This window comes from Sinohyriopsis cumingii, chromosome 1 (assembly GCF_028554795.1).
Source record: "Sinohyriopsis cumingii isolate HCF-2022 chromosome 1, ASM2855479v2, whole genome shotgun sequence".
NCBI lineage: Eukaryota > Metazoa > Mollusca > Bivalvia > Unionida > Unionidae > Sinohyriopsis > Sinohyriopsis cumingii.
This window is the reverse complement of record NC_142961.1, coordinates 111,565,676-111,637,764: the sequence shown is the minus strand read 5'-3', so window position 1 is coordinate 111,637,764 and position 72,089 is coordinate 111,565,676. Positions and strand designations below refer to the sequence as shown.

Here is a 72,089-nt window from a genome sequence, read left to right as displayed (position 1 = left end):
ATCCCACCGCCCCCAAGGAGCAGTACCGCCCACTTTGGGAACCACTGATTTACAGCATCGCAACAAATGTGTTATTTAGTACTGAGGCAAAAATGGTAACATGTCATGCCCAAGGACACATAATGATAACCAACAATGGTAACATGTCATGCCCATGGACACATCATGATAACCAACAATGGTAACATGTCATGCCCATGGACACATCATGATAACCAACAATGGTAACATGTCATGCCCATGGACACATCATGATAACCAACAATGGTAACATGTCATGCCCATGGACACATCATGATAACCAACAATGGTAACATGTCATGCCCATGGACACATCATGATAACCAACAATGGTAACATGTCATGCCCATGGACACATCATGACAACCAGCAATGGTAACATGTCATGCCCATGGACACATCATGATAACCAGCAATGGTAACATGTCATGCCCAAGGACACATCATGATAACCAGCAATGGTAACATGTCATGCCCATGGACACATCATGATAACCAACAATGGCTGATCAGATGGTTAGATCTGAACTCGCACCTTTTCGGTCGCGATTCTGGCACGCTAACCACTAACCGCACCGCTGATCCACCGTCAGAGATGGATGTTTATTTTATTTTTAAGACAAAGACTAAGGAGGTAAGAATCAGATAAGAAATTTGAAAATAAAAGCTGTTTCTATGAAATTGCACTTCACGCAATACTTTCTAATGATTTTCATTCGTTAGATTTGTCTGTTTACACAATGCGAAGTAACTACCATTTGTGAATGTTATTAGAAACAGTGCCTGTTAGGAAGGGTTTGCGTTCTGTTTTTCATAGTATTGGTCTTTGTTGCCTAATTTTCTATAAAATGATAGTGTTGCCAACAATGTGCCTTAGCTTCATATTATTAAAATATCAGCAACATTTTCTTTTCCCCCGAGTATAACTGTCCCTGTTTCCCACCTCAATAAAAGCTAAAGAAAAGCCTGGGCATCAAAAGTTGTCACTTGACACGTCATCAATTATAGAAGAGTGAATATACAGTGGATGTAGTGTTGGGAATAGGATGAAATGCCATGATCGATCAGCTGTATCTACTGACTGATAGATGATCAATTAATAATCGATTAATTCGTGCACTTTATGTCTTACCGAAACCGGGGCTTTTTACTAAATGGCCTGAAGCCTGGAATAGATGTAACATTGCGCAGAACTTAATTACCACCAAGTCAATCAAAGAAATTACAATTTATTACTTGCTTATTTCATTGATAGTGACAAATGCTAAATCAAATCGAGTTTTCAGTATTTAAGAATATGTTTACTCCCTCCCCCTCCCCATACACACCACTATCACTTTAAAGATAAAAAGGTATAAAGATAAAAAATCAATTTATTTTAATTCATGGTTCACACTTCCCAAAAGGTCAGTAGTATTAGTAGCATCAGAACTGTGTTTTCAAGCCTTTCTGATAGAATGAGTGATGTTTTAGTCTTAAATGTACGCGAGTCATGCCGGCATAGATAATCATTGCAACTAATTTATTACAGTAGAAGACATGCATTTTCAAAAATGATGCGTTTCATTTTTGGTTGAATATATTTGCATGATGTAAGGTAAGGCAAAGATAAACAAGACCACATGCTCGAGGAGTCACGGTGGCTCAGTGGCGTAAGTGTGGGATTGCGACAGAAAGGTGTGAGTTCGAATCCCACCATCGGATAAACCCAGTATGGCGACGGTAATGTGTCATTGGGCAAGGCAAAGTATTCCATTTGCCTCATAATTAAATAGCCTGCTTGTAATATTCTGTTGTAAAACACCAAATCTAATCCAATGTTCCATGAGATGCTGTAAAACACCAAATATAATCGAATGTTCCATGAGATGCTATAACAGAACCAAATATAATCGAATGTTCTATGAGATGCAGTAAAACACCAAATGTAATAGAATGTTTCATAAGATGCTGTAAAACACCAAATCTAATCCAATGTTCCATAAGATGCTGTAAAACACCAAATCTAATCCAATGTTCCATAAGATGCTGTAAAACACCAAATCTAATCCAGTACTCCATGAGATGCTGTAAAAAAACAAATCTAACACAATGAAAAACTGGCCTGACTTCATACACTACAAAACCTTACACGGACCACGGGTACAAACTATGGAAGAAATAACGGTAGCTTTACAGAGACTTTGTCAAGATTCCATACCGTGTTTTTCTTAATGAATTCTTCTTATTTATTTTCACAACAGACATTAGTTTCATAAATTCATCTGTAATACAGATTGTCCTTAGACATTTGTATGTCTCAAACATTGTAGAACAATACCGAACCCACCCACCCACCCACTGGCACTGGTATTCGTCTTCTACCCGATGACAACTCACTGGTGCATACAACCGCTGTTGTGACAGCTTTTGTATAGAAGCAAAATACTGAAACGTTCCCACACTCTCGACACAGCCCGATTTAGCTCCAAGACATTTTTGACTGAGTCCCGTTATCAAATATTCGCCGAGGGCAAACCCATATTGAAAACGGCTATGTGGTTGGAAGGCCAGTTTGCCCGTGTATGAAGAACATCATATTCAAAAGCGAACGGAACAAAATGGCATTTGTACATAACAATCAGACTGAGAAAGTGAGTAGTGATGCATTGAGATGAGTACTTTGAATAGATGCTCTAACAAATAAAAAAACCTTTTTTTGTACCGGGCGCAAATATTCAGAACATTTTAAATACTTCTCGTATGTTTAGAAAGCATTCATATTAAGAAACAAATTCTTACACTCCTTTTCACTGAAATTTTAAGGGGTTGTTCTCTAACGTTTTCTTTTTTGTTAGAATTAATTACTAATATACATATTATGTATCATTGGCATTTGTTTGTATTACATGACCATTTGACCACAGATCTCCATGAAATATCAGGCGCGAAATTTGAGGATTAAATACATAAGCATTGTGGAATGATGTATTGCCAGGTTCATTTCGTAAACGCTGTAAATCCATTTGTATGTCTGCTTTTTAAAGAAGCAAATCATGTTTTAATTTTCATGTTTGAGAAGAGACATTAGCTTTTTGTCAGCTTCAAAACGGCGATCTTCTATATAATAATGCTTATATTTTCTAGCTTTTGGGTTCAGTAATTACTCTGTCCGCTAACCACTTCTGAACTGTGAGCTACCCCATTATTGTACTTGTTATAGGTTAAACCTGGTACCTTAAAAATCCAAGGTGCGTGGACCGAGCCGATGATACAGGGAAATGTGCACAACCATTTAGTGTCATTCGAAATGAATATTGTGCCCTGAAAATAACCAATAAAGTGTCAAGCATTGGGTAGGGAAATCAGAAGAAACTAAGGCTATTTTAAGACTTAAGTCTTTGACCCTTTCCTATTACTGTACCATAGAGAAAAACAAAATTAAAATAAAATTTAGATGCTGTAATAACTTTGGAGGAAGTAAATGTATGTATGTATGTATGTATGTATGTATGTTCTACTTGTGACTGATGATACTTTGATTTCATTCAAACTCTATCAAAGGAATGCAACAATGCAAGCATGCACAATTTACAATCTTATGCGAAACACTGAAAAAGTTATGTATTTCAAAAAGGGATGCAGCAGACAGCAACTATATATATATATATATATATATATATATATATATATATATATATATATATATATATACATGCATACATGCAACGTCGTAATTACCAGATACTCAATTTAAAGCTCCGGACTTTTGCAGTTTGCTCAGTTCTCAAGAACATAATTGTTCTTCTTCGACATGTTGACGTCACTATCTATCCTACGTCACAAACCTATATTTGCAGATGTCTGGCGTGCTGCACGTGCATCTGCAGATCGTTTAATACCACGTTATTTTTTCTGTCATTGGTAATTAATTTAATGACATGTTCAGAAAAAAAAGTTATAGTAAACTACTAGAACCTTTAAAAGACCTCTCGAGCTAGTCAAGTTTGGGATTATAATTTCGTTATCCAAAGATAATAATTCAGTAAATCAAATATATCTGGGTAAGTTTTAAATTAATTATGTATATTTCTTACGCGAAGATTATGGTAAAAAGAACACGTCAAAACTAAGTGAAATTCTTTTTCTATGAAAATTTTTTTTATGTAATTGACAAAGCGCAAAAAACTGTTCTAAATCGATTTGGGACAAGAAAATGAAAAACACACAGGTACCTCTCTTCGTCAATCACTTTGCTGTATTTAATCTCTGCTGCGTACTGTCAGTTTTGACCTTTATTTAGGTAGCGTCAGATTTACCGTTCATCGTCCCTAACCTATTGTGTTTATCAAATTGGGTTCATAGTATAAAACTTAGAAACAGCTGTCGACTTGGCATTTTCATTGTTCGCGTGGACTGCACTCGACGCGTGCCTCGACAGCACCTGACTAGCTGATGGCTACTTAATTGTCGTTCCAAACGGCAGGTGCGTTGTGTACCGTGGCTCAAAATACCACTATACACATATCGTAATCCACTCTAACCCTATCATTAAGTAATTCGTTTCTTCATGTTTTTTGCTTGCTTGAAGTCTAATTTATGAATGCATCCTTTTTTTTAACTAGCTGAAAGTCTGATCTATCTCCATTGTTTAATAACTAAGTCAGCTTATTGTCCATTCCTCGAACATAATTTTTTTTTAGGATCTATGTTGCAAAAACACTTGTTGGTCTAATAATTCCCAATTGTTTGTGGTTTCTTCAGTGTGTCTTTCTTTGATTCTTTGACCATTGTTTACTGTCCTATAATACTTCGATACAATACTTTAATTTGAAAATGTGATTAAATTTATAGTGAATGTTGGGTGTATACGGTACATAGGGTACCGTTTATAATTCAAAACAGCTGGGAGTCGATACTACACGTGACCACAAAAGACCATACCACAAACAAGAGACATTTACAAGTTGGTGTGAGAGACGTCGCTACTACTACATTATATTACCCTGACAACAGAGTTAACAAAGGGGATGAAATTTACATAAAATATGAATATTCAAATTTTCGAGGCCAGTGCACTCTGTCACTAGGTAACATGAGGAAATATATCAAGACTCATTTGAGTAAATATTTATTCCTAATCTCCTTATTGTAAGCGGGATACTTGTACCGGTAATTGTGCTTTGAACGAAATCGTCAAATGCAAATTCATGATATATTAAATAAATATTAATCCATGCATATTGAAATTAATTCTATCAATCATGTGACAAATCTGTTTATAAGTTGTTGTCAAGTACTTTCAGCTTACTATTTTTTTAAAATGGTTAAAATTATTCAGCGACTCGTGAGACACTTTTAAGAATATTTTAGAAAAAAAAGATATCGTAGTGGGTTTTTATTACAATACAATGCAATAATCTATCCAAAACGTTTGCTAAATATTGCAATTGAAACAAAGATTTACACAAACCCCAACCCCAGATTAACCTCTTAAAAATCTCTATTAAAAAGGTGGCACAGACAATGGTCAAGATAAATAAAGAAATTACCGATGTTATTTTTTTAACGTACATCTCTTTATACTGGGGGTTCAAATACTTCCTTTATAAAAGAGTTTCTGCCGCTAGACGCACAACATTGTCCAACATTAACATTGTAACGAAAAGAGCGTCAAGTCTAATTCAGTTAAATGCTGCTTAGTTCCTGTATAAAAAAAAATAATTAAATACACGCCTTCCCCTCCAAAAGAAAGAAAACCAAAGCGATTGAACGCCTTCGCTGATATTGTAAAATAAATTCAAACATAAAAAACTGAAATAACTAAACAATGTATGTTGATTTATTATCTACGATCACACTAGTTATAATTTTATTTCTTTTTTATTTTGAAAGAAATGCCGTTTTAAACCTTTAAACCACGAAAGGTTGCATTATGCTGATAACACAAAAGGTTTCATTATGCTGGTTTGTTATAACACGAAAGGATATCAGAAAATTTCACAGTATAATATAAAGTGACATTATCTTAATGACTAAGATGAAATTCAGAAAGCCACACATAAATGCTTGGCTTCACTCATTAAATACTTTCCCAGTTATACGCAGGTGTCCGTCAATAATGTTAAATTTGATTCCAATATATATCGAGTGTTCTGTGTTTGCCAAAAGGACAATACTTCTTGCGCTAAATGAGACCAGTAACAGGTTATAATACTGTTGATATAGATGCTGGATGTTAATTACTAACAATGCACCCACGAATATTACGTGTAAGCATATGTTGGTCTGTTTCCGTAATAATTTGCTCACGCTTTATCTAACATTACTGTACAGATATAATATTATGCAAAATATTGACAATGATATGATACCCGAGTGGTCTAAAGCGCTCACCGTTACGGATCACTGCCATCTCACATCTGACTGCGTGGGCTCGAGTCTCGGGCTCGGCCAATGTGGGTAAGTGAGAAAGCTTGCCAACAGCATCTCGTGGTTCTTTCCGGGGATTTCAGGGGTTCTTCCTCCACCATTTATACTATCCACCATGTATAGCCTACCTTGTGCTGAAAAATGACGGTTAACCATATAACAACAATAATAACGACAATGATATAGGTCGACAAGAATGACCCGTCTTTTTTGACCTTTCATAGGAATATGCATAATGGTCAATTACACTCATAAAACACATACTCGTGTGAGAGCATATTGCTTGCATTATATTAACTACTTTTCTCGCGCGCATCAAGTGTGTACAATGAATGCGTACCTCCATACCTTTTCCTGAAATGGCCTCGACCCTAATATCTATTCTACTGAAAGTTAAATCGACACATCATTGTCGTCAGCTTCTTGATTTCAAAACATCATTAGAAATTAATACCAAAAGATAGCGCTCATTTTGAGTGATCCCGCACCCAAAACATCAGACCTAAAATTACGAAAAGACTTATCGGAAATTTATGACGTCTGATTGGTTCGGTTACAGACAACGCCTACCCACAGGACAAAATCTACCCCACCCTAAAAATTGAAAACTAGGACATAATCCCTTTCCCACGTTTAAGTTTAGCCATTTTAAAACTTCTTAAACTGTTACGTGTTTAGACTCTCATAAACAGTAACAAGAAAAAAGTGAAGACAACAAAGTTTGTAAAATTTAACAAATAATGTAGTTCCCTATAAGATAAAAAAACAAGGTAAAAATGAGGAAAAGAACTTATGGTTTTAAGAATCAAATCCAAAAATAATCCAAGAATTAAAACTTAGAAATCCTAGTAATAATGTCTTTTTAATGAATTTGAGTTCGACTTCCGACGAAAATCCAAAATGGAATGCGATGACGTATACTGTAGCCAGTATAGTATTGACGTGTCAGAAGTTCTTTGTTGTGCCATGGAAGATAATATTCCGGCGTTTGAATTCCGAAAAAATTTCAATAAATGTCTTTGTCCGAGAAATCTGTATGAGCACTTAAATATTCACAGGGAAAAGAATTAATCTCTTAGAATCCAAATAATCTGAATACAAATTAAAGTATTAAACTCCAACTGGTCACAACAGAAAAAACGCCACCTTGACCTAAATGTTTAAAAGCCCAACTTAAAATATTTCTCAATACTTAACTATTATATCTGACAACTGCGCAATTCCGGTAAAACCAGAATTTTGAAATAGAGGCTATTCACATGTGCAAAGTCAGGTACACACAGTACAGCCTCGATTCCATCCAATATATATACACATTAAAAATGAATTTAAAAAAAACAGTTGTTTACTCCAATACTACTAATTCTGTATCAAGGTCAGGAACTAGGTCAGCTTTTAGATACAAAGTTCTATTATTAGGTGTTTACGAAAATACAGTCAGGTCAAACTAATTTCTGGAAAATGTCAAATTCCAGTAAACAAAATTACATTACTATAACATGAACTGGAATCAAAAAATTAAAACTAACGATCAAACAATGAAATTAAATCAAATATAAATTAAACACATATATATAACAAAACCAACACAAATATGTATATCGGCTAGCGCCCTTGGAAGCGTTGTGTCGGCTTCCCTTTAGTAGATAAATCACGTATAGAGGAATCTTGTCGGGAATCGGGTCCTGGGGGAAGGATTTTTCAGTGGCGATTTTGTCCTACACCCGATTGGCTACCGTCTGATTGGCTAATGCCAAATCCAATGTGTGAATTAAAAATAGACTCTTAGTCTGCGCCTGAGAATATATATAATAATGTGAATGCTGAGTTTTTTGCTACTTTGTTGAAATATTGTCAATAAACTACGTAGGGGGTCGATCGTACTGGATGATTTGCGTAAAACGTATAAGACTGCCCCGAAGGCAAGGCAAGGCACGAGATACGACTGGTCCCTCATTTGGATATTGGTTTCCAAGGAAAATGCAGCTGAAAATGGATTTTACCTTTGATTTGACTTCCGTTCGCTGATGGTTTTTATTACTGTTGGTAGCAAATAACATTATGTCTGCATATATGTACACAAATCGGATACATGTCTGCAATAGCCGTAACGTGTGCGTATACACTAATCTGATACATGTCTGTAATAGCCGTAACGTATGCGTATACACTAATCTGATACATGTCTGTAATAGCCGTAACGTATGCGTATACACTAATCTGATACATGTCTGTAATAGCCGTAACGTATGCGTATACACTAATCTGATACATGTCTGTAATAGCCGTAACGTATGCGTATACACTAATCTGATACATGTCTGTAATAGCCGTAACGTATGCGTATACACTAATCTGATACATGTCTGCAATAGCCGTAACGTATGCGTATACACTAATCTGATACATGTCTGTAATAGCCGTAACGTATGCGTATACACTAATCTGATACATGTCTGTAATAGCCGTAACGTATGCGTATACACTAATCGGATACATGTCTGCAATAGCCGTAACGTATGCGTTTACACTAATCGGATACATGTCTGCAATAGCCGTAACGTATGCGTTTACACTAATCGGATACATGATATGAGCTTATTTATAGCTGTAATTTATGTTTAAAAAGAGACAAGTGAACAAAACATATAGGTATTTCAGTATTAAAATGCACTATATTGTGCACGAGTCTTTTTGATGAGGTAACGATAATGTTTATTGACTTCCTTCCCATAAGAAAAAAGTTTGATACGCAAATTCGCACGAAACAAAGATTTTTTTTTCTCGTTTCGTGCAGAAACTTCGCCTATAAGACCTACCTTATGGTCTAAATCATTTTTGTTTTAAGAAAATGATGCCAGGCGTTACATAATGATAAAACAAGATTTTTGGGGGGTTATTGTTGCTATTTTATTTACTTAATTATTTTTGGTAACGAAGGACAGCTTGTGCAAAATTAAAGTTTGTCATGCGTTAAACGACGAGAATACATCAACTTTAAATATAACAATTGAGTTAGTATGTAAAATGAGTATGATTATAGTCTATAATTCATACCATAAGCAACAAGATGGCCGTCTGCGGTCATCATAAGGAAGAATGTCTTTGTAGAACTATAATAGACTGTAATGGCAAAGCCCCACGCATTACATTACACGCCCCACAACCACCTCTCACAGTTTCAATCTCCTCCACCAAACTTGTAACCTCAAACCCCGTTAGATATATCACATGTCGTTGTACCTTGACCCTTTATTTAACGTTTAGTCAAACAAATATTCAAAAACATAACGGGAACTGTAATTCTTGAACTTTGATCTATCATACGGACCTAATGGGAGAGGCCATACCTCTCTCGCAGATGGGCAATATATATTCCAATACTCTGATGAAATTCTACCGAACGGCTTAGGTGATGTTGTTACGGATGGATGAACCGACTGACGGAAAGAGGGTATCACAATATGACATTAAAACGTGTCAACAAAATACGCTTTCGTTTGGTGTTTTACGGCACAGCAACACATGTAGGCATTTTAAAGCCGAGACAATTTTAGTAAAATCGCCTTGCCCAAGAACACACCACTGTCGCTGACCCAATCTGGTCCGATACCTGCCATACCTGCCGGACTCGCGACCAACAATGTGCGGGTTCGAATCCAACATTCGAACCCGCACATTGTTGGTCGCGAGTCTGGCACGGTAACCACTTAACCACCGCAGCAAAAAATTACGAATGAAGAGAGGTAATGTTTTGCTAGCTAACAGACTGTTGGTACGTGCAGGTGTCTTACAAAGTAAATGATCTTTCTCAAGTTCTTTGGAGAAATTTCCAGCTTTTCGTCTGTCGAATTTTGTGGTAAAGTTAGGGATATTACAGTAAACTTTTGTTAAGCAAGTTTTATCTTTAAGAAAGAAAAGACGGTAGAAAACAACATTCACCTATCAGCTAACCTTTGCGTTAAAATAATACATCATGGGCGACGGAGCCATTACAATGACACATTGTATACTACGTGACAGATGTTTCCGTGGTGTGCCCCACAATGGACACTGGAGAACGTTATATGGCACCTCCAAGTGATGCCATTAGCAATATCCGATTATAGGTTCCGTTATTACCTTTATAACGAAACATATTCGTTACATTCGACGCCAACTGGGAAAATGACTAGTTATGTCAACACGAAAATTCTTGTATTGTTCACAGTTAAACAAACAAAGCATGTGTCAACTCTCGATACCAAAGCTGCAGTGATGTAGTCCCCCCACCCCACCCCCCGAGCCACCGTAACAAAACATAACATGCAAACATACGTTTATTCATCCGATCGTATATGAAGAACAAATGTTTCATAATTCTTTCTCTTATTTTGTGTCAGGACGGATAGTAAGAATGCCAGGATGGTTGCATCGGGAATGTATCATGTGTGTTATGTTGAAGGTTAAATGGATTAGCAATGTCATTGACAAAAAATGTTGCCAAGAGAATCTGAACAGACCCTGGTCTGCCTTCGCATATTGTGCAAGAAGATCTGGATTTATTCAGCTTGTTGTATGTGTATATATATATATATATATATATATATGTGTGTGTGTGTGTGTGTGTGTGTGTGTGTGTGTGTGTGTGTGTGTGTGTGTGTTCCCTTATGCATTTAGCATATATTATTTAAGTTGACCCATTCAAGATGGATGGATGTGACACTATTCTAAGTAAATTTAGCGTGCAATGTGACATTTGAAAAATTACACCGTCTAAAAAGACACGAATATTGCTGCAATGTTTATCAATCTAATATAATTTCACCGTAATCTCTATTCTTTTGCAATTGATTGGTTTAGGAATGGTCACACATGTACGATATGCCACAAAATGCAAATGCATATTCCCACGTGATCCTACGCACGTACACAGACAAGCTCATGATTTGATGTTCACCTCACGTGTCACACTCCTGCGTACATCAAAGAGAAGACCATTCACACTCGGGGTGGTGGGTGGGGGCGGCGGTTTCCACATCTCGTAGGATTGCTCTGGGCTGAATGTGTGAATGTCGTGGGTACTGCAAAAGATAATTACAGATAATTACAGTAAATGATAAGGATTGAAGATTAGATACAAATATAACTATTCGAGTTGATATCGTGACTAAAGTAAATTACGATGGAAAAACAAACAATAAAAAGAACCATTACTGGAAATTTTGATGTCTTTAGTTTCGGAATTTCTCACTTAAATTGGATTTTCTGAAAAGGAAAACTTCACTTTATATGAATAAAATTAAAACGGCGGATGAAAAGAGGAAAAAGAAACATGGAGTGATAATAAGTACACTCTCAAAGTTCAAACAAAATGAACTTTATACTCTTCCCGAACAATTTTGCAACAGAGGTGAGATGGCAGTGACCCGTAACGGAGAGCGCTTTAGACACTCGGCCACTCGGGGCCCCTGCTGCTTGTGTTGCAATGATTGCAATGATCCGCGAACAGATAAAGCATCATAACTCTAACATGTCTGCAAATGTAACGCATATTCTCATTGGTCAAATATCACAATTATTGGCAGCGCTAACGTTTTGCCAGTAAATTTGCGACAATAATCCACCATTGACATACCCGTTGTCTGAAAAACAGGACTGTTATTCTCTAAGTTAAAGAAAGAAAGAAAACAAAAATGAGTACACTTGTTTACTGCCTGACTAGAGATGAAGTTTACAAGGATGCATTTGTAACAAAAGCATTCATTGTTATTTCACATAAAAACAAACGTTGCATTTTTAAACAGCGACATAAGTAGACACGTAGTTTCAATTTCCTTGGCATTTCATAGCTAATAGCGTGTAAAAGTGCCGTTAGAAGGCAAGCAGTGGGCACTCACAACCCATTGCCATGTACAACGGCACTCGTATGGGAATATTAATGAATTAAAGTGAACTTAAATTGGTAAAGGGAAACCATTTCTATCTTCTAAAAACGGTAAAGCCTGACCAAACAGTTAACAAAATGGGTTAAGAAAGTGGAATTGTATTTGTTGTAAAAGACTTGAAGAGTATTTCTACACGAGACTTTCAGACCGCTCAGGTGGCCTAAGTTGTTAGAGCGTCAGCCTCAGATGCGGAAAGTCGCGGGTTCGAATCCCTTTCGAGTCATAACAAAGAATTGTAAAAATGGTAATAGCAGATGCATCTGATGGTCCTCAGCATTATGAGGCTAGAGTTAATATTGGTTGGCCTGGTATCAGGATAATGTCATTGGGTGGGACATGATGTTACACACACACACACACACACACACACACACACACACACACACACACACAATGAGATGTTCGTGTGTACATGATTGTCTTGCTGGACAAATATTAAAAAGTACTTAAGTGTGCTGAGAGCATAAACTGAACTTCATTTTACGTGAACCATTTAGAGAGAAATGTCGATTTCAGAGTTGTGCAGTTGTCTGTCACATGCAAATGGTAAATGCATTTTAAAAAAAAGCAAATGCAGAGACACCGGCCTAATGTCAGAAACAAAAGGAAAGAAATTTAGTATTCTTTCTTATTTAGTACTCCCTTTTCAATTCGCCTGCGCATGACGATGATATATATATGCTTTAGCGAAGACACCTTCTGGCGAAGAAAGCAATGTGAGAAGCAAAATAAAATATTTACTACAGTCTAACTTTGATGTTACGAAGTGGAATTATTAAGAAAAGATATATAGAAGATATGTCTAGATACAAAAAAATTTGACAATTAAACCTTTTTACTACATCGATACAAAGTAGTTTCGAAATTTCATTATAAATTAGGCAGTGACTTTAACAAATTTCTCTCCTTCACATAATTCTTCAGGTTGTGTCTTTTGCTCCGTAATAGCCTGGTATAGGACACGAGCAATGCAAATGTACATATTTATCGAAAGCTCTAAAAACTACAACCATTTTAGGACCATTTAAGTTTGTTTGATAGTTCCCATAATATGTATTTAATTCTCATTGTATGTTTGTACAATGTTTCGTACCGGGAAGGGGGGGGGGTCAGGAATTTCAACCACCCCACATGAACTTAATAAATGATCAATGCTTAGACAACAAGGCAACACGCAGGGGACAGATGTTGATCCCGATATTTCATTTATGGTAGCGCGAATAACGAAACAGAATTTGTCAAGTTTTCCTCTGTAATAGCTTTATTTAGTCAAGGGATAATCTGCCATTTCTCTTTGGGTAGCGACAAGAACAAGGTTTTCAGTATCGTTTTTCCTCAATAGCTATGTATGACCAGGGGTTGATAATTGTTATACCTTATTGTCGCAGATGGTTTCAAGGTAGAGTAACAGCTGTCCGGTTGATAAATTCAAAGCAAAAACAAAACGATTGTTGGAGTGAAATTTGATTATTACATTATAGAATGGGGTGAACCACTGAACTGATATGATCCCCTCAAATATGTTCGGCAGGTACTGGTATTTTATCAACAGCCGCGCGTCTGACGCTACCTGTACTATTTGCATATGGCAACATCTGTCGAATTCCTGGGTTATATGTACTTGAACTGTGCAAGTCAATGGGGCTTTTCCATGAGGAACGGGTTTAAAGATAGTCATATACATACATTCGAGACATATTTTAGTCTTTCATATATAGCCGATGTCGTTCCGGTTAACATAAACTAAGATAAAACTCGTTTACAGCATCAACGTAACCAGAAAGAGCACGGCAAGTAAGTTATGATGTGCTGCTTTAAACCCACTTGAAAATCGAATTTGTTATTTAATTTTGAGAATAATAAACGAAATTAATATTTCTTAGATCTCACAGTAAAGATCATACACTAGACATAAAATCAAGTTGTCAGGAAGACACAAACGCATGCTTTCTACAATGCCTAGCTTTTACAAACTGGATATCAATCTGCTTCCGCAAGATCGTGACTTCGGAAGTAGTTGTAAAAATAGGTCGAGACTGCTCCCATCGTAACTTTGTTTCCTTCCGCCGCCATATTGTTCCATGTAAATGAAAGTAGTTCAGAATACAGTTCTCAATGTCATCGAATTTGATCACGATCTGATGGGAATTGCCGAGCGATGTTTGGGTCGTGTCCTTATTATCATTGATACGTCAGCGAATAATCAATTTCGTGAACGTCCGCATTTCTTAAGATCGGGAAAAAATCTTACCTTACTCTTTATGAGAAATACTTCTTAGAAAACGAAGGGCATGCATAGAATAAGAATCACGTTTATGTGTAATGTAGAGGATCTATATTTACAAATAACTAACGAATCACCTGTTGAAATGAATGCAAAACAACCTATGATTCGTTAATACCGTTGATGAGGTCAGAGACAAAACTATAGATTTGGTGGAATGTTGGGTGATTTGGTGCTATACACGTACACGACAAGTACAATTTGCATTAATGTTTTGAATGGGGAAAAATTGGCACAATTTGTTTAAAAGTAGGTTTTACTTGTTTCATTACCAAGATTTTTTAGGCTCCTCTCTCGGGAACGGCCACTGCTGTGCGGATCAAGCAGTCAGAACACGATTCCATGTAAGGTGGCGCTCTACAGTTTCATATTTTGCATAGGGTTAGAATTTAAAGAAAAAGAATTTCCCCGGCTTTCCTCACTGGTTATACTGGCTATTTAAAAATAACCTTGTATATCTTAGGTATAATTCAAAGAACCTTTAATTCCCTTTATTTTACTGTATGATTGATGGATGTAATATGGGTTATAGAGTATACAGCTTGACCTTACTCCAGATGTGTACCTTTAAAAAAGTGCTAGCTCCACTTGGTCATTTTCACTTCCTGAACTTCAGAGGTAAATTGTATAAAAAAGAGCCGATAACTTTTTATATACATTTTATTTATTTAGTAATTCATTTATTGCACTTTCAGAAGCTGGTATTGTCTAGTCTGGCAAAATTCATTTTCCCTATTTTAATAACTGCTATGGATAGTGTACTTTAGACTAATTCAGGCTGATTTTGTAGCACAAGGGAGCAGTCATTTTAGTTAGCAGTGTGCTTAGATTATGTACAATTTCCAAAAGTACAATATCCAAAGAAATATCATCCACATTACATTAATGTAGCATATGGGGAATGCCAACATTCTCTCCATTGTGCATGTTTTAAATGCAAACAACTTCACCTTACATACGTCACTTTCTCAAAAGTACATAATAACTGTTGAGCTAAGCTTTGCATTCGTTTTTTCTTTAATGAAAGTAAGATACGCCTTCGTTATAATTATAATGACTAAATCTGCTATTTCTTTTAAACTTTTCTCAATATTATGATTACAAATTCTTTGATTTCTTTGATACTTTACAAAAGATTACCAGATTTCTGTCCAGTAATCCTTGGCACTTGGAAAAGATTAACAGACTTTTGTCCGTACAGTATCTTCACCAGTTATTGTTTGTATAGCTTCATGTGAATTGCATATTTATTGTTCGGTCATAAGCAAGGTATATCCAACTGAAAATCTTTCATATTCAGTAAAATCACCATTCTACTCGACAGGAAAAAAATGTAAATATCGTTATTACATCTGCAATATAAGTGCTTTCAAAATGTAGATTTTAATCGTAAAAATTGTCCATTTCTTGTGAAACCAAAATATTTCCACGTTACAGCGTTAAAGAAGAGTTTTTATCTATGCTTTAAACTATCTTTTATGTTTACATTTTTTTTAGCATGGAACTTGTGCAAATAATGAATTGATCAGATTACAATAATTTGCCTCGCCAGCTCCGCTTCTCCATGACGAAATAAATATAAAAAATTAATTACTAAATAAATAAATAAATAAATAAATAAGCAAGCAATTAGTAGAAGTTTATAAGAATAATACACACAGCAGTTGTTCTAGCTTGACATGTAACTATTTCAGAATAAAGAGTTGAAATGAAATTATCACATGTTAAATATAAGAAACATGGAAACAGCTACATCTCATTAGGAACGGTAATGTTTATACCTTGCCTTTGCTTTGTATGCATGGCAAGAGTATCTTCATATCATACTTCCTTATACTGACACATTTTGACACTCTTGGTACCTTGATTTAACATGTTTGACTTCTTTGTCTTTCTCTGTCACTTGTAACAATAATGGATACAAGGATCTTGACCGTTCGAATCTTGACATTATCCTGGTTGCTGCGTGCTTTCCACTGGCTTTCAGCGACTGATTGGACATCACCTCTTAAAAGAATTTCAAGTGGCACTGACCGATATAATTAAGCATTTAATCTATCTAGATCTTCCCAAAAGACGCTCTTAATATCAAACCATTCATTCTTATGCTTCATCTCCTGGCGTTTCTCCCTGAATCGAAATTCGAATTTCCATGATATTATCACAAGAGTGTTTCTTCTAATTCGAACACAATATTTCACAAAGCTGTTGCTGAGCTACTTAGTGATCATCTAAAGCCACCTAGCTTTCCGTAATGAGTTTGAAAAAATATGTTCCATTTATAAGCTTATATAAAAATAAGAGTATTAGTCGGAGTATCACTTATTTTGTCTTGCACTAGGTTACAGAAAGAATCAAAACCAGCAGGTTTAGTAAAATCAACAAATAATTTAGTTTTACAAGTTAACAAATTTATGAGACACTTACAGTATTGTGAATTAAATCCCAAACAATATTAAATGTCCTATCTCTAGTTCAAAAGTATAGAATGTCCCGATGTACCACAAAGATACAATCCAGAATGTCTTGAAATGAGATCTCAGATATCCCAAGGTAGTGTTTTAATCCCAAAAAAGCAATGAGCATTTTTTAATTCCAATGAATAATTAATATAAATAATCTCAGCACAACTGAAAACTATGACTACAGATTACCGAAGACTGAGTTGAAACATGAATGAATAACTGTTCACAAACCCTCTCTCTCTCTCTCTCTCTCTCTCAAATAACCACTTGACCTAAGACGCAATAGACTGTGCTTGAATATCAAAGCTTCCAAAGGAAAATTCCACTAACTCTTGAATTCAAATTCTAATAACCATCTTTTTACTACTTAATCTCATGACAAACGTTTGGTAGGATAAACACCGTTCACAAACCTCCATTACATTTTTGACAAAAATCAGGTGTTATGTATATCTATATTTTCTGTAACGTCTGGTTTAAGATTTTATATAATTTTCGTAATTTTTCTTCAGTCATAGTAACCTTTATAAAATATTTTTGTTATAAACTGTGTGCGCATTTGGCTCTGTTAAAAAGGCAAATTACGTAGACTGTATAAATAGATGTGTAAGTATGTACTGACAATTAATAATAATAATCTTAATAATAAGACTCAAAATGGCGCCTATGGAGTGGTTTCTCAGTGACTGATGCGACATGAAAGTTTCAAGAAGAATCCTGTAGATTGCCATTGGTTGCGCGAGGTCATGTAAATATACGTAGTTTGTCGTAAGTCAATAGTGCATGTTGTCATATGGGGTCTATTGCGAACTACAGTCGCAATTTATTGGTGTGTATGAGGAGTAAAGTAACCATTCAGTTTCATTTCGATTTCTGAAGTCATTCACACTTTTAGTGTTCCTGTTGTAGGCCTGCAGACATATATGTTATACATAAATATTTTTTGACAGGAAAAACATTTGTTTGAACTGTTCAGTGGTAATAGAAAGTGCTCATTATTTGGACAATACTATTATTCTGGAACTTATAAATTATTCGAAAGAATTCTGGACAACGCCATCTTTACAACGTTCTTGGAGGACAAGTACTTTTCCGGTATAAAAAATTATAAGGTATTTTCATTCGTTTAGGACTTTCATAGACCTTTATAAGGACTAATCTGCATACACTTTATTATACTGTAAGTTCCTCTCACATTTTAAATGTATTACTTCAATAATTAAATTGTTTGTTAAGTTTTACAAAACTTATTAGTTTTGCTTCTTTTCTGTTGCCTAACTTTGTGACTATAGAGCCGTAACATGGTACACAAAAAGTCTTTCCACAACACTCACTAAGGACAAAAATGAAACTCACAATATAAATTAAACATACATAACACCTCTCGTCATTAAGAAAAAGAAAGATTTATACAATAAAGCATTCTTTTATACATTAGGCAAATTAGAATATGATACTATAATAATTAAAATTAAATAGGACGATGTCTGTTGAGTGTCACAAAATACAGTATACACAAAATAAAGCAATATAGTACCTCTATACATGTGAGATGGCATGTGCCATCATGTTATCTTTTCTTCTGATGTGTCTAATGTCAATATTACATTCATGAAGCATCAAACCTGAACAAATGATTTTTGTTTTCTCTTTGCACTTTGTTAATGTAGGTAAGGAGCTGTGATCACTATTACAATAATCTGAGAAGGAAATGAACTAATATACACTTGACAATGTTGCTAAATCAATATCAAAGACAAACATTCCTTCTCATTTGTTCAGTAATTAACACGGTGCTTGTTTAGTTTCTTTGATAGGAAAAAGACCGAAGAGGATTTCCCCATCTGACTTTCAGGGGGATATGCAGATGTTTTAATCTGTTGGATGCATAAATAATACATCAGTTGTTGTAAAATATCAGACAAAATTTGACTTTTGATCAGAATGGATAGATCTGGAAAGGCCATGAAGTGTATAAAACTTGATTAAAGCTTCACTTATGGCATTAGTCTCAATATTTCCTAAAAGAGTTGCCTCCGGAAATCGTTTAGATGCACAAATTATGGTCTTAGATAAGTGATCTACAGTCTATCATTATTTTACTAAATGGTTTGTCAAATGCAGGAATAGCTTGCACATGAGCCTTATATACTTCTGGTTGTATTTTCCTACCATATGACAAGTATGACAAGATCTATAGTATTTAGTAATAACTTACTTTTTTTGTCGGCCAATAAAATTAATCAAGATATTGTGATAAGTCTCACTGACTCCTAAATGACATTCCAAGGGAGATTCATGAGCTAAACTAAGAGATTCTTTTCGTTATGACATCGGAACGACAATTTGCAGGCCCACAGTCCACTCGTCGCTAGCTGCTACATCAGGTGGAGACTGGTCTCCATTTTCTCACAAGGACCCCATTTTTCATAATGTAAAAAACTGGAACTTGTGTGCCTTCAAGTTCCCTAATAACGTTTTGAAACAAACATGAGATCTCGGAATCTTGTTGCTGTTTATCAACAACTAATTGCCTTCAGCCATCCAGATTAGTAGAGAGAGAATGGATAGCAAACAGAAGATCATAGTGGTCTATATATATTACTTAATCGATAATAGGAATCAAAGGGGACCTCATAAAAAGACTGATCAATAAAAAGTCTCAGCTAAAGAAATCTTTTGATCAACATCATTCTCAACAGCTTTCTTTGCCATAGCTCTATTAACTGCACAAGCTGGGTATACATCAGGGATTTCACTCTAAACATAATCAGCCTTTTTATCCAAGCATGGCTTGTTAGTTAAACTGGATTAACAACAACCTTATTTCTAACGAGCTCATTACCTAGCAATAAATGAATAGCCTCAATAGATGAAGACGTCACTGATGCATAGGTTACTGGTCCTAAAACTAAGTGTCTTGCCAGACTGAGACAGTGGAGAGGAACACTAACAAAGCCGCTCTATACTCCATGAATAGGAACACTAGGAGACGACTTCTCAGACAAAGACAAAGTACGCGATAATAAAAGACTGGAAAGCTCCCGTGTCCAGTAACATTATAATAGGGATAGGCTTGGCATAATCATTAATAAGTGATATAAAAACTTTCGACATAAATGGTGAATAACACTCCAAAATAGAATCAAACTGGGGTTTGTTTGAACGAAACAATGTATTGCTTTCAAGATGAGACTGTGACATAGACCTCTTTGAAATATGAGCATTTGGCATAGTTCTGTCTTTATTATATTGCTTAGTTTTCAACCTAAGGTAATCGACATCACACGCCCTTTATTTTTACAAGAGATAAGGACACTGAGTAGTCTTATTAGATTTTTTTATTTCTAAATGTTTTCCGGATATAGATTTGGAAGTACTAGTATAAGAGATGGGGTGATTGTCTTTTTACCCCAAAAACTGCAGCGAGGAAGACTTTCTGAGAAATGAAACGAGTTTTGCCAATAAGTACACTTTGCAATAACACAATCCAATTATCTCTATTGAATTGCCTGTTTTTCTTTAAAAGTAGGTACTAACTAAATGTTTCTGGTAACATCAAAACCTGAACTTGTTGTAACGTCGCCCTCTTAGTAAAATGGATGGATAATTGGATTTAGCTGGCGTTATCTAGAGGATGACCTCCCTTGATATAGCCCGATGGGAGTGGAAAGATAGAATTTCAACAGAGAACTAAGCAAGACTATTGGGAAAAAATAATGCAATAGGAGCCTCCTTAGACAAAAAAAAATAACAAATTTAATCAAAACAAATTAGAAGCGGCAATTCCAGTTCAACTTAAGTTATGTAAACATAATTTAATAGCAGTGTTAAATTTGGATTGATTTCGTCATAATAACGAGTGGTGAAAAGAGCGCAATGTCCACTACTAAATGCGGCACCTTCTTCCCCTGACCGTTTATCAACGTCTTCCTATTTCCCCTAGCCTTCCTATTCTCTATGCTTCAACCCTTCCTGGACTTCCTAGTTCTTTATTTTAAACTCGTTACTTCTTTTTTCGGAATTCCGTCTTCTGACTGTCCCGTCTCTCCCCAGAAAGCTGTTCCTTAAAGATAAAATTACCCCATAATCTCTATATGTACCACTTTCTACACGTACATAAAATTTCCTCACTTACGTTACTCAGGGGCATACTAGCTATCCGCAATGCATAAATTCTCAACAAATCCGATATAATATCACCCTCGATTCACAGCGAGCGGCCATAATTAACACGTTAGCAGTATATCTGACGTTACCGTATATCTTTACCTACGCTACCACATGCTCGACTACTATCGCATACAATTCACAAAAGTCTAACTCATAGCAATCTCTAACTTACAAGATTATTTAAATATTACAGACCAAGAACATTATTTCATATAACCCTATTAAATCCTACACATATGAAAACTTGTATAGCATGCAATCGTCAATTCTATCAATAAAATATTAACTGCACAATTAAAGAGATAAATTGCATAAAAAATTTTCATTAACAGATTTCCATGAAATTCAATAAGCGATACATAATACGAATCCTAGTCATATCAAACACATTTGCATAAAACAAATAATGAAAAGTAGAAAATTACGTGAAAAATTAAAATTGCGTACCTTCATGATTTTCTCTTTCAGAAATTGTGCATCCTAGCACTAAAACCTGTCTTCTCTTACAAGACAGCCGCCTTATCCCCTTGTCTTGTTTAACGAGGAAAGCACTATTCATGTTATGCGTCCTGGAAGTCAGACTCCTCCTCTCTCGTGATGTTTAAGACAAAAGAATTTCGACCAAGGTCGTCATTTTAAATTCACATTACTTTCAAAGCGTTCGTCTTAATTTACACTGCCCAATCGTAAGCAGCGGTTCCTAATTTGTTCCAAAAATAATCATTTCTATCGTCAGATGTTAGATAGCTTACTGTGCATATCAATTTCCCTTTGAAAGTGATTATTTGACATGGGTTCATATCAAGCGGTTATGGTTGGTAGCTCAAATGTTTACTTTCTCAGGTCGGCGTTGTAACACCCTGGTCAAATAGCATTGGGTCATAAAGTCTGGCCTTTCAAGTTTTAACACCGACACGGGGGGAGAAAAGAAGAAAGGTCGAAGTAACCCTTCGCAAAGACTATTCTGGCCTAAAGGTGATACCATTTTAATGCTCAATGCATTCAACTTTATGGTTCAATACAATTCAAAATTCAACACTTTACACTTGTCTATAAAGGGAGATAGTACTCAGCCTGTCAGTTCGAATTCGTTTAATATATACTGCATTTCCCTTTCTTCTCTATTAATCTGCATTTGCATGACTCTTTCTTCTCTCTCTCTCTCTCTCTCTTCTGCTTTGAGAGAGAGAGAGAGAGAGAGAGAGAGAAGAAAGAGTCATGCTTCACTTCAAAAAGATCATAACGTCTGGCGTGTTCAAGCATCTTTGTCATACCAATCCGTATTTGAAAAAAAGATCTCTCCATTGAGTGACATCGCGAATCCTTCCTAGTTTCATTAAAGATTTCTCCAGTGTGTGAAATTAAACTGTTTACCATGGAAAATAAAATATTTTAATATCTCTGAAATGTTGTAAGAAAATCCAGATCCCGGACGTGATATTAATTTTTGTTACGTCTCTAAGTTTTAGTATATGTACAGAGAGATGTGAAACAGACAATTTAAGTACAATTAACAAACAATTTACTTCTCAAAGCTGGAAAGTGAAAATTTTAAGAGACACTTACAGTACTGTGAATTAAATCCCAGAATTGAAATACGCCAAAGTACAGAATGTTACAAACGACTTTCAACAGTCTTGAATGTACCACAATGATACATTCTAGCATGGCCTTGAATGATTTCACAATAATTAAAAAGTAACGTGTTAATCCAAAGTCAGTGAGACCATGTAATTCCAATGAACAATTTAAATAAATAATTCTTTTCAAATCACATGGCGAATTTAAAACAGAAATGAATTATTTGTTTACCAAATTCTTATTTATAGACATTTGCACTTGATATAGATATGAGTCAGTCTAATGGAAAATTCATATAAAATGGAAACACGTTTGTGCATAAAACTAAACACGTATGCTTCAAAATATCCAGTGAATTCAAAATCTTAAGAAAATAGAGAGTATCCATTTTGCAAAACTAATTTTTAATGCTGTCATAAAGCCTGTACATTATGATGTCTGCTCCAAGAACGTATGCATTTACTCCTCATAACCAAACAAATAATAATTCTAACAAAGCTATAAACAGAGACGTCAATTCAAGTAACAAATACCCTAGGTTTTTTGCAATATTATTAAGCACCATATTAAGACATTGGTGATGAGTTGGGGATGATGTATGTGAAGTACCTAAAGATTTGTACCAGAATTATATCAAGAAAGTGCGAGGATTTAAAATGACTATACAAATCTCTAAATTAGCATCACGTAATTACATGGACTATACAAATCTCTAAATTAGCATCAAGTGATTGCATGGAGTTATCCATTAGTAACGAAGAATGTGTCAACGTTTTGTAATGACGTTCCCATTGTACTGTTCCTAATGACAGCATTTTTGGCACGATCTAAATAAAATGTTTTATGTTTTACTATTTCAGGTTGTTCAATGGCAAACATCATGAGGTACATCCTAGTAGATTTGTTCTAATCTCTCAGATCGGTAGTAACAGGGTGTATCCTTTTACAGATTCCAGTTTACTTGTAACTTTTTTTTAAAAAAAAATTTTACAGGGGTTGTTTCATACCTCTTAAAGAAGAAGATTCCATTCTGTTAAAAACTATCCCGATGACGAAATTAACATCTTACCAAACAACTATGAGAAATTTGTCTCATTTAGAAACGATTTTTGAAAGAAGGAACATAAATATCAGTTGAGAGGTTGATAAGGTTTGCAGACAGATTTAGGTTCGTGTCATAGTCAGTAAAATAAAATAAAAATCTTAACGATGAAACAATTTACAGAAACACTAAAGCAGTTACATCTTGAAGGATGCAACATAGACCAGAGTTACAATGAGATAAACTATTTTAGGAAAGATATTTAACCGTATTAATATATGGGTAGTTTTGAACAATTCAGTGAAATGAACAATGTAAAATTAAACTAATTGCCAAATGATTGAGAAATATCGAATGATTATTACTAGTATGATTCGGACGATATGGAACATTTTAACATTCAACGACATGGAGATTTATAATACTTTTCCTTAAAGAAATATACTCAGATGATGTATGAAAAAACTTAAATGATGCACATAGTTGTCTTGTTTGATCAAGAACTATGATCTAGGCCCTAGTGTTATGTATATTTTATTTGTGTTGGTTGTTTTTTGGGGGGTTGGGGGGTTGGTAATGATTGTTTCTTATGTATATCTGTATTTTGTACTTGACCTTGTCCAAAATAAAGCTAATTCTCTACCTGAACACTTTAATTTTGTACGCAAAGTAAAACATTTTCAGTATTTATCTATGAGTGTGGATTAAATATTCAGATCATTAGTAATGCAGATAAACATGTTTATTTAGGTCTGGCTCTAGGATATCGGATTTCGACTTAGAAATTCCTAAACGTGTTGATAACTTTGGATGTCGTAGAAAGGCGACTGACCTGTATTCTGCTGTTGTCATTGTATCTAAGCTTTTATATAATGTATTTTACTTGAAAAATTACTCAGTCCTGCCTTAACAGGCAGATTCAATCCAATTGCTGCTTTCAGTGTTTCGTTGTGTAGATTTATTTATTCGAATCAATATACACTGAAAGTACAAAGTGCTCAAGAATATTCTTGGACTGGATGATATTTTAGTAATTCATCAAAATACTGTTAACACATATTAACACTCCATGCCATAATCACGTTCGAGACAACAATCACATCAACACAATATTTATTTGAAATACTACTGGAACCGAATTGGAACTTCATACAGAAGGTTCATGACTATCTGGTATTTAATTCAAAATACTGTAAGTTCTTTTTAAATTTTAACTTTTTATTCTAGGTAAATAAATTATGTGTTGAGTTTTACAAAACTTGTTGGGTCGCGTTTCCAGTTTAAGACCTCTACATTAAACTAAGTACAAATATTTAGAGAAATAAAACAGACTAATGAATAGCATATACTTTTAATGCCGATAACATACAAGAGAAATTCGAGTCCTTAAAAAACGACGAGTTACTTGATCTTGCTAAACATTATGATCTTGCTGAATATACATTTCATACATTATTTATTAATCCAGAACATTTTCGATAAAAGTGTTTAAAGTTTGACAAAGAATACTACGTCTGGTTCGTCCAGGAAATCAAGGGAAGTAAAGATGGAAGAAGAATTACAAAGACTTCAGCTTCGGAAAGATATGCAGAAAAATAAAGATAGGCAAGATATAAAGGAGGAAGAGAGAGATGCAAGAAAGAGAAGAAAAATAAAAAAAGGAAATACAGAAGGAATAAAAACAAATGCAAGACAGAAGGTAGAGAGAACAAATAGCATTTAAATTTAAAGTATTGGAACTGACCAATAAAGGGAACTATCATGTAAATACAGTTAACATTTTATTATTGAGAAACATGTCAGACACATTCCCCATTTTAGAGAAAAGGAGGTAAACAAATATTTTTGTAGTTTGAGAAAATTGCCGAGAATTTGAAATGGACTATATATAAAAAATGTTGGACTTCGTTATTGCAAAGTGTGTTCACTCTTATCTGAACAAAATGGTGATTATGATTTGGTTAAAGACTGTGTCTTGAAGTATTGTGAGATGGCGTTGAAGCCTAATCAAAGCTTACAAAATTGTAGAACAGAAACTACACTGACTCATCTTGAGTTTGCATCTGAAAAAAACTAATGTTCAGTAGACAGTGTACAGGTAATATGGTTGACAAAGATTATGATTGTGTCAGTAGTAACATTAGAACAGTCCTTGATGAGAAACGGTGTTGAAACATTAGAGAAAGCAGCTAGAACAGCTGATAACTATTTGATTCACAAGGTTCCATTTGTAAAAAAAACAATTCCTAGCAACAAGTTTAAGAAACCATTTCAGTCTCAGTTGGGTATATACAAATCTCGAACTGGTATAGGGGCTCCGAGTGGCCGAGTGGTCTAAAGGCTCTCCGTTACGGATCACTACCATCTCACCGCTGCCTGCGGTGGTTCGAGTCTCGGATTCAGCCAATGTGGGTATGTGAGAAAGCTTGCCAGTAGCTTCTCGTGGGTCGGTGGTTCTTTCCGGGGTTTTCCCGGGTTCTTCCGCCACCATTAATACTGGCCGCCATGTATAGCACATCTTGCGCTGAAATATGGCGTTAAACCCCACAACAACAACAACAAACTGGTATAACTATGAATCATCGAATTTCTGATAAGACGGATCAGAAATCCTTATCTCGTCCTACATTATGTCTGATTGCTATAAGGTGAGATAGAAACAATCTAATGCTACTGTTTCTAAAAAGTCAAGAGATACTGTTGTTGGGGCAAGCTTACACCAGTCTGATTTTGTTATGGAAATTTACGAAGACAGATATTACTTGTTGGTGATTCAACATCACATCCTGCTTATTTAGATAAAGCTAATCATTTTAAGATATTGAGAGATATGAGCTTTTCAGAGTCTTTTGTTAGTAAGTGCCCTGCCTTTGTTTGCAAAATCATCTTCTAGTGAAAGTGCTCTAATACAGAGAGTAGATTGCGGATTTGTTAATGTTCCTCTCTGTGTCACTAGACTTCGTGTTGGGACCGGGGATTAAAGGAGCACAAGCCTCTTTACCTAGTTGGGATATTCATTTGTTACTAGATAATGATCTAACAGGAGACAAGGTAACGGTTAAACCTCTTGTAACTAACAGGGGCCCCGAGTGGCCGAGTGGTCTAAAGCGCTCTTCGTTACGGATCACTGCCATCTCACCTCTGTCTGCGGCGGTTCGAGTCAAAGATTCAGCCAATGTGGGCATGTGAGAAAGCTTGCCAGTAGCTTCTCGTGGGTCGGTGGTTCTTTCCGGGGTTTTCCGGGTTCTTCCTCCACCATTAATACTGGCCGCCATGTATAGCCTATCGTGCTGAAAAATGGCGTTAAACCCCACAACACAACAACAATGTAACTAACAACCTTGTATGGATTGAAGAGTTAATCCTATTGAAATGGAAATCCCTGTTTCATATCCATGACAAAGCATGATCTTGAGAATGATGGTGTCGATCAGGATGTTATTCTCCCAGCAGACACTCGTTTGGGTCAGGCCTTTAATGAGGTCACTGTGCTCCTGGTTTGGATCAATCAAGAAGTATTGATTACAGAGATACTCTTTTGGATACACATTCTCGTGATTCTAACCATGGTGATAAAAGAAAATAACTAGTTATCAGATAGGAAGAAGATCCAGATACCTCATGTTTCTTTCAGAGGGCTATTAGAGCAACTGATGCAACACACGAAGGAACTTGTTACAAGGTAATTATGATTATATGGAGACTCCCGGCGGTACTCGCTGGTGATTAGTGGTCGATACGCTATTACATTTTTGTTCCTAGATCGTGTCGACAGGAAACACTTATTCTAGCCCATGAAACATCGTTGTCTGGTTATTTAGGAATCAGTATGAGTTATTCCAAGATCTTGAATAATTTGTATTGGCCGAAAATTGAAAGTAATGTTTCTAAATTGTGTAGATCTTGTCATACTTGTCAAATGGTAGGAAACCCCACTCAGAAGATCTACATAGCTCATGTGTCACCTATTCCTGCGTTTGACGAACCATTTAGTAGAATAATGGTAGATTGTGTTGGTCACTTACCAGAGACCAAATCAGGCAACCAATAATTGTTGACGATTATGCAATTATGTGTCCGTTCTATGTTCTAGAAGGTATTCATTTGAGGAATATTAAAATGGAGACCTTAGTAGGAACTTTGATAAGTCTCTTTTAAGCATTTTGGCCATAAGGGAGATACAGGAAAGGTTACAGACAAAGTGTTCATTTGTTGTTGTTTCCTGTTTAGGACTATGTTCGAGATTCTTTTCAGAGTAGATATTTTTGTCCTTATAAAGTTAGGAGGAAATTGATTGACTTAACATACAGCATTCATAATCCTGGATGGCAACAAAGGAATAATTTTATCATTGTAATATGCTAATATGTTAGGAGAGCATGCTGACAGATACAGGCAAGTAATTTTTTTCAATTAATTTAGTGGTACCAGTCTAACATACACACCATTTAAACGGAGATGAGAAACCGGATAGTGGTGACTTTGAAATGACTAACAGTCGCAATTCTGACATTTTAGACAATGTAGACCAGAAATTTTCGCATCTGCTACCACAAGAGACGAACTGATTTTGTTGTTGTTGTTGTTGTTCTAGGGTTTAACGCCATTTTTTCAGTACAAGATAGGCTATACATGGCGGCCAGTATAACTGGTGGAGGAAGAACCCTGGAAAACCCAGGGATGAACCACCGACCCACGATAGCTACTGGCAGGCTTTCCCACATACCCACGCTAGCCGAGCCTTGGACTCGAACCCACACAGACATAGGTAAGATGGCAGTGATCCGGAACGGTGAGCGCTTTAGAACTAACTGAAATAGCTACTAAAATAATATGAACATTTATTTCCAGTTATTCCAACACGAACAAATAAGCCGTTCCACGACGTTGAAATAGTAAATTCTAATCATGCATGAAAACGTCCTTATAGGATGAATCCTCTCAAACAAGACTATTTGAAGAAAGAAATTCAGTGTTTGCTGCACAATGACTTAATCGCAGAAAGTAAAGCGTGACCAGAATTCACCTTGTATTCTAGTACCGAAATCAGAAAAGACTTGACGTATGTGTACTGCTTTCAGAAAAGTAAACTGTGTCACTAAGACATTTGTTTCCAATTCCCAAGATCGATAACTGCATCGACAGGAATTTCATACCTTCGCTAGCCAAGGTTCCGATATTTTAACCCATCTACACCTTGGCGTATCGACCAGATATTTATGTACTGTGAATTTCATTCGATACAGCGGCAATCTACCGCACCAAATCAAAATTAAGTTGTTCAAATTTGAACACTTTTCCTACATAATTGAGACAAGGGGAGACATCTTGAATGGACTCGTAATAAGCAATTTTCCATGGCTGGTCAGTGTTTGTACAAACACCTTTCACTCAAATAAACATGTAATGGTTTTTAATATCCTTTTAAAGTAAATTGCCTCCACCATTTTCGGCCGATATGCAATGCACCGCCGATACACATTATTGATTAGTTGGCATTACATACTAAGGGAGGCAACTCATGAAATCCAATAGATGTCGCTAGGACAAAGCACTAAAATAACTGTTCAATCCGTCAAGGTGTAGATAGGGTTAACATATCGGAACCTTGGCTAGCGAAGATGTGACTTGCCAAATACGTCACCAAGTTGACCTTTTGAATGGATTAAATTTATGGAGAGAGCAAAGGAAATTTCAACATTCTTGACTCCATATAGACTTTACCAACACAAAGTCATACCGTTTGGGATGAAGTTCTTTCCAACACTTGATTAATTTTGATAACATACGGTACAGGAAATTGACACTTAAATCGATGACTTCATCTTCTATAACTATACCAGGAAGGACCCCATGGAAACCATCAGAAGTTTTTCAAAGGCTCAGTGAAGCAAATCAGACAATTAACTGGAGTAAAAATGACTTGCCGTGCTTGTGTTACATTTTTAGGACACGTTGTGCGACATGGTCAAAATACACATAAAAGTTGAGGTTACGGCTATTTCCAGTGTACCTCTTATTAAGAAGCAACCAGTAAGAAGCAACTGATTGCGAATTTTGTGGATGGCTGGCTAATTTGGCTCTAATTTTTCCATGATTACTGAACCCCTGACCAATTTGTTAAGTAAGAAGACCAAATTTCACTGGTCAGACAAATGTCAGGATGCTTTTAATAAGTTAAAGACCATGCTCAAAAGTAAACCAGTTCTTTTATCTGCAGATTTGACTAAATCATTCAAAATGAGTGTAGACACAAGTGACGTAGGGGTTGTTGGATTATTATTACAGGAAAATTGAATACGCACTACATAAATTATTCCACGATAGAGGAGTTTTTTTTTACTTTGATGACTGCCTTACAACACTTTAAGGTGTATGTTAGTGCGGCTCCTTCTCCAATTGTCGTCTTCAGCGATCACAACGTTCTCACTTTCATTAATCAAATAAAGAGAAGAATCAAAGATTTTTACGATCGACTCTGATTTTACAATCACATAATATCGCTGTTAGACACATCAAAAGAAAACTGAATCACAGACGCACTTTCACGTGCAAAGAAGCACAGTATTGCATTATTTTGTATAAAATAATTGTATCGTGCAATATTAACTGCATATGTCTGCCATTTGATCAAAGAAAGTTTTATTGCATATTTTAGTATTAAAAAAATTAAATTAAGTCACGTCTATATTTATTCGTAATTTACCTTTGAAAAGAAGCATGCAAAGACTGTTTCGCTTCAAACATTTATTGATAACACAAATACCGGCAGAAATGAACATATTTCAGGTAACATTTTCATTCATTGCGATACGATGGTCCGTATGATGTGAAATAGCTATATCTTTGATGATGTAAAAAATAGTCCGATCCCTGATGATGTGAAAATAACCCAGTCACTGATGATGTGAAAATAAAACATTTATAGCAGTTAATATTTTCACCACCCTCAACGACAGCATTCCGTCATCTGCATCAGGGCAAATGTATCTCGTGTGCATCAGCATGCGACCTGCACACGAAGCAGACACCACTTCCTCAGCGGATGTTATGCTGATTCTTTTACAGCTTTCCAAACTGCACACAAGCACAGAAGTTGGTGATGTCGTTTGACAGGATGATTTGTCTGCAAGTCAGTGACCTTCGGATAAGAGATGACCAACATGTCCCTGGAACCCAATCTCAGGATGTGGCATCTGGAAAACTGAAATATTGCACATACAAACAATTACAATCATAGATCCATACTGCTTAACATATGACAGTAACATAACTGAGAGGACCACCTAAATAAACTAATCAATCGTCTAATACTACAACTTTCCTGAAGTCTCAATTTTACATACTAAATTTAATTAGGAAGCCAGAAGTTGTGGGATGTTCAATTGCCCCCATGGTTGTTACACAGACGTTTCACTACAAGCATCTGTCCAAATGACTCTGTTAAATGTTACAGAGCAAGTTTTTTCCAACGATGTTAACGAACGAATAAAACAATCGTGTTTGTGTATTCATGGATCAACGCTTTGCTTTCTATAAACATGCAAGTTCGTCAAATTACACTAACCATTCTTCCATATATACTATATTTCTCATCAATTCAAATCAAGCGTTTGTACTAAGTCAGACGTGAGGGAAATATTCGACCTAAATATTGTTTTTATCTAGTATATTATAAAACAGTGTAATTTAATGACATTCTTAAAATGCTAGAAAGAAAAGAAATCTTAAACTTACCCTTCGGATCATGGAGATGACTTTTTTTAAATTAAAGATGAGAATGGTCAGGCTGGAAGTTCTACGACGTCATGCAGTGTTTCTCCAGGGACATAAGAAAATCTCGTGATCATATGATCATCGGGGCTCAATTCTTCAAGTGGAAATTTGACGGCAATACAGCTCATGTCGCACGTGCGATCTATGTCACCACTGACGTCCCCCGAGGTTAGTAGGGTAGCCAATTTCTCAGAGCTATCAACCTAAATTGGAGAAAATCAAATTATGCTCATATATAATATCCTTAAAACACGTACTAAGGATAAAACATGAAGCATTACAAAATGCACATCACGAGCACCGAGTATAAGTGTCATAAACAGGAGCAGGTGTAAAATGCAAATGTATTACTTTTCTAACTGACAAGTTCGACATATTCAGTCCTAGGACTGGCAGGAAAATCACTTCAAATACAAACGTTTGAATTAAAATTCTAGCACATAAAACGGATATCAATAATTCGTTGGATACTACACCCATAGATGAAGAGTTGCACCCGGTGGGAGAAGAGGTGTAGCGAGGGGGAAGAGACGTGGATAAAAATGCCATACAAGAGTCGTCGACATGTGAGTGACAAAGAATACAAAAGAAAAAGTATTATCTTAAGTGAAAATAAGGCACTGTATTTACTCATAATGAATATGATCATACTTATTTTTAAAACTCCATAATTAAATATTTATGCAAAAGCTTTATTTGCCGTTGAAAGTCACTCCCACAACAAGGGGCGAATGTTTTGTGATTAAAAAGCATTTTAATAGTATCGAAATCATCTGAATGGGAGGCATCAAAACAGTTACGTAACCCCATTGATGAAAACAAAAATGTCCTTGTCGGAATGGGAATGACCGTATGGTAGGTGTGAAACAACATTTTTGCATACCCTGAAAACATTGATTCCATTTTCCCAGCAATGCGCCTCAATCAACTTGTGTTGAATGCTAACAGCAACGTCATTTGACGGCACGTAAGGAAGCACACACACCATGACCTCTTCCGGACAACTGAAAATTGCAGAAGGGATTCATTTAAATTTTCTTTGACATGTGAACAGTAATGGTGACATACAAAATGGGGAAAGTGCTAATAACTACAGGCCTATTATGCTATCAAAGTTTCCTATTAATTAAAGAAAACTACACTCAAACCTGTCAGACCATTTTGTTAGCATGCCTAAGAATTATCTGCTGAAGCTGCCTGGAATTAAGATAGATGCCAGATGTACTTACACTTCTAGAATCTGCGCGCACTCAAACACCCCCAGTGTGAGCCTATTTTCGGCTACCGCTTGTAAAAGTACTTTCTTCAGTGACTGTCCAACATCTACAACGTTCCTGCAAAAAAAAAAAAAAATACAAAAAAAAAATAATGATAGACAGACAGCTTTTCGTCAAAACTGGAACGTGTATTCAAAAAGGGTTGTCTGTATGTCTGCCTGTCTCTTTGATAACGGTAGTAGGCGTCCGACGGATTTTTTCGGGGAGGAGGGCATAATCCATTGGTGGGTAGCCAAAATCAAAGGAAAATATAATGCCCCATATCCCCTCCCCCGTAAACGCACATGATAAGAACCCAAACGCATAAAACTGAGATTTTTGGGTCGCAATAGCAGTAAGGCGCTGAATAACAGTGTATGCAGACTATTGCATCGTATAAAACTATTTATCATTTCATTACTTTTTTAGTTAGTGTTGATATTCGAAAGATATCAGACTTACTTGCAGCAAAATCTACCCGAAAACAAAATGGTTTTTAATAATAGAATCTCCATTCCCACCCCTCTTGGCCTGTCAGCTAACGCCCATTTATCTCGTCGCCTCTGTGCGCTTACATCGGAGATGCTAAACACACACACAAATCACAAATATTTAAAGATTAAACTTACCGCGGCATTCTTCGAAAGTATCATCCAATAAAATACAAATTAATCAAATAATTAGCTGAGTAATACACCAATGGTATGGCTTGGTCAGGAGATCTGCAGAGGAATTAGGAAATGTATACAATGTGAGTCAATAGCCGATCGTAACTATGATTCATGGCTGAGTCACACAACGGTAATTTCCCCTGCTTGTGTATATTAATAGATGACTAACTACCCAGGTGCCTAGTGTGCAATCTATTTCGGCCACTGTCCTGTATAACCAAAGTACAAGCACGTTAAGCATGCATAACATAGATTCTTGGAAGCCTAAAGTAGCAATAATTATTGCCAATGAGCGTAATAAGCTGTGCAACAATACATATAAATACATAACTGTCAAAAGTTCGACACAGTTCATATACGCCAGTGTAAGTACTTGAGTTCAGTGGTTGATTAGTGCCGATACATTTCATTTGAAAATAATTACTAGTCTAATCTTGACAGGTAATCTCGATCATGACGATGGAGGGCGCAAAAGGCGTTATCCTCATCCGTCTGTCTGTCCATCTCACCTTGGTTACAGTTTGCAATTTGGTCACTCCAGTTGCGTAGCAACTGCCCATGCACCCCCCTCCCCCGCAACAGCGAGGAAAGGGGACCCTAAATTCTCATCAAACAACAGTTTTATTGCGCGAGGGCCCCAAAATTAAATTCTGCGCATTCGGAGAGAGGGTTGTCTTGCTAAGCAACTGGGTGTGGCATCTGTATTCCATGAACTCGCTTTTTAAACATTCTTGAAATATATTTATTAGGTTTACACACGCGCATATGTATGCGGGTCGACTGACTTTGTCAATTTCAGAAAATTTCTAAGAAGCATTAGATTTAATTTCGCAAGACACCAAACTAAAAACAAAGGGAGAGAAAGGAAGCTGTAATATATGTAGAGAGGGAAATAAACTGCACATTCGCAACTTCGATATCAGTCCTATGTATCATCAGTGGAATGAATGTCAATAGTTCCTACTCTGACCCCACTAGCTATTTACGAAACAAAGCTTGACCGAGAAGTTACGAATGAACAAACTATGTTTTTCATTCGCAATATATAAGTCAATACTACAGTCCATTCAATCACATAAGGGAGCCGCAGTGGCACCATGTGATTAGCGTGCCGGACTCACGACCGAACGGGTACGGATTCAAATCTTACCATCGCATCAGCCTTAGTCAGCTATCGCAGTGTGTCTTTGGGCAAGGCACTCTACTCCAATTGCATAGACACTGAACAACTCGTGTGTTGTTCTTCAGTATAACACATAACCAGACCAATCTCAGAAAAAGCCAAAGTAGTACAAACAGATTACGATTTCTTTATTTGCAAAAAAAGTTATTTCAGGCAAAATAAATTGTATGATTTTTCTGTAAATTATAGCGCCAAAATACGTCCGATGCATATTTTAGTCTAGCAGAAATAACCGAGGTAGTTCTAAACAGGTGATTTGGCTATGTAAAGGAATGTAGCACATGGAACATTCTTGAATTAACATATACGTCAAACAACCTTTCCCTTCGAGTTTATTGGTTTAAAAATATCCCAACTGAACTTTGGTCCAGTGGTCTGATATCAGTTGATACTGTTATGGATATTCAGGCCAGGTACCGATGTTTGATCCAAACACAGGCGCTGGTTTCCATGGTGCGCTGCGGAACTGGCGTGCGCACCTGACAGCTATTGTAATGATAGACGACTTGTTTACCTACCTGTTGTGTATCGCCATGTGTTACAATGCGCCATATGTAAACACTAATAAGACATGATTTTAGACTATTTGCTCCGTTATTGTGAACTGGCATTGGTAAATTACTTTTTAACATAGATAATGATTAACCAGGAACTTACCGAATATTTTTCAATTTTTCATGAAGTGCACAAAATAAAAACAATTACAATCCAAAAGCAAGGTTGCATGTTTTCGCACTTTTACCAGTTACTGATAACCTTTGTCTTATGTACCCCATAACCCTGTCTATAAATCAAAACCAAAGCTGCATGAACAAAAATGTATATCTGCATATATCATCTAACTTTCAAGAAGCATAATTTCGTACAGTCAAATAATGTGCAAGGTCCAAGTACTTATCATTCAGCATACATGTAGTGTCACAATCTTGGTACTATGTGGATTTAAAAGCACGTAGTATGATATTCAAACAAACAGCATGTGTTGTATTGTGACAAAGTGGAAATGCATATTTCGTCTATATGATATGGAATCCGTAGAACAACTCTATGATGAATATTGGGCTTTTTAATGAACGAAAATTGTACACTGCCACAACGAATCCGTGCCACCTATTTTTATTCGAAACAATATCAGATTTCGTTCTTCACATGCACACGTAGGTATGCGTTTGTGTGATATCATCGTGCATCTTTTTCGAATGAGAGAAAGTAATAATGTGCGTTAATCTATGATTATAGAGAACTTCGTTTTTCAACAGCATGTATTTTTGGAGGTACTGCATCTTTTAACCTCTGATAATGGCTCTCATTAGAGTCTCCACCTGGTAAATGACTACCCTATTTAGTACATGACTCTCAAAGAGTCTCTATCTAGTGAATGACTAAGAGAAAATGTCATGTTACCGAACTAATGCCCTCCACCTAGTTAAAAATGCAAGGAGAGATCAGTTTATTTTTCACTACATTTATCAGGTTACCCACTACTAGCTCGGACACATAGAATTCTGGATGAAACTTGTTTGCCCTGTGATGAAAACTGCGATGATGTTCCCTGCTGCGAGGGTCTTTGTCTTTTTAAAAAGAACGAATATAACAAAGTTTTAACCTTGAATTGTAATGATATACCATTTCTTGTTTTGTGTGCCTTGTGTGTGCGTGTGTATGTGTTTACACGTTCATCGTGCTTCTTTTTGTTTCACGGCACATATTTACTTTTGGTTGGAGGTATCTTTCTTTGGAACATGGCAAGGTTTTGTCTTAACCATGTATGTTTGCGCCCTAGCTTCGATCGGCACTATATAGCTATGGTTGTGCTGCTGTGCCGTAAACCCTCACATGAACACATACATATAAAAATGTTATGTTTTAAATTTTATTTGTGGTCATGCACCAACTCTAGATTGTGTTAAACAGCTCTAACTGAGCAGAGCATTATAAGTTCATATGCAGCAAGTCGATGTTGTTTGCACTAACCTGGACACAACCAAAAAGGTCAGCATAGGTTATGTTCCATGTTCCGGAAATAGCTGCATTTTACTAAAATGGTTATGTTTACTTTGTTATCCTATGCAAAAACCAAGTGACTGAACTCGATATGCATTTCATTTTCTCTTTAGACTTTAACGATGCTTTCTTTAAAATACAAGTAACCGTCTTCAGTTTTCAGCAAATCTCGGTGAAAAGTTAGAGAACAAAATATTAATATTTTTTAAGGGATAACAACAAAAATACAATAACAGCGAATTTACTCGAGCCTGCACAATTATTTGCTAATTAGGAGAGATATCGTCGTGCAAATGGTGGCTGTCTCCTATGAGAAAATGTAAATACAGCAGTACATATACTGACCGTGCCCTGACCCTTTGCTGTGTTTATAGTGGATGGTAACCGACATATCGCTGCAGTATGCACAGATCAGATGCATATATACTGCATAGTTTCGGAAAATGCAAGCATACCTTACAAATTAACGTTGTTTACAACAAAGAAAAACAACAAACAACACTGCATGCAACTTTAACCTTACAAAGCCATGACGTATCAATTGTGGAGCTGAAGAAAAAAAATTGGTGCAATTTACATAATACAATCCACGTTTCAAGTCTTAACAGAATAAAGTATACAATAAATCTATAAAAATGAAATATACTACGAGTGCATATATTCGGGAGGGGAGTGGTAGCTGTTGCACTGTATGTGGAAAATATAGGGCGTGTTCCCGAAAACTGGTCCATGGGACAGGAAACCAAAGTAATGCACAACATGCATTTTACATACGTGTCAATAACTCACACTGCCCTGGCGAGCGGACGTGGTACTTCACAAAGCGTAAATGCGTTTTGACTTTTGAAACGTTTAAGTGCATCTGATACGTATCTGATGCAACAGGGTGAAAAACATAAAATCAAAGCAAATCTAAAGCTAAAAAAAAAAAAAAAAACGTGCATTTGAAGGTTGCAAAGGAAATACTTACTTGTTTTCTTTTGCCATATTTTCTCCAACTTCAGGAAGCGTCATTTTCACTTAGAACGATTACAGTGAATAAAGCCTTTGTTCAAAGTACGGAGCACACAAATCCCTTCCAGTCCACTGCTACTCTGCTGAACTAATGTCACGAGATCGTGTTTACGGTACTGCCGTGGGCGGAGCTTATTCAGCGCGCTATTGGTTCTTAGTGCTTGACCTAGTTATGTTTGCTCCTAAATAATACCAGCTCAATAACTATGCTGGGAACCTTAAACTTGTTTCAGTGTGCTGTTAAACATATATAACTGTTGTGTTGAGTGTACTGGATTTTACCATATCATGCATACAACTGTAACCATTATTCTCCGCAGTATGCCCTACAGAAATTAAAGGACGCGAGACCTTTATATCTGCAATTTTCGGATAGAGTGCGGTGTGATCTCATCGTAAATGCACGAAGATTAATATATGCAGAAAGTCACATAATAATGTTTCCTAGTCACAAAACTTCCCACTACATGTGTTTGACTCAACACAGTATGAAACTGGGCTGAACATAACTCGTGCTACAAATAATTAGCTACTACTGTATACCCATGGAAACATCATTATATACAAATTTCAATAACTTCAAATTTCGGAATGCTCCTGATCTTTTTTTTTTAATCAGTCCAAGTAATCAGATACAAGCTATGGAAAATTTGAACTTAACAGGTTGCATGAACCTTTCCATGAAAATGTCATCGGGCCTTGGTTTTAATATAACTTCCAGGTATTTGTTTTTTGAATGACTGTGTCAGTTGGTTCCAGGAATTGACCGAAATTAGGTCAAGCTAAGCTGAATTTTGCCACAATTATCTATCATATGTTGTTCAAACAATGCGGATACATACATACATACATACATACATACATGCATGCATTGCATACATACATAACTTCCTACCTACCTACCTAAATACATACATACATACATACATATACAATACATACATACATACATACATACATACATACATACATACATACATATACAATACATACATACATACATACATACATACATACATGCATACATACATATCAGGGATTGTCCTGTTATATCTGGGATTGTCCTGTTAAAACGGTCTGTTCTTAAAGAAACTGACAAACAGGATGAAAAATCAAGCAAACAGAAAATCGAAAAAGGTTAAACAGACATCATGAAAAAAGGAGTTTCGTTATTGAAGATACTACGGATTCCAGGCTAATAAAGTTAATGGTGTTTAACAATGAATATGGGTTTGGTTCATTCAATCGAAATTTCAATTTTAAAAGAAAGAAAGAAAAAAAAATCATTTTTTATTATAATGTACATGGAAACTAGAATATAAGTGGTGAACGAGAATTCCCCTCCCCGTCCAGGATCATCTTCCTTTTCCACCATTACATTTTTACCCCGTTTGGAAATTTTTGATGCGCAGCTGCAATAAATAAGTGATTCAGTTCGAATCAGACAGTGTCGGCACCCTGGGGAAATGTTCTTTAGTAGCGCCCCTACTGATGCGAAAACAGTTTTTACGTCAGTTGAAACCCTCCATCCCTTCCGGGTTTCCGTTGGCCGAGTGGTCTAAAGCATTCATGTGGGTCGGTTGATCTTACCGGGGTTTTCCTGGGTTCTTCCTCATCCGGTTATACTCTCCACCATATACAGCCTACCAAACCAAAAAAAACAAAGGACCTTCCACTTCCCAAACATACTTCACCCGTTACACTAAAGTGAGGTGAAAATAAAACATGAAAGGTCCCTCCCCCCCACACACACACACAAGTATCGGATTGAGAAACTGGATATAGAAACTCCTTTTCTTAGTACTGTATTGCTTTCTAAGGATAATGCAATACAATACAACTAATTTCATAAATTGTAAACAAGTGGTCAAATTCTTTAAGCCACTCGGGGTGATACCATGTGACATGCCGATTGTTCACATCTGAAACTCGAGTTTGTGTCCTCACTCCCAAGTTGTTTCTGTCAACAAGGATGTAAATACGCGCGCGCAAAATGAAACCGATAAAGAAAACTAGAAAAAATACTGGAACTAAAGCGACATTGGCCAAAAAAATTCCATCTCTGCTGAATATGGGCCTTGGAAACAAATCCTGAAACAAGGTAGCGTCATTTAACATATTTTATGGCAGTTCAGCATCCACAGTGGTGCGAAACCTGCCAGTTCTCTATTATTATTTTAATGCGATAGCTAGTATCATGCACTCAATGAACTCAGACATAGAAACCCCGTACAGCGCAGTTTCAGATCAATACCAGAATAGTACTTGTGTGTGAATATCATTCGTCCCTAGTGGTCGAATTTTCTGTAGGCTCGTTTACTTGATTATTTATGTTTGATTTCTTTTTTTTTTCTTTCAGCTTTAATGCAATTTTCTCTTTTTCTATCACCCTCTCAACACCCTTTTCAAAGGAAGAAGTTTGTTGATAGATAGACAGATAGATAGATAGACAGATAGATTGCAGAGACAATGATCTCTTAATTCTGACTGACCATGTTGTAACAAAAAAGTAACCTATTCTGGCTATTATAGAGCACAGCATTCGGCTTATTTCCAAATATAATGCCTCTCTGTCCTTATGTATGTATGTATGTATGTATGTATGTATGTATGTGCGTGCGTACGTACGTATTTGTGTATGTATGTATGTATGTATGTATGTATGTACACATGCATGCATGTGTATGCTACATGGATGTATGTGAACAAACAATCTTGCTTGAGTTACTCAGCTTGTAGTTGAACCTGTTGCAATAGAAATAATTTTTCTCTTAAACATCGAGTGCACAAAGCTCAACGTACTTAGCTTGCACTCAAGCCACTATTATGAAAATAACAAAATTGCGTGACATGTGCTGCATACCGGTGAGTAATTCTATATTCAAACAAGGAACGTGTTTCTATGGTTCAATCAAATAATTTTCCAAAGTGTACAAGACAAAAATGGCGTAACAAACGCCAAAGAAACCCGAGCAACTGCTGGGCTTGAATGTGGAGTGATTATGGGAGGGGGCTTCTAGTCAGTGCCGGATTAAACCCTGTGGAGGCCCTTAGACAGTCGAAATATTGGGACCCTCCTCGCAAATTATGTCCTAATACGTTTTATCAACATTAATTTGATCCGTTCTCGCGAGGCCCCTAGGCCGGTGCCTACTCTGCCTATTTGGTAATCCGGCACTGCCTCTAGTGTGGGCAAAATTACCATCAAACAATAAGCAACCTTTTTTATTTGGACGGGACCCTAGAATTAAGTTTTGCGTTGTGATTCTGTACCAGCGTTGGAAGATTAAGCAGTGGATAAGTGTGTAATTCCAATACAATCTCAACAGTCTCTTTATCCACGCTAACAGTTTATGAATCACGTCATTGTGGCAGGATTACAGCTGAAAATTAACCGGCTTTTCTTCCTTTCTTTAAGAAGATGAACGCGACTGAGAAAGTAGTTGAACATCGATACATTACTTTTAATCCAGATGAGGGAATTGGACAATAACTTAACAGGTTTAATGAAAAGGTTTTCCATCATGCAGTTTCGATTTTGAAGTTTAACACCAAACATTTGATTCAACATTTATAAGGAAAAACTAATAGTCTAAACTTCCCGTCGACCTCGTGCAAACAGCGTGATCTTCATATATGAAGAGTTAAAAAAAGAAAGGAAAAAATAAGAAGGAACATAATACTTTCCACCCGGAATTCCTTCCTTCGATTCGCATTCCAATTTGTTAGGGTCAGAATGCAGTATGAATATTGCTGAACGACCCTGAATTAATTTTGACCTGGACTAGTGTACTTCCTGAAAAAACAAAAACAGGCACAATCAAAAACTGCTTCACTATACTCTGTGGGCAGTAGATTGATAGAACAAAAATATTATTCCAGGAATAAAAATAGTTAGTTATGAATCTTCTTAAAAGCACTGAAACTTTCAAAGTCTGTGAATAAGGAAGCAGAGCATTCTTGGGGTATACCACGACGCCTCTTCTAATGCGTCTATTCATCTATCAGCATACATACCCACATTTTCTTCTTCTTGTTGTTTTAGGGTTTAACGCCATTTTTCAGCATACGATAGGCTATACATGGCGGCCAGTATTAGTGGTGGAGGAAGAACCCGGGAAAACCCCGGAAAGAACCACCGACCCACGAGAAGCTACTTGCAAGCTTTCTCACATATCCACATTGGCTGAATCCGAGACTCGAACCTAGGCAGACAGAGGTGAGATGGCAGTGATCCGTAACGGAGAGCGCTTTAGACCACTCGGCCGCTCGGGGCCCCGCCCACATTTTCTCTTGGCCTCGTCAATTTATAATTTAACAATTGTCGCTAATTAGCTGACACGGTGTTTGTATGTCCTTCTGTACCTTTTACATAAACAAAATATTATTTCATCTCCTAGTCGTAGTGGTTGATTATGACCAGAATCAACTTACGTGCACCCTCAGGGAAATGCGTGGTTGGCTGCATGTGATTGATGGGTCCGTCGTGCCAAAATAAAGCCGTATTTATAACCTGTATCCTAATTATTATTTTTTTTTCTATTAATTTCCTTCTTTTTCTCCTCATCAGCACGTTACACTTGGTTTTTTAAATTTGGTTGTCATAATGTAAAACTCGAGCTTAATGGTCTGATTGTAAACATTTATATCCCCAATATTAAACTTTTCAACTATGATCTTACTTAATTCGTCTAAATGTTTACATTTGTTTGCGTTTTTTAATCTAGACGAACTGAACACCAATTGCTCCCATTCTAATCCTTAACTTTTCATTTTATACTCATTGTAATATTTATTCATACAAATTAAGAAATAAATATACTTCAAGCAATTTATCGAAGGTCAAGGCCTAGTGGATACGTCACATACAATAGTAAGATAGTCGGATTTTTAAAGAACATTATTCAGCACCCAAAGTACCAATTTTTTTTTTTAAAGCAAAATGGTGTTCCTAATTTTCTCGTTATATTTACTCACTGCATTTTAGGAAAGATAATTTCTTAGCTGTGAGTTTTGTTTTAAACGAAAAATGTTATGAGCTTTAGTAATGCAAGTGTGTGCATCATACTAGTATTTCAAAGACATTTTTCCTCTAGAAGTCTTACTACACTGGAATCAAAAATCCGTCCCTCTGCGGTCAATCTACCATGTGTACGTATATTGCGTGTCGTCTGCCTGGCGGAAAGTAATATGTTTTGCTTTGTTATCAGGGCCAGATGGGGGAGTGGTGGGGGTTGTCCAAGGTCCCCCCACCTCTGCTAAAAAACGCACACACACACACACGAACGTAGTCAATGGTCACTTCAAATTTGACAATCTTTTTTATTCTTGCGCACGTTTGTTGGGTATTATGCAGTTCGAGTAAACATATATACAGACTTTTGCTTTGGTGGCCTTTCAAAGATAGTCAGAGTCCTTTTGAAATTTTGTAAACCACCACAAACATTTGACCTGATCCAGCCCTGTTTATAACCCAAAAAGCATCTTATCGTGGCTAACTGCTTTGCTGAATTCAAAATACATAAATCAATCGGAAGCTAGGCAGTACAAATAATCAGACTGTGAAGGAATTTATGATAATTAATTGAAATTATTAAGGTCCAATCAACCAAATAAGACATAGTTAAAGTTATCGCTGACGGCATGATCAAAATATTACATAAAATGGACAAATTTTTATACGCGTGTCTGTCATCAATTAAAAGCTTACACTCAAGGCCATTTCTTATTGCTTGCTAATCCGAGTCAATAATTCATTTATTGCAAGTTAAGATCTTCGGTTTCCTTAGTGCAAAAATTGGCAACCTTCAATGTCAAGGTCAGAAACATGTTTGTTGTAGATCCGTAAACGAAGCACTCTCAAAATTCTGATCAGATGATTAAACAAACACTTCAGGGTCATACAGATACTTGAGTGTGGTTGATCCCTTAATTTCGCAAATTAATGACAGATCTCATCAGGATGGGTTAGGAGCAGGTTGTACTGCGTAGAGAATGTGATGTACAAATTAAAAATCGCTGAATCTCTACAATGTACTCGGATCTCTTCTTTTTCGTGGGAGTCGATTATGTCAGTAAACAAGGGAGTTCTGTTGATGGCAGGCAGTAACAGTAACAAAAACAATATCCATTAGCGTGGATGTGACACTTTCATTCTTGATACTATGCAGTACTGAAGGGAATTTGTGAACGTTTTATACATTACACGTTATAGAGTTGAGAACTTAACAGCAATATTGTGGTTTGTTATGAATAGCAAAGGTGAATAGTAGGCGAAATATGTTCCGTTTACCGTGCATCGTGCTTGATATAATATAAGGAATTCTTGTTAAACTCGGTTTGTTATTCATTGTAGTCGTCATGTCTTAATCATGAGAGACCCCATAACTGTATGGGGCGGGAGGAGGGGGTAAATCCAAAATCAAGGGGACGAGCCAACAAAATAATGCCATGATCCAGGGTAGAGGCAAAAACTCACACAGTCGGATTTGGTTAATATATTTCGGGTTTAGATCTTATTTCACGCTTGCATAATGGATTTTTAAAATAAAAAAATTGTTGGTGGGAGGCTGTTGGTCCCCCCCCCCCATGCCGACACCCATGGTATTATTCATCGAATTCTAACTGTATAATCAATGCTAAACAACATTATTTCTTTCCAGTGAATTCTGCATTGTTATGAGTCTTGTTAAAATTCCCTGATACAGAATTTAAAAAATGAAAACTGCAGGTTTGATTACACTTTTGGGAGGGGATTCGGGTGGCAGAGTAGTCAAGCCTTTACAGATCACTGACATCTCTTCTCTGACCGCGTGGGTTTGGGCTTGGTCAACGTGGGTATGTGCGAAAGCTTGCCATGAGCTTCCCTTGATTTGGTGGTTCTTCCCAGGGTTTTCATGGGTTCTTCCACCAACATATATATTGACCTCCATGCAGAGCCTATTAGGTGCTGCAAAATGGCGTCAAGTCCACGACAACAACACCAACAACAACACTTTCGGGATTGATAATTGATGTAGCAATGGGAAGTATCCTAAAAGCAAACGAGACAACATGGCGTTGATTTTAAGTTAAACCAAATAAGGTATGAATAACCTTAATCCATCACGTTATATTGGATAATTTAAGTATCGCATATTGGCGATAATTCAAACAGACTTATATAAACTCAAAATCTGACTTTAAAAATTGACAAATCGTGAAAAATATCCAAACTACTGTTTGTATGAGCTAGATCACTGTTGATCTGCATATGGCAGAGTGGATAAACGTTGACTAGTTTATAAAAGGAAGAAAAACAATCCTCACGGCAGATTATGACTTGCACACAATGCTCCTTCCATGACTGAGCTATGTAAAATGCTAAACAGCCGTCAGAAACCAACCAGCCTGGCAGCCTGCGTAGCTCACTTGGCAGTGCGTCTGAATCGTAATCCATGGGTCGCGGGTTCAATGTCCGCCAAGGTCATCCCGGTTTGCTGCCTCGTTGTTGTTTTGGGAAAGGAACTTCGCTTCCATTTCCTCAGTATGATAACGACAATAATGCGTTAAATGTTCTGTAAAAACCAATACAAACAAAACAACACCCACAAACCTTTCATGACTGAACGATTATAATCGGTCTTTGCGAGGACTCGTACTGGAAATATGAATATTTTATTAAGTGTAATAAATAAGAATAAATATGTTGGTAAAGCGAAGTTTGTTCTTGTTTTGGCTTGGTTTGGTGTTTTGAGGGACACAAAAAAACGCAACAAAGTTATCTATTGCCTAGGCAAGTGAAATAGTGTCATTATCCAGGGAAGCACAAAAAGTAACCGACCCGGGTTGATCAATTGGTAGGACTGAACCCACATCTTTCTCGGAGAAGAGGCCGGCACGCTATGCAGAGAGCCACCATGCCGTTTGTCTACCTTAGTCGCCTCGTACGACAAGTGGAAGGGCACATAGGGCCTATTCTACATCCCGCAGGGGATCGGTAACACTGGACAACAAATTTTTACAAAAGTCATGTTACTGAAATAAAATTAGTCAATTCTTATCAATTTTTATGTGCTGAACACGAATATGACAGTCAAATTGCAAAATTGGCTCTAGTTTTTTTGTAATCTGCAAGAAATTAATGTTTACATAACGAAATGCATTCCAATAGTAAAAGGTCAACTGTAATAGCCTACCTATAAAAAATCAAGTCATTGACTACATCTTAGATTTCTTCGCCTGTCTCTTGTACAGCTGTTCGGGAGCATCTCTGAGGAGTGTCCAGCAGTAGTCAGCCAGCATTGTAGTGGACCATTTTCCCTGGTATCTTTGTTCCATTGTTGCGATATCTTGATGAAAACGTTCGCCGTGTTCATCACTAACAATACCACAGTTGCTAGGAAAGAAATCCAAATGGGAATGAAGGAAGTGAATCTTTAGAGACATATTGCAGCCAAGTTTCTTATACTTCATCAACATGTCTTCTACTAGTTCCTTATAGTTTTCTGCCCTAACATTTCCGAGGAAGTTTGTAGAAACTAGGCGAAAAGCATCCCATGCTTGTTTCGCGTCACCTTCCAGCAAGTTGTTGAACCGGTCATCTTTGAAAAGCTCTCGAATCTGAGGACCCACAAAACCTCCCTCTTTAATCTTTGCTTCGCTGAGTCGAGGGAATTTTTCATGCATGTATCGGAATGCTGGCAAAGTCCGGTCAATGGCTTTCACGAAGTTCTTCATCAAACCTAGTTTGATGTGAAGGGGTGGTAGCAAGATTTTCTGAGCCTCAACCAGAGCTGGGTGTTGGATATTCTTCTCTCCAATGGCTACATTCTGCCTGTGAGTCCATTCTTTCCTCATGTAGTGCATTTCCCTTGCTCGGCTATCCCACTCGCATAAGAAACACATGTATTTTGTATATCCTTGCTGCAGTCCCATTAAAAGGGCAACTACCTTCAAATCACCACAGAGGTGCCAGCTGTACTTGTTATACTCAATGGAATTCAGTAGCTGCCTTAAGTTATCATATGTCTCTTTCATGTGGACAGCATACGCTACTGGAATAGATGGAAGAATGTTTCCATTGTGCAAAAGCACAGCCTTGAGACTCAGTTTCGAAGAGTCCACAAATAGTCTCCATTCTTGTGGGTCATGAGTGATTTTTAAAGCATTCATGAGGCCCTCAATATCGGAACAGAATATCAGATTACTTTCCTTTCTGAAGAAAGGCTCCAATTGCTGGTGGCGCTTTCGATATGCAGTAATTGTGACATCTTCTTCTAGAAGATTCCATTGTTGGAGTCTTGATCCTAGCAATTCTGCCTTGTTCTTTGATAAGTCCAAATCACGAATCAGGTCATTTAGTTCTTCCTGTGTTATTCTGTGTGGGGTTGATGATGCACCACAGTGAAAATCTGGATCACTGCATGCTGATGGACCAGGAGAAGAACAGGTCGACTCACCTTTGTCTTCGTCAGATGAATCAAGAGAATATTCTGCTGGAGGTTCTGGAATAGGAAGTCCCTCACCATGTGGAACTGGTCTCAATGCAGACGGAATGTTTGGGTAGACTATTCTCGACTTCTTTCGCTTCGTTATTCCGCCGGAAAGAGGAGGAACCAAGCAGAAGTAACAGTCATTTAGGTGGTTGCTTGGCTCTCTCCACACCATTGGGACTGCAAACGGCATTGATGACCTTTTGCAATTCAACCACTGTGAAAGCTGTGTTGTACATGTAGCACAGCATATATGCGGAGCCCAAGGCTTGTCTTGGTCACCAACCTTGCATCCGAAGTAAAGATGATATGCCTTCTTCACTTGAGAATTGATACTTTTCTTCTGGTTGGCAAATGTCACTTCCCCACAAATATAGCAAAAATTGTCCGCGGTATTAACACACTTTCGAGGCATTACTGTTCTTTATTGTACATAAATGGATAAAATAATAAGTTTTATGTAACAGTAGCTTGAACTGTCTCGCACAACGTCTAAAATATTTTAAATGCTGAACCTATCTGATTGGGCTTTATATAGTACACTGCTTACGTCAGCTTCAGCAGCCGCCTGGCATTAGTATAATAGGCCTACACATGTATAGTACACTGCTGACGTCAACTTACTTCAGCAGCCGCATGGCATTAGTATTGCATTGCATCAGAAAATGATGCAATCAACTGTGGATGATGTGAGCATGATGGTATTATGCAATGTTACATCATTATTCCGGATGTTGCTGCAGTCCTACTGGAGAAATTTACACAGTGAAACATAGAAAATGAGGTATATGAATATCTTCAAAACGAGAGCCAATAAAAATTTTTCACGGTTATATTCGTGTTCGGCACACCAAAATACTACAGATTAGGGCCTTTTCAAGTCAGTAATGATTTCACTGTTGACCAGTGTAAACAGTGGACTTGATAAGGTGCGTAGTTGATCCTTGTGTTGAACCTGATCGTCAGTTAACCTGATGGCGTAGGTTTTATAAATGCTAAATTTGAACAGATTGCTGTAGTGAACATGTCATACATTGGAAATTTATTTCTCCTTCAGAGAATTTTTCCGTTTTTAAAAATTGTTTTTTTTTAAAAATATCTTTAGTGCCCTTGAATATTGGAGACTTTCGATCCTACCCTTTCGGCAAAAATAGACTTTTTGCGAAAATATGAGCACGAGTGTGTGAGTGAATGACTATTAATTTACGTGCGAGAGAGTGAGAGAGAGAGAGAGAGGTGGTGGTGGGGGGGATATACATAAGCATAAAATGAAGATAACTGAGAGTAGGTCATGGTCACTTTGGTAAGGCACGATTTCATCATTTCTATTCACAGACGATACTAACATTTTCCAGTACTGTGCATTTAATGGAAAAATACATCATCCCCTATATTTACAGGTAGTCTGTAGAAAGCAGTTCATCATTGCCCGAGAGCCGAAAGCACTTGATGCAGACAAAAGTTAGGGAGGGACTTCGAAGAAAGACCGTAACTAGTACCGGATGTGTCTGCGCAAGTATTGTTTATCCGATACGGATATAATCCAGTGAACAGCTGTTTTTTGTTGTGATAGCTTGATAATTGTAGATTAATTGTTGACCTTTACGCAAGAGTAAACTTTACATAAATCAGTAAAGCATCCTGTTATTTTTGGCCTTTAATTTATATTTTCTAACATTGAAAAATAAAACACTTTCAACTGAGATTTTGAAATTATAAAGGTACCATTTCGTCATTGTATTCTGATGCATTGTTGTCTTTTACACACGAATACATTTTAAAAGAAAAACACTGTCCCTGCATTTTCCGCCGTTATCCATGAAAAACGGCTCACAGAGGCAAGGGGGGGGGGGCTCCGAGTGCACCTCTAAAAATATTTTGCTTTATATGCGTAAAACTTAGTAGCTGACCACTACATGTTTGCCCCCACCCCTCCCGAAAATATTTGTGTGGGCGCCCCTGCCGTCATCCAGTCTTGAAAAGCCATATCCTATATGAGCACACGTATTTGACACGGATATTAGTTGTGGAGAAATTTTATTGAACAAAAGGCGATAACTTGTTTCAGATATGCCCGCACCTGTCAAACTCTGCTAATAATTCAGTTACTAACCAAACTTTTTATTTTCTCTGCCACTAACTAACATGTTGCTAAAATATGTATTCACATTTCTTTGTCTACTTCTAAAGCAAATAGCACAACTGGAAAATATGATGCATTTTAGGACTTAAATGGATTGAGTAAAACGTCATATCGGGGGATGCATTTTTTAATAGAAAAAAATGCTTTCGGCTCGATTATGCAAATTACCAATATATCTTGGTACGAAAGTAAACGCAATCCCCCCTCCCCTCCCCTTAAATGGTCGGAGTCCATAAAGATACCAGTACTGCCCATAAACATTACTGATGATAATTCTGCACTAAACGTGTATACATTTATTTAATGTACCGGGTTTTTAAAGCGACTAAATCGTTTTAGGCTCTTATCCATATACGGTCATTTCTTGGGGGTCCCAATTATGGGCGAGAATATGAGGCGCCATAGCGGACAAAGGCTGGTCCAATCAGAAAGTTGCCGTTGAAATTTTAATGTCATATATCCAGAATTCCAGTTGTATCAAACATGCTCGTCCTTAAAATTACATTTTCTAGGTCGAGATTTTAGAATGTTTCTGTTGAATTAATCGGTTGTGGTTGAAAGTTATATTTTCTATGTCGAGGTTTTATATTTTTTTTTTTTTAATTACACGGCGGTGGTTGAAATTTTAATGTCATACGTCGAGAATTCCTAATCTTCGTATTCGCATACGAGTTTATGTTGAAAGTTCCATTTTATATGTTGAGTATTAAGATTTCATATGTTGAATTACACAGCACTGGTTGAAAATTCGATGTCCGATGTCCAGTTTTTTTAAATTGTATCTTTTGAATTACACGGCGGTTGTTGAAATTTTAATGTAATATGTCGAGAGTTTAAATTTAAAATGTTGAATCACATTGGTTTTGCTGAAAGTTCCATTTCGTATGTTGAGTTTCTAGATTGTATCTGTTGAATTACACAGCGGTGGTTGGACATTTTATTGTACTTGTCAGAATTGCTATTATTGTATGGTGAAATGATGTGTTGGTGTTAAAAGTAACATTACACGATGTCCACTTTAACAATTCAAAATAATATCGAGTATTAAGATACATCTTTCTTGTTTTCAGTTATGAGGCGCCATTACATTTCATGCATTTAGAGTTTGAAAGTTACTATTCACAGGATGAGAATTACTTTGAATGTCTTCGCTAGAGGTCGCTCTCGTGAACGGATCGCGTTATTTTTAAACAAGGATGCTGCTGCTCGTTGCTGTGAAAATCAACAGATGAAATCTAAATGCTCGTCATATGAAATGGAACTTTCATCAGTAGTATATGGGGATCTTATAGGGTCAATGGGACTTATCATTAAAAACACCCTTGGGAACATATAGGGTCTATGTAAATTTAACATGGAGAAAAATCGTGGGAACATATAGGGTCTATGGGAATTAACATGGCCAAAAACCCTGGGACAATATAGGGTCTATGTAAATTTAACATGGTCAAAAAACCCTTGGGACTGTATAGGGTCTATGTAAAATTGAAACAGGGAGGGTCTCTATTTTTTTTTTAAAAAAATAAAAAATAAAATAAAAAAAGGGGTAGGCAATTCAAAGACTAGCTCTTTTCGAGAAATATGGCTGGCCCTGAAAAGGGCCTTTGGTTTATGTTAATATGCCCTTAACATAAAGGGCATTTGCGACATCTTCTTGTCCTCAAACTTCGTCTTACAGCAGGGCCATACATCAGAGTCCTCTTGAGGCAACCTTGTCTCTCTATATAGACTCTTCTTATCCACAGGCTGCTGCTGGTCCTGTGGACAACGGTCCACTTGGATCGGACATACATGAGCATGTCCGTCCTGAACATCATTGTTGACACAAGGGTTGAAGATTCAACGTCGGTCCACATGTTGAGGCTCCGACAATAGGTGAATCAATGCAGTGAACTGCGCTTATTTATAGGGACAGAAAGGATTGAAACGGATTGAGTTCATTCACCAATCCGAACACGCGTTACAGAATTCAGTCAGCCCGCATCCAATCCGAAGAGAGCAGTCTGTGACGTCACGTAGTCTATATAGATTCGCTAGCGCTTGTGTGCAGTCAATCTATGCGACAGTGATTCAACATGACGGAAACTCAGAAAACGATCCAATGGGGTGCACCAGCAGGGGAGACCGCCCAAGGGAACCCGGACTTACTTTCAGAAGAGGTGAATTGGGATTTTGTCGATTTTCTCTCCTCGCAAGAATTTGTTCCGGAACCTTCGTTACCTTCTTCATTACCGCAAGTGGAGAATTTTAGACAGAGACAGAAAGAAGAATTGGAGAAATTTATACAACGACAAAAGGAAGCGGAACAGGCTTTTCTCTTACAGCAACAGCAACAAGAAGAAGAGGTAAGAAAAAAACAACAGCAACAACAGCAAGAAGAAGTAGCAGCAAAGAAACAAGAGGGTGAAAATCAAACGGTCACGGTACTGTTGGACATTTTAGCGGAGTTAAGAAGTCTGAAACAAATGTATCAGACTTCTTTATCACGACCGAAGAGAATACGACCTTCCCGAGCTAAACACGTCAACCCTGTGACTAAGCCTACCGTACCACCCTTAGTGATTTCAACCCAATCATCATCATTATCATCAACATTACGCAGTCCAGAAGTAGGCCTTGGCCGTGGCAAAGGCATAAGGCAGTTAAAGTTGATTGCTTAAACTCACCCCTACATCGTAAAGAAAAAAGGCCCTTTTCAGGGCCACCCACATATCTCGAAAAGAAATACAATTTCAATTTGCCAATAACTCAAAAAAAATAACCCACCCATTTTACCCTATAGTACGTGTCTTTGTATGAGTGCGTGAGTGTAGCTTCTTATTTTAAAATCAAAACTCAAAGACTCTTACCTTATATCATTCATTTATTCTTTTATCCATTTTTTACAATCCAATTCACAACACATCACTTTAATTTAAAGTTCATTGACTTCTTCTTTCTCCTTGTTTAGTCTCTCTGTTTTTTGAATTTCTTCACTGTCACACTCTTTTCCTCTTCTTCCTCCTCACTTTCTTCCCTTCTTCTTTTTTTCTCCTGTTTCTTTTTCTTCACCTGTCTTCTTTCTTCCTCAGAAGAATCCCTCTCTTCCTCTGAAGAATCCCTCTCTTCTTCTGAAGAATCCTTCTTTTCTTCTGACTCCTCTTGTTTCTTTTTTGGGCAATCTGGAGACCAATGTCCTTTTTCTTTACAATAATAACAGGTATCTTGACTTTTGTCTTTTTTAGCTCCTGTTTTTTGACGGTCTGGACACTCTGAAGACCAATGCCCTTTCTTCTGACAGATATAGCAAGTATCTTGACTTTTATCTCGAAAGGAAGGAGAGTAGTCCGTAGGCTGGTCTGAAGAGAATTTTCTAATGACCCCTCGCAAAGCTCTGACGAAACGTTCCATCTGGTTAGTCTCTTCCATCGTTGTGCTCGGCTTGAGAGTGAAATGAATAGTGAAAGGATAAGACACACACCCTTTTATATACGCTGGTCTGCTATGACTATAAAGTAGCTCATGGTGTTTGAACTTGAGTCATTTGACTTTTTGCTTTCAAGATGAAACGATCCCATTCATTCGAGAAGAAAGAAGAAGAAGAAAGTAAGAGGCAGAAACGTGATCTATCGCCTCGAACCAGGGCTGAAATCTTGGCACAAATTCATGCCAGTGATTTTGAAGAGGACATGAGTGAACCAGAATTTGAAACCTCTAAACCAAGTTCACCACCCTTAGTCAACCCTGAAAAATACTATTCCATTCGAGAGACGGAAAAGCGCTCCTCTAGAAAATTTAGAACCACGGCTTACAAATACACAGTGAAGTTTAAAGATTTCAAGTCCGAAGTACCGTTAGAGAAAGCAGAAGGGTTCATCACCGGAGTGTGGGATTCTCTGCTCACTTCACTCAAGCAACAATGTCAACCCAAAGAAGACGATCGCTTGAGACTTTCCATACAACACGACGGTTTGAAATCCCCTGTTTGGATCGAGTTTAGCACCCCTGCAGAATTGACCGCTTCCAAAGTCATGGACAAGATTCAACACGTTCAACAATCTAATGACCAGTTTGACATCACCGATGGAAAAGCCACATTGGACATGACCCACGTCTCTCCTCCTCAAGGGACTGGACGCAAAAAGATGTTATTGGTGAACGACCTTCGCAGCATTAAGCGTAGCCTTGTCCAAATTCACAATCCTCATGACCAGATGTGTTTAGCCCGTGCCATCGTGGTGGGACGAACCTATGCCAACAAGAACGACACGGTAGAATGGAAAAGAGACTGGGAGAACATTCGACAATCGGACCGAGCCAAACAACGAAGTGAAGCAGAACTCCTGTTACGACAAGCTGGCATGTCCAAAGACACACCCTGTGGCATTCCTGAGATGCAAAAATTGCAAGATGCCCTAGCTCCACGATACACTTTGAAAGTGCACCCTCAAGAAGTGCGCGGGTCTCTGTTGTTTCGAGGGCAAGATTTTAAGGACGGAAAATACATTCACGTTTATCATCACGATGACCATTTCGATACCATTACCAGTATCACCGGATTCCTGGGATACGGTTATTACTGTGAGAAATGTGACCATGGTTATAATAATCGAGAGCAACACAAGCATTGTGGATCGAAATGCTCAGGATGTTTGGCCTCTTCACCCTGTCTGAGCGAAGAACCAGTGCCTTGTTCAACTTGTCTGCGCACGTTTGTCAGCCCTACCTGTTACCAACAACATCTGAAAACGCAAGGTTCACAGAAGAAATGTGCTTGTCAACTCCTGAGATTGTGCCCTACGTGTGGACAAGGCATACGTACCAATAGTACCAAGGCACACGTATGTTCAGGAAAAAAGAAATGTCACATTTGTCATCACATCGTGGACTTGAAACACCAATGCTACGTGCAAAAATACCAACCCCCACCAGAGAAAGAGGACGGTCACAAGAAGAAAGGCAATTTCATCTTTTTTGATTTCGAATGCATGCAAGAGACCGGCATTCACATTCCTAATTTCTGCGTGGCTCATCGAGCGTGCGAGAAGTGCATTCAAGAACCTATCTTCAGTCATTGCCCTCACTGCAGCAAGATTCCTGGAGGGCGTGAAAAAATCTTTCGGGGGCCAAACACGTTAGCCGATTTTGCCCAATGGGTCTTAGACCCCATCGACAAGACGTGGAGCCAAGAGGACATCGGACTTTACGGAGATTGTCATCGTCATGCCACGGTGATGGCTCACAATTTCTCCGGATACGATGGACAGTTTCTTCTCAGATACTATACGGAACATGGCACCGAACGTCCTAAAGTCACTTTGAACGGAGCCAAAATCATTTTCATGCAAGTGGGACAAGTACAGTTTAAAGATTCGATGAGCTATTTGGCCATGCCTTTGAGTCGAATGCCTAAAACGTTTGGAATGACAGAAATGGCTAAAGGGTACTTTCCACACTTTTTCAATACGGAAGCCAATCAACACGCCGTTCTACCCCATTTGCCCGAGGCTCACTATTACGACCCCGACAACATGCGTACCGAACAACGAGAAGCTTTCTACGCTTGGTACCAGGCTCACGCTTCGGACCCTTTCGACTTTCAGGAAGAAATGCTAAAGTATTGTCGTTCCGACGTGGACATTTTACGGCGTTGCTGTGGAAAATTTCGAGAACTGTTCATGGAACACGGAGGGGTCGATCCTTTGAAAGAAGCTTGCACCATTGCCAAAGCGTGTTCCTTAGTGTATCGACAACGATTCATGCCTGAAAAGACCGTGGCTGTCATCAGTCCTCAAACGACCAACTATGTCAAACGTCAATACTCGGTCAAAGCCCTACGTTGGTTACATTACTTGTGCGACAAGGAAGACAAGTGGATTCAGCATGCCCGCAACGGAGGGGGCGAAAAGACCATCGGAACGTATTCGGTCGATGGCTGGGACTTAGAAAACCCCAAGATCGTGTACGAGTTTAACGGTTGCTTATTTCACGGATGTCCCGTCTGTTACCCTGACCGTGGCACTAAAAATCAGTTTTTACAACGAACCATGGAAGACTTGTACCAGGACACTTGTCAGCGACGCCTAAAGTTAGAACAGCAAGGATACCAAGTGGTGGAAATGTGGGAACACGAGTACGATCACCTTATGAAAACCGATCCCGAGTTTAAACGCCTCGTGGAAAGTTACCAGTTCATGGACCCGCTGAACCCGAGGGATAGTTTGTACGGAGGAAGGACCAATGCCACCTGTTTGCTGTACCAAACCGACGAAGAGAAAGGAGAAGAAATCAAATACTTGGACGTGTGTTCGCTGTATCCCTACGTGTGCAAATATTGTCGCTTTCCTGTAGGGCACCCGCAATTGTTCACGGAACACATCGACCTGAAAAACATTCGACAATACGAAGGCTTGATCAAGTGTAAAGTTTTGCCTCCCACGAACCTATACCATCCCGTCTTACCTCACCATTGTCAAGGCAAACTGATGTTTCCCTTGTGCCGTACTTGTGCCGAAACGTGCAACCAAGACCAACCTTGTCAGCACAGCCAGGAAGAACGGGCCTTGACGGGAACCTGGGTCAGCGTAGAATTGTTCAAAGCTCTGGACATGGGATACCAACTGTTAGAAGTGTACGAAATTTGCCACTTTCCCAAGACACAACAATACCACAAGGGTGACCCTACTCAGAAAGGCATTTTCGCAGACTACGTGGATGCCTTTTTGAAACTGAAGCAAGAAGCCAGCGGCTATCCTTCCTGGTGTCACACTCCCGAAGACCAAATACAATTCAAAGAGAAATACTACGAACAAGAAGGCATCACTTTAGACCACATCGAGAAAAACGAAGGCAGGCGATCGTTTGCCAAAGTGATGTTAAATTGCTTGTGGGGTAAAATGGCACAGCGCCCGTGTTTACCCAAGACGGAATATTTGACAGAACCTTCCCGCTACTTTCAGATGATTCACGACAAAACCAAATTCATGAAACACGTGGACGTCGTTCGCGAGGATTTGATCTTAGTCAATTACGAAGAAGATCTGGACTTTGTACAAGACGACCCCTTTGGAAATGTCATCATTGCGGCTTACGTGACAGCCCATGCTCGCTTAAAATTGTACGAAGCTTTAGAACTGTTAGAAGAACGCGTCCTGTACTTTGACACGGACAGTTGCATTTACATCCATCACCCGATTCAACATCACCCTGACATCGAAGGAGACCGTTTAGGAGCCTGGACAGACGAGCATCCCAACGACAAGATTCTAAGTTTCGTCAGTGGCGGTCCCAAAAATTACGGCTACGAATACCGGGACAAACAAGGAGAAGTGCACACGACGTGCAAAGTGAAAGGACTGACTCTGAATTATCGTACCAGTCGTGTGGTCAACTTTGGGGTATTGAAAGAAGCCTTGCAATCGGAAGAGGATGGAAACTTTAAAGTGACCACCTATCAACCGAACAAGATTGTACGTTTACCCACTCACCACATCGTCAGTCGACCTTTGGAAAAAGTTTATCAAATTGTGTACCAGAAGCGAGTGCGACTTCCCAATCACTTTACGTTACCGTACGGTCACGTCGGTATTGGTCTGTATATAAAAAGGAACCCTAGACAAGATCGATAGTTCATTGTGACTACCAAGACCGAGCAAACAAGATGAATACTTTGAAAGAGACATCGTTCCAGTTTGGGGATTGTAAAAAAGTTGTATCTTCCTCTAGTGTGACTAATACTGGATGGATAAGACCCAGGCATTGCGACGGAAAATGTCCGGAAGGAAACTGCGATTGTCCATGTGGTTACCATTGTAATTGCGTAACGGAGTTTGCAGACGAGTGCGATTGTGAGCCTTGCGATGGATACGATGCTGTACCTTGTGACCTGAGCGATGCCGTAAAGCATCATGGGAACTTTGTTCTCACTGCCCCTATCATGGAAAGTGATGCTGTGCGTGTCAAACCTGAGGGATGCGAAAGCGATGCCGCTCGTCCTCTTAGACATTTTACCGGGTTTCGTTTTAAAGGGGAATGTCGACCTTCACGTTTACCTCCCTACGGATGTCATCCAGCCTTGAGCAAACTCCTGCCCATTTCACTCAACCCTCATCGAAACGAACCTGTGAAAAACGAATATTCGTTTCCTGTGCGTTTGTCGGAATACTGCGACTTTGAAAATCGTCTTCAATCGTTCAAAGGAAAATGGCCTAAGTATCTGGGAGGACCGACCCCCGAAGAATTAGCCAGAGCCGGATTTTTCTACTTGGGCGAAGGAGATAAAGTCAAGTGCTTCAGTTGCAGTGTGTCACTTCACCACTGGGAACCGCAAGATTCGGCCTACGTAGAACATGCTCGATGGTCACCGAATTGTCATTACTTACCTTTAGTGGGACCGAGACATTGAAGTAACTTCTTACCATAATAATCTGTTCATGGATACTTTGCTAGAGAACATTCGTGCTTTGCCTGTGGAGTTGAGAGAACGCATTTACCGAGAACTGGTCAAAATACAAGTGAAACGTAAAGAACAATTGCATCCGTTACGTCACCGGTGTTTGAACCACTGGTACCTGAAGGCTATACAAGGATTGATTCAATTGAAAGTGTTCCATCGGACAGACATTGATCAACGATCCTCTAGTTTTAAAAAGGATTGGTTTGGTATGGACGATTCTACCTACATCATTGTAAACGTACTGCATCGAATTCCAGAGGAAGAGTTAACGAATTACCAACATCTTGAACACAATGTCAACTTAGTGAAAGAGGAAACTTCTGAACGAATTGTAATGTGTAGATTAGTGACTCAACGATTTAAATTTGACACTGAAGTGAAACCATGTTTGTGCAAAGAGTACATTTCTTGTGTCAGACCAAAGAGGATTTAGTATGACCTATTCATGGATACTTTGCTAGAGAACATTCGTGCTTTGCCTGTGGAGTTGAGAGAACGCATTTACCGAGAGCTGGTGAAAATACAAGTCAAACGTAAAGAACAATTGCATCCGTTACGTCACCAGATCTTTAACCACTGGTACCTGAATGGTATAAGAGAACTGATTCGTCAGAAATTGTTTCAGTGGTCAGACCTTGTTCAACACTTTGAGTTAGTGAATGATCGAAATGTTCATTATTTTGGTTACTTCGAGATTCACCTACAGCAATACATTGAGGAAGACAAGTTAAAGGATTATCAACATATTTTACGTGGAATCTACTTAGAGGAAGAGGAAACTTCTAAACGAACTCTGAAGTTTCGGTTACAGTATGCAAGATTTAGATTCCCTACTGGAGAACGAAGATCTCTGGCTAGAAAGTACGTGTATTGTTTCCGAAACAAAGAGACTATAAAAACAGGCTGCCATGCCACGACTTATGTCACATGTCATCCAACAGATTCCGTGGAAGGAACTCAATGACCATATTCAAACCGTGGATCATTACCATCGATTATTACAAGAACTGTATCCATTCAATTTGGGACGACAAGTGGTGTGTGTCTTAGTGACTTGTTTTTTGGGATTTCGTTTACCAGCCGATTCTTTGTGGACTCTTTACGATCAGTACTTACCACCTCCATGGCCTTAAATGGTCACGAAAAACTCCTTTTGCTCAAAGCCTTGCGTTTTCATCTGGATACTTCTCGACCTCTACGGGAAAAAAAGATTCGTCAACTTTTAGCTACCCAAGACGTGTATGACGATGTGTGTGTAGCTTGTGACTTACATCCCCATTGGACAGATGTCCGTGCCTGGAAAGAATGGGATTTTGAGGCTTGGACCCAAGAAGTGGCCCAGTATGCACGAGAGTTGTTCAAGGAAAAAAGTTACTTTTCAACCCGTGTTAGTGACGGTGCCAGAAGAAACCGTCACCCAGGACAGGACTGTCGTGGACAGACCTGAAAGACCCTTTCGGTAGGACACTTGTGTGACCTTACCCCCTGTTGAACTGGTTAGAACATTACCCAAAACATGTGATTGTTGTACAGACACTTGTGTTTATTCCACGTTCATCGTTATCATGTGCCTTTTATCCTTGTACTTAAGCCTTTGGCTTTTATGTATTTTTGTCTTTCGTATTCATGTTTGATAAAAAAACATTCAATAAACGTGTTCTGAAAAAGTATATAAACTCTTGTCTTGTTTGTTTTCGTGTCACAAGTGACATTTCTCACACCATGGCTACCTCTGCTGTCTCTGCTCCCTCTTCCTCTACTGTCAAAGTCATCGACGAACACTTAGATCGTGCCAGTTGGGAGGCTTTGTATCTTCGCCATCCCTTTAACATGCTCATTGCTGGACCTAGCGGTTCAGGCAAAACCGAATTCGTCAAACGTTTGATCGAACATAAACATCATTTGATCGATCGACCCCCTCAACGGATCGTGTGGTGTTACAAAGAGTGGCAATCGGCGTACAGCCTCTTGCGAGAAAGTCAAGGCGATTCCATCGTGTTTGTGGAAGGCATTCCTAAAGAAGACGACGGCATCGTCTCTGACTCCCGTCAAACCCATTTGGTCATTTTCGACGACATGTTAGGAGAAGACGAAGAAGAAATTAAATTGTGGTTCACGCGCAAAGGGCATCACCGTAATGCCAGTGTCATTTACATCACCCAAAATTTGTTTCAACAAAGTAAAGCCCATCGCACCATCAGTCTCAATGCGCATTACGTGGTCTTGTTTAAAAGCCCTCGAGATAAATCGCAAGTGCAAGTCTTAGCCAAACAGTTAGGAACGCCTTGGCTGACTCAGGCGTACGACGATGCCACTCAAACGCCACACGCCTATTTACTCGTCGATTTGAAACCTACGACCCCCGAGGATTTGCGATTTCGTACCCACTTGTTTCACCACTGGTGCCAAGACGGAGGGCCTGTCCTGTACACGTCTCCGTCCTCGACTTCATTTCACTCCCCATCAAAAAATCTATAAAAACCTCAGACCCTTTTTCGTCTGTCTCACACAGTGTGAACATGACGTCCCTTCAGTCGCATCTTCCCGTCAAATTGATTCGTGCCTTGTATGGCATCAGTCGAGAAAAAGATCCACAAACACGAGCCCGTGTCTTAGAAGCTAGTCTCAAAGAAGTCTTACGATGGTTCACGGTGACGGCACGTCAATTACTCCAAGGAATCATTCAGATTCCTCATCAAACCCAACGCTTTTTTGATCGAAACAAAGTCGCTTTGGTCCAACTGGCCGATCCCCGCATCGACACTCAAACCAAAAAACAAATCATTTTGAAACCTGGAGGGAGCGGTACTCTAGGAGGGGTCATCATTCGCTCACTCTTAAGATGGGATCCTAATGCCCCCAAAGTTATCCCCAAGACAAAAGTCCAACGAAGCCCCAAGAAGAAAAAGAAAAAGACCAGGTTCCCAAGAAGAATAACTTCTCCAGTGGCAGGACCCTCCTCTTACCAGACACCACCACCCCGGAAAAAGAAAAGAAGCCCCCAGAAAAAGAAACAGAGAAAAAGTCCCCAGAAAAAGAAAAGTCCACAGAAGAAAACTAGTCGCAAGAGAGGCACTTCGGCCAGGACGCAACCTTACACTCGCAAACCACGACCTGCCACGGCAGTGACTGCGTCTCCGGCATCCTCACGTTCATCCACTTCTCCGTTGATGACACCCAGAACTGAAGAGTACTTGGAGACGTTGATCACACCAAGAACATCTCCGTTGATGACCCCCAAAAGAACTTCCCCAGTGGCAGGACCCTCCAATTTAGTGGCAGTGGCTGCTGCTCACAAAGTACCTTCTCCCAAAATCAAAGTCCAAGAAAGATCGGGCATGTTACAAAGTTTACTGGATTTGTCCAAGCAAGAACTGGCTCGATTTAGTCCGTTGCGTACCCCTGCACGACGTGTCATGCCTGTCCTCAAACTGATAAAACGTAAAGACAATCAGTGGCGACGCGTTCCAGTATAAAAAGAGCCTGTGACCAAGTCGGGGTATCAGTGAACTTGTAAAAAAGATGTCACCTCCAAGAAGCCACAAAAGAAAGAGACAAAGGCAGACGCGTCATCCGACAAAGCGCTTAGCCAAGCATCGACATTACCCTAAGAAAAGACACAGTCGTTCCAAGAAGAAGAGGCGTCAACAAAGGGGAGGATTCCTTGGCGATTTTGGGAAAAACATTGTCACCTTTATGACAAAGCGATAGTCCCATAAAAAAGATAAAAGGGTGTGCGTTAAGTCATCGACGTTAGTGTCTGTTCGGTGAATGTCCCGGAACCCACAAGCAAAAATGTCACCCTCCAGAAAACCCCAAGGAAAGAAAAGGAAAGGACTGCCACCACGTTTAGCTAAACATGGGGACCTGTTATCTGTCCTGTCCAAAGCTTCTTCACCCCTACGAAAAAAACTCATTCAAACGGCCTCCAAAGAGGTCATCGATACCGTGTGCGAATGTTGTTTGAACGTTTTGAAAGGCACGATCCCTTTGTCCAAACACCAGAAACAATGCTTAGGCAAACATCGTCACGTTCTTCGCCAAATGGTTCAAAAGAAAATTCCCATTCGTCAAAAAAAGAAAATGTTAGTGCAACGTGGAGGCATTTTGCCTCTCTTGTTAGGCCCCATACTGAAAGGAGTCTTGGGAACCATGTTGGGAGGACTGGTGGGAGCAAGATAAAAAGGCCTTCGGAAGTCCCAAGATCTCAGAATCGACCCCTGACAACCCCATGGAAGGACGAAAACTAGCTTTAGTGCCTTACAAACGATGGATGGAATACCATCGGTGGCAAGAACAACGCACCCCGCATTTACCTCCCAATCCCCATTTGAGCGAAATGTCCCAGTTACAACACGAATTGCAGTCCTTGATGGATCGCCAAGATTTGTCCGAAACAGAAAAATCGCAAAAGTACGGTCAACTCTTGCAACGACTGCAACTCTTTCACCAGAAAGCTTTAGACGAAACAGCTCTACCCACTCTGAAAGATTTTAAGACCTTGATGAAAAGTCCAGCACCATCACCAGTACCAGTACCAGTTCCACCACTACCCGTGACCAAGACAGAAAAAGGAAAAGAAGAAGAAGAAGAAGGGTTTCAAACTCCACAAGAAAAAGTACGCAAGTTAACAACACCACCTACCTCCAGAATTGGATGGATTAAAAAGATGATGGCCACCCCTTCTTCCTCACAAGAGAAAAAGAAAGTAAAGACAGAAGTGAAACAAGAACCGATATCCCCCGCTCAGACATCCTCCTCTTCAACACCTATTGCCGGTCGCACACGCAAAGCCTTGCAATCCAAGAAAATACCCCAAGAGAAAAAGAGTAGCCTCTTCCAAGAGTGGGTGCCTTATTAACACACCAATCAACACAAAAAATGGAAAAAGTCTTAGCTAGCATTTACTACGATCCCTCGCATCCTGCAGGTTACGCAGGAGTTCAAAAATTGTATCGTGCTGCCAAAACGCGACTGAAAAGTCTCCGTTTACCTCAAGTGCAACGATGGTTACAAGAACAAGCTACCTACACTTTGCACAAACCCATTCGACGCAAGTTTGCCAGAAGTCGCACCCGAGTGGAAGGCATCGATCATCAATGGCAAGCCGATTTAGCCGATGTCTCTCATTTGGCCAGCTACAATCGTGGCTACAAATATCTGTTTTGTGTCATCGACGTCTTTTCCAAATTTGCCTGGGTCGTGCCCTTGACTTCCAAATCCAGCAGCGAGTTAGTGCGAGCCCTGCAACGAGTGTTGAAACAAAGTGGCCGTCACCCTCTTCGATGGCAAACGGACAAAGGCACCGAATTTCTGAACCAAGCTTTCCAAAAAGAATTAAAGAAACGTGACATTCATTTTTTTACCACCGAGAATCCCGAAACCAAAGCCAGCATCGTGGAGCGTTTTCAACGCACTTTGAAAGAACGCATGTGGAAATATTTTACGCATCACCACACTCTGAAGTACATCGACATCTTACCGCACCTGGTGCAAGCGTACAACCAATCTTACCATCGAAGCATCGGACGTGCCCCGCAAGACGTGACTCCCGACAATGAAGTGTTGGTGTTTGAGCGTCTGTTCGGTACGTCCCCGACGAGGGCTGTCCCCAAGAAAAGTGGAGAGTTGACCGTAGGAGATTGGGTGCGCATTGGCAAAACCAAACGCACTTTCGACAAAGGTTACTTACCTAACTGGACAACCGAATTGTTTCGCGTCACTGGACGAGTGCATGGCCGTCATCCTGCCGTCTATAAATTGGAAGACATGAACGGAGAAGTACTCAAAGGAACGTTTTATTTGCCCGAGTTACAACGTGTCACCAAAAAAGAAGACGACGTGTACGACATCGAAAGCATTCTCGAACGCAGAACCCGTAAAGTGGGCAAACGACGTGTCAAAGAAGTCAAAGTACGTTGGAAAGGATATCCACCCAGTTTCGATTCTTGGATCGACGCTTCGCAAGTCATCGACTATAAAAAGAAGTGACCATCATGCCCTTTCACACAGCAGACACAGCTACGTCGACCACTCCTCCTTCACCCAGTTCTTCTGTGCAAGATTTACAAAAACAACCCTTGTGGGTGTGGTGTGGAGAACGTGTGCCTAAAACGCAAATCGTCTTTTTCTGCCAAATCTTCGTGGTGTATTGTGTCATCGGGGCAGCCATCGCCAATTTGAGTTTGCAACAAGGAGACAAACAATTGTGGACCATTTTATTGAGCAGTTGCATCGGTTACCTGCTTCCCAATCCCTCCCTGAAATTCTCCTCGAACGGGAACCACGGGAACCTTGTGTCCAGTGCCAGTGCCAGTCACCACTCCAACCACAACCAGAACCCCATTTTAGACGGAGACATGCCTCTGACGTCCAGTAACCCCTCGGACAGCCACAGAACTCTGGAATTATGAGTCACCAAAACCAATTTTACTTAACCTTACCCAGTGACAGTTCCATGGAGGTGTTTCCCCACAACACGTTGTGCTGTTACACGGCCAAATTACCTCAAGCCATCCCCTTAGATCACGAAGCCCATTGGGAAGTGGCTTTGGTAGAAATGATTCACCCGACCCAAGTCCTCAATGTCCTTCCCAATCAAAATAAATTTGATGTGGAAGTTCATGACGAACAATTGCAACAGTACTTTGATACCTATGGCAAATATGACAAGAAAACCCCTGGCACAAAAAATCAAAAGTACACCACCTATCACTTGTTCATTCCCCCAGGGTATTATTTTAGTGGTCAACATTTGGTGAGCACCATTACCTCCAGGTTTAATGTCGTGTTTCTGAAAGCTTTGGAAAGTGTCAAAAAAAGTGTCACCATGGAATACCACAAAACAGCTCGTCGCTTCTTGATGAAATTTGACGGGAGTAAAATCCTGTCCATTTTATTTTGTCCTGAATTGTTTGACATGTTGGGCGGAGACATGGACATGAGAATGGCCATGATGAAGAAAAACGAATCACCCATCGTTTACGACAACGAGTCTTTTAGCAAGTTATTTCGTGCCCCGGTAGAACTGAACCAAGGACTGAATTTGATGTTTGTGTACTCCGATGTGGTGGAGTATAACGTGGTGGGACACACCTCTGTACCGTTACTGCGTGTCATTCCTTTCAAAGTGGATTCTGCCACGAACGCTGACGAGGAAGGTGGAAACACTTATCACGTCCACCGCGAATTTGTCCATCCTCACTATTTGCCTGTCAGCAAGTCGTATTTGGACACGGTCAACATTGCTATAAAAGGAGATCTGGGACAAAATATTCCATTCACCAAAGGAAAAGTCACGGTGAAACTCCATTTTCGAAAACGGTTCTCTCACGATTCGTAAGTAAGTCATGTATCCAGTGTACCGAGGGGTTGCTCGACAGCGAGGACACGGTTTAGGAGACATGCTGAAATCGGCCTTTCGTTCGGTGGCTCCGGTGTTGAAACCGATGGTGACACGCGGATTGCACGCCTTGAAAGATGCGGCACTGACGCAAGGCAAAGAATTTCTCCAAAATGTCATCATCGACAAACAAAACCCTAAAGAAGCCTTCATGAGGGCAGGCAAAAATGTCTTGCTGCAAACGGGTAAAGACATTTTGGGCCGACGAGACACACCTATAAATGCCCTGCACGCTACCGAGTCAGGCATTCAGCAAGGACAAGGCAGAAAGAGACGACGAAGAAAACACCCTTTCACCAGACTTCAAGCGAGAAAGGCCAAGAAAAGAAGAACCGTTCGAGACTTAGACGTTTTCGATTATTGAGAAAGAACAGAACAAAAAATGATGCACCGAGAGTCATGCGCCTGTTCCAAGACAGAACTGGATCTGTTTGCCATGCCCCCCACCATGATGACGATGCAAGAATCCCAGTGGGTGGAATTTCACCCCGTCTCCTCATTGACAGCCTCAGCTCCCATCGAGTTTGAAATCAAAGGACAGCCCGAAGATTACATCGATCTGAATAGCAGTTACTTGTACTTGAAAGTCAAAGTTGTCGATGAGGACAATTCGACCCTAGATGGCGATGAGGTAATAGCTCCCGTCAACAATTTCATGCATTCCTTGTTTAGCGGAGTGGACTTGTACTTGAACAACAAAATGGTCAGCAGCAGCATGGATACTTACCCTTATCGAGCGTACCTGGAAAATCTCTTGACGTACGGAATAGATGCCAAGAACACTCATCTCAATGCCTGTGTGCTATGGGAAGCTGACGAAGCAGGCCAGTTTGAAAGATTCGAAACTGATGCAAGCAAAACACCAAACAATGACGGATTTGTAGAACGAAGAGACAAAATCAAAAACGGACAAAGTTTAGAACTGATGGATCGTTTACATCTGGACATGTGGTTGCAAGAGAAATATTTGCTAAACGTGGTGAATGTTCGCCTGAGACTGAATCGTAGCAGTGCCGCTTTCCATTTGATAGGTACTACTGTTTGCAAAACTGTCATCGAGGAAGCCAGGCTCTACGTACGCCGTGTGGAAGTGTTACCTAAAGTGGGAAACGACATCAGTCAGACGTTGAGCAGAACGACCGCCAAGTATCCCATACGACGCGTGGAAGTGAAAACGTTCACCATTCCCAAGGGACAGCGATCCATGATCGAAGATCATCTGTTCCAAGGACAGCTACCCAAACGTTTAATCGTTGGTATCGTCGAGAATACAGCCTTCAACGGAGCTGTCGAAAAAAATCCTTTCTACTTTCAACACTTTGGCGTGTCCAAGATCGAAGTCAGTCGCGATGGCAAGACCTTGTGTACCCGACCTTTCGAACCTGACTTTGAGAAGAAGAATTACTTGAGATCGTACTTGTCCCTGTACGAAGCCACCGGCCAGTTAGGAACCAACACCAGTCACGGCATTACGTACGAGGATTACGCAGGAGGTTATGCTTTGTGGGCTTTCGATTTCACTCCAGACCAAGGCAGCGACGAGGGACATTTCCACCCTATAAAATCCGGCCAAATTCGTGTGGAAATTCAGTTTGCAAACCGAGACCCTGATGTAACGGTGAACGTCATCCTGTATGCCGAATTTGATAATACGATAGAAATCAATAGTTTGAGAGAAGTCATTCTAGATTACTAGAAGCCATGGAAGACTGTTATCCCTCTTTACCTAGTGGAGAAACTTTGGACATGAAATGTAAGGAGACCGTGGAAAAAGAAGAAGAAGTGATCATGATGAAGTCCCGATGGCCAGAACAAGAAGCGCATTTAGTCTCCTGTTTTGCCAAACACTTGGTGGATAAAATGACGGAATTGATCAAGAAAAATTGTTATGGATGTCAAAACGATCATCCCAGTCAAATTCAACACGATAAATGCCTGATGTTGAGTCAAGAAGAAAAATTGGACGAATATCTGGACGAAGCTTGGAGTCTCATCTCGAACAAAGACGTGTTGCACCAGTGGTATAAAGACTTGCGTGAACATTCTTGTCCACCATTAGCCACTCAAGAGATCCATCGTATCGAAGCTCTCCTGAATCAGAGTGAGGAAACAGAACGAATAACCGTTTATTCGTCAGACATTTTCAAGCAAAAAGTCAGGATCGAATTGACGACTTATTATTACCTGTGAAGAAAAAAAACACACAAATCAATGGATACCTGGGAACTTTATTACCTTTTGAACCAAAGTTCGTATACGGCTTCTTGGAATCCTGTCGTCTGTGCTAAAGATGAACTCCCTCATCGCAAACCTAAAGACCATCAAGCTTACGTGATCAACACGGACGACAGTCATCTCCCAGGAACCCACTGGGTAGCCGTTTACTTTCCTCAAGAAGGATGTGTGGAATATTTCGATTCGTACGGATTGCCCCCTTTGGAAGACGATATCATCGACTTTATGAGAAGAAATGCTCAGACTACCCGATTCAATAACGTGAAATTACAAGGCACAGATTCCTTGGTGTGTGGACAGTACTGTGTGTATTTTCTGCATCATCGCAGCCTGGGCTATTCCTTAGAACATTTAGTGACTCATTTTGATCCTCGTTCTTCTGCTAGAAACGATGTGAAAGTAGATCGATGGTTTTGTGACCATTATGCTTATCTTTTGTCTCAAGCTAGGAAACGTAGTGTCCATCAATGGCCTAATGATTTCCAACAGTGGAAATCACAATTTCATTCACAACGTTGTCAGCCCTGTTTAAAGTAGATGGTGAATTGAGAAAAAAATGTTTGTGATTTGAAAAAATTGTTTGATGTTATAGTGTTGGATTATTGTTAAAAATGTTAGAGTTGTTGTTTAGTGTTAAGTGATTTTTTGAATAAAAAATGTTGTGTTTTGAAAAAATGCTTTTGTCTTTTGTTTAGCTATAAGAATGTTGAATTGATGCTCTTTCATTTCTTACTATCCCTCTCATGACAATCACTGAACGTTGCGAATCGAAAACCGTGTGGGGGATGTTTTCCTTCACGTCCGCGCTTTCACTTTAAGAACCGGGGTTGTTTCCAGTCTAACCATCCATTGTCGACTCATCCTCCTACGCAGATGTGCTCCAAACTAGCTAAGCTCAACGAAGCCTACGTGAATTTGCATAGGGTCAGACACAGTCTGATACCGAAGCCAGAAGAAATAGAGAATGTGAGAATGTTAAAAATCACTGAAGACCTGATAGAAGAGCTCTTCAGAGAAGAAGTGAACAGGGAGAAAGAAGAATGGACAGAGAAGTACAGACTTCAAAAACAGCAACAACAACAACAACAGCATCAGCAACCTGAACCTGACAGAGGCTTTGTCGATTGCCGTATCGACACCAAAGAGTTCTTCTTCTCTTTCCGAAGAAGCAGACCTATCGCCAGAAAGTCTATCCTCAGAGGACATCGCATTCTTAGAAACTAAAAAAGAATGCCATAGCAAACAAAAAAAAAACAGCCCTTTTCAGGGCTACCCCAATACTCTAGAAAAGAAGTAACGATCGATTTGCCAATGTGTGTAGGTAGAGTAGTGTGAAAATAAACACTAACTCTTTTTAAAAATGTGAGGGTATGTGTTGGTGTGTTTGTGTTTGTAAGAGCTCAAGTAAGTTGGTGTGGATAGTAGATTAAAATGATATCTTTTCTTAGTGTTTGAGGTGTATATTTGGAGTTAGATTGAATTGCTTCGCGTATGTGGATAGTCAATTGAAGTGATTTATAAAAAAAATTTAAAATAGTGATGGGTAGCATAAAAAAGTGAGTGAGTGTTTCTTTTAGGTCCGCGCGTTGTTGTTGATTTTGGTCACGATCTAGGTAAGATGAATTTTATGTTATTAGGGGGATGTTTTCCTTCACGTCCGCGCTTTCAGTATAAATTGAAACTCGTTCGGCAGTCCAGCTACCCTTGTTGATTGATCAACACAGCCAGAAGAATGAATAGCAGAATAGTGAAACTGTTAGAACTCCAGATGCACCTGGAATATGCCAGGCGCATAGTAAATGAACTATCAGCGGAGGCTATCGTAGAAGAAGCAAGAACAAAGAACGAAGAGGAGAGAAGACAGAGGGAAGAGGAAGAAAAAAAACTAGAAGAGAGGATGTCATACAATATTCCCGAGACAGAGGATTGGGGTGCTGAAGCGAATCATCCCGCCTCTGCACTCTCAAGACAAAAAGTAAAAAGAGACTGGAGTCAAAGATGCGTGTGCGGCGCCAGGCCTGGAAGGTGCAACCATTAGATAGGTGCATCTGGAGTTAAAAAAAACAGCCCTTTTAAGGGCTACCCAATACTCTAGAAAAGAAATAACTATCCATTTGCCAATGTGTGTAGGTAGGGTAGTGTGAATATAAACACTAACTCTTTATTTATAGCGAGAGTGTATGAGTTTGTGTGTTTGTGTGTTTTTGTTTGTAAATGATGAAGTAAGTTTGTGTGAATAGTAGATTATGGGTTTATTTATTGATTCTTAGCGTATGTAGAGAGTATAGTTTTGGGTTTGATTATAAGAAATGAGAAAGTAGGGGGATGTTTTCCTTCACGTCCGCGCTTTCACTATAATAACCCACCACGTTCGTCGTTCGAACCATTCTACGGAATAATAAAAACGAAGATGGTGGCTGCAAGTGACTTGTTCAACAATTTGGTACATATATACAACTGGATAATAGATGGCATCTATGTAGTGGAGAGACTGGAAAAAGAATGGAAGATAGCAGAGTACCTGGACTACGCTAAATGTCTAAACATAGCCAAAGAAGTGATAGCAGGAATGATTGAAGAGGAGGAAAAAAGATTGAGAGGTATGATAAATCCCACCTATGTCAGAGTGGGAAGCCTAAAGGAAGCACTTGACAATGCAAGCAAAGTCAGGTGCTTTCTTGAAAAAATGTCACATGGGACAGAGTGCTCTTATGTGGAGAGAGGCCAGGAAAGACTGAGGAAAGGAGAGGAGTTGATGAGAAAAGTGATGGAGGTAGAAGTCAAGAAGATTAAAGAGAGATGGTATAAAGAAAGAAAAGAAGAAGAAAATAGAAAAAAAGGGATGAATTTGAAAAACTGAACACAAACTGGATGAAAATCCAAGAGAAGTTCAGGGCCATGGGCCACCCGGACTGGCTGCCGGAAACAGAAAAGAAAAAGAAGAAAGGAATGATGGACAAAATAAGAGGATGGTGGAAGAAGTTAAGAAGTTAAAAAGAAGAAGAAAAAAACCCCAAAGGCCCTTTTCAGGGCCAGCCATATTTCTCGAAAAGAGCTAGTCTTTGAATTGCCTACCCCTTTTTTTATTTTATTTTTTATTTTTTAAAAAAAAAAATAGAGACCCTCCCTGTTTCAATTTTACATAGACCCTATACAGTCCCAAGGGTTTTTTGACCATGTTAAATTTACATAGACCCTATATTGTCCCAGGGTTTTTGGCCATGTTAATTCCCATAGACCCTATATGTTCCCACGATTTTTCTCCATGTTAAATTTACATAGACCCTATATGTTCCCAAGGGTGTTTTTAATGATAAGTCCCATTGACCCTATAAGATCCCCATATACTACTTTCATCACAAACAGTTACATTCAACGTGTGAATTAGGGATCCTCGACATATGATATTGAAATTTCAACCGCCGTTGTGTAATTCAAAATATACACTGTAAAACGTCGACATAGGAAATAGAACTTTAAACCACAAGTGTATAATTCAACATATAAAATATAAAATCTCGCTCTTGGAAATGGAACTTTAAGGACATGCAATTTGATCCAACACGTGGTACTGGATTTCTCGACATACATTGAAATTTCAACTGCAACTTTCTCATTGGACCAGCTTTTGTCCGCTACGGCGCCTCGTTGTTCTTTATTATTGTTTTAATGCGAAAGCTAGTACCATGCACTGAATGAACTCAAACATAGAAACCCCGTACAGCGCAGTTTCAGATCAATACCAGAATAGTATTTGTGTGTGAATATCATTCGTCCCTAGTGGTCGAATTTTCTGTAGGCTCCTTTACTTGATTATTTATGTTTGATTTCTTTCCTTTTCAGCTTTGATGCAATTTTCTCTCTTTCTATCACCCTCTCAACACCCTTTTCAAAGGAAGCAGTTTGTTAGATAGATAGATGGACGGACGGACAGATAGATAGATAGATAGATAGGCAATTTCTAATGGTAGAATCCTTTATTAGAAGGGAGTAAAACAATGTTGAGGATACACGAACTTTACAGAGACAGTGATCTCTTAATTCTGACTGACCATGTTGTAACAAAAAAGTAACCTATTCTGGCTATTATAGCGCACATCATTCGGCTTATTTCCACATATAATGCCTGTCTGTCCGTATGTATGTATGCATGTATGTATGTATGTATGTACACATGCATGCGTGTGTATGCTGCATGGATGTATGTGAACAAACAATCTTGCTGGAGTTACTCAGCTTGCAGTTGAACCTGTTGCAATAGAAATATTTTTTCTCTTAAACATCGAGTGCACAAAGCTCAACGTGCTTAGCTTGCACTCAAGCCACTATTATGAAAATAACAAAATAGCGTGACATTTGTTGCATATCGGTGAGGAAAGGTTTATTCAAACAAGAAACGTGTTTCCCTGGTGCAATCAAATAATTTTCCAAAGTGTACAAGACAAAAATGGCGTAACAAACGCCAAAAGCAACCTTAGTAACTGCTGGGCTCGAATGTGGGGTGATTATGGGAGTGGGGCTTCTAATTAGTGCCGGATTAAACCCTTGGAGGCCCTTATGCCCTTAAGCAGTAGAAATTGTGGGGTCCCCCCTC

At 38.7% G+C, this 72,089-nt stretch overlaps 1 protein-coding gene across 2 annotated transcripts; it reads right to left on the bottom strand.

Moving 5' to 3' along the window:
* Positions 1 to 30,636: 30,636 nt before the first annotated feature.
* On the bottom strand, positions 30,637 to 38,141 carry LOC149807620 (growth arrest and DNA damage-inducible protein GADD45 gamma-like). 2 transcript variants are annotated; one of them, XM_089968909.1, is made up of 5 exons: positions 37,765 to 38,141; positions 32,910 to 33,014; positions 32,564 to 32,684; positions 31,642 to 31,883; positions 30,637 to 31,108 (listed from the first exon to the last, which is right to left on the bottom strand). In XM_089968909.1, exons 1-4 carry the CDS (start codon positions 37,806 to 37,808, stop codon positions 31,689 to 31,691), a joined length of 465 nt encoding a protein of 154 aa, XP_089825035.1. In that variant the 5' UTR covers positions 37,809 to 38,141; the 3' UTR covers positions 30,637 to 31,108; positions 31,642 to 31,688. The 2 variants fall into 2 exon arrangements, with proteins under 2 accessions (XP_089825035.1, XP_089825039.1); XM_089968913.1 differs by lacking the exon at positions 37,765 to 38,141 and adding an exon at positions 33,566 to 37,702.
* Positions 38,142 to 72,089: the final 33,948 nt, after the last annotated feature.

Coding starts and splice junctions, on each gene's coding strand:
- LOC149807620 (XM_089968909.1), bottom strand. CDS start 37,808: ATGACGCTTCCTGAAGTTGGAGAAAATATGGCAAAAGAAAACAA. Junction 32,685..32,909: donor TGCGCGCAGATTCTAGAAGT/GTAAGTACATCT, acceptor TGCAATTTTCAG/TTGTCCGGAAGAGGTCATGG. Junction 31,884..32,563: donor ATGGAATCAATGTTTTCAGG/GTATGCAAAAAT, acceptor TCTCCAATTTAG/GTTGATAGCTCTGAGAAATT.